The following is a 72,089-nucleotide window of genomic DNA, read 5'->3' on the forward strand; positions in this document are numbered from 1 at the left end:
TTGGTCGAAAATGGATTTTACGCTTGCTTTTGGTGCTATGACAGGTCCCTTTTGCAACTTCGATGGTGAAACGAGTTGTATTTTGTACTTTTTCGGACTCGGTAAATACACGAAAAAGTCACTATGGAGTCATCTTTCAGCTCTTTTCTGACTCGCTAAAAATGAAAAGATTGTCAGGTTTTCCCTCTTGACTTGTTAAACATAAATAAGAGGCGGTCGTCTTTAAACCCTTTTCCGACCGTGTAAAAATGAAAAGATCGTCGGACCCTTGTCGTTTCGGGTTCGTTAATGGTTACGAAACGACGTGATGTTGATCGCTTTTTTACTTTTTCAGATCGATATCACTACTCATGAAAAGTACTCCTCGATCGTAATGGTCGGACGGTTCTTTCAAGCATTGTTTTATACTTTTTCAGGCTCGAGAGACACAACTTTACAAAAAAGGACCCCACTGGAGTTTACTTTTCTGCTATCTTTTCAAACTCTTTAAACATGAAAAGCCGTCGATTTTTTCCTTTGTCAGACTCGTTAAAACTTAATGACATTGGATTCCGTCGTACTGACGCCCACAAGCATATGCTATCCCCGTCAAGCTTGTTAAAAATAACTGGGGTACTCGCCAGAAATGGTGGGGAAAATGGATCCATAATCATTGTCGTGTCGGCAGTATGTCGCTCTTGAACATGGCACTACTCTGCGTTCGTGTCTGGGTGGGAACATCTCATCTTGTTTCACATTAGCCTCCGTGGGTTTGGGTGATCCTATTTGACCTCTCATCTGCTCATTTCTTTGTCACCATGACCTATGCTCATTTGATGTCAAATACTGCCAAGTCCACTATCGTGCCGCCGATATGTTCAAGAGAAGTTGACCTCTGCAGAATTACAACCTCCCTATGATACCTCACATAATTCTGAATCACCACAACATCTTTCCTCTGTCTCGTGTCAATGATGTGGGAAACATTATGGCCCACCTTTGATCAAGATCACTTCCTATCGACTTCAACTCATTATCCACGAAGCTGATCTAGAGACTCCCTTCGGTGCCTTGGAGCCTGCATGCCTCAATGGCAGGTTCTTTGTGTTCGACGAGAGGTTTTCATCATTGGCCTCCTATCGGATGATTCTACGGGTGTTCGACGCCAGCTCATTGATTCACACGCCATAGATTGTACCTATAGTACCTTGAGGACCATTGTCATTATTGGTGGTACCTCTCACATCTGTTAGCAGTTTTCATCATTGGCTGGTAATCAGACGATGTTCATGCATGTTCGACTTCAACTCATGTATTCGCATGCTTGAACTTGTACTCTGTTCGGGTCAAGATGGAGCGCAAGACCCTGGATTTTGTCTATTGGGATCCAGGCTGCGATTTGTGGCTTATTATGATCATTACATGACTCATTCACTGGATGGTTGCGACCATGCCTGAGTCTATTTATCGATCCTCTATGGATGGCTGCGTCCATACCTTGGATCTAGATCATTATGTACTCTATTATGGATGGCTGCGACCATACCACATACATCATGTACTTGAGATATCAATTGTACTTCTTTACGCAGGTTCTCCGGCAGCCGTGTTTTCGGTCACACATGTTCTTGTAAAGCATTTCACCCCTCTCTGTCTTGGGCCTCATGCTTTAGGGGGCATCTGTTACACAGCAATTTGTCACCATTTGTCACCGTCCCTTTTGCCCCTCACCCACACACTGGAGGACTCATTCTGGGACCTGTGAGAAGTGACATGACCTGAAACCACTTGCATCATATTCCTCTAAGTATGAGCTTCATTTGCCCTGAAGACATCTCCTGCCAAATCTCTATGAAAAAAACTCTTTTTGCATTAGCGCGGGTCCGCAGTTTGCTGCCCACGCCAATGAGGGAAATCCTCTAAAAAGGGCGCGCTATTGGCGCTCTGTCTCAGAGTCGCACTCGCGCCAACCGAATTGGGTAAAGTTTTTAACCACCAAACTCCCGAAGGTTCTCTTCAACCCATTCACCAACTCAATCTATGTTGAGCTAGGATGGTTTGGCTTCGAATCTCCATAGAAAGGAAAGTGGTTTGCCACCTTTCATGGAAGTTTCCAAGTGATAAAGCCAATCCCATGAATAATGTGGTTGATACTATCTCTTTCTTCTCTATCTATAAAAGCTTGCCTCTATGCCTTGAGCAAGCTAGTCATAGTCATAGTCATAGTTACAATAGCTCCAGTACTAGCATAGTGATAGAGAGTTTGAAGCTGCAAGAGCCTTCTTTGCACCCATAAAGCCAAATCTAAGTGAGGAGATTCTTGTCACCAAAGAGAGAGAAGATTGTTCCCATCCCAACAAGCTTTGAAAGACTTGTGTAGCTGACTACCCAGCCAAAGGAGGATTTGACGTCAAAACAATGGTTGTATTCTTCTTTGTTACTTATTAATAATAGATGACTATCATTATGGTTCCACTCTCATTGTCCTATGATTGATGTTGAGTTATATCTTTTCTGACTGATATATAATTGCATCTACTAGATTTTATGCTTGTTTTCGTGTTGTTCTTTGCATGTGCAGGTGTCCAATCACGGAGATCGTGGGGATCGTGACCGGCCAAAGCAAAGGAACGAGGGCGACATCTCTTCTACGAACACTAGCGTTGGAATCCAAGTAGGTTCTCACCATCCACTTTGTATTTGCAATTAGGGACTTGCGTGATAGCATTGTTTGATTATTGCTAGACCCGGTCTAGGCTAGTAGGGATCGCCTCTGTCCGCAAAGGGGATTTACCTCCACAACAGGGTGAAAGAAGTAATTACTCAAATAGCTTATCTACATGATATTTTGTATCTCCTTTTTGTATAAATACCTCCCCATAAGATGTATTTGGGGTTGGTGATTTTCTCTCTAGACTGCACTGTAAATTCTAAGACTGTCTAATACAAAGGTTGTTGAATTTCACTATTGCTAGACCGTCTGAATGTGGATTTGATGATTCTGGGACCTGCTACAAAATTCATGTGTCTTTCTATGGATCAATAAGTTGTTCTAAACCGTGTTTTGGGTTTTCTGTGTTTGAAAATTTCATATATGTTTCATAATCTTAGTAACATAGAAAAAGAGTAGCCCAGAATTTGTTTAAATACACTCTGTGTTCAATCTCTAGTATTAATTATGTTTTCTTCAGGATTAGTCATAAATAGGAATTCTTAGTTGCTCCTGTTTCCACTAGTCCTTTCATTTTGAATATTACTTAGGAATTCTTTACTGCTCCTTGATAATATTCAAGCACCTTCCCTCTGCCAGCATGATGAAGGATTCTTGACTACCCTTCATCCACTGGCTTTCATTCCACCAATTTCTAGATTCAAAATTGTTCCAAGATCTACTATCTTGCTCTGTAGCATTGCCCTTTATCAAAGAAAACACTTTCAGCAGTTCATCATCATTGACCCCATTTGCCCAATGGTATAAACTGTTTTGGACTTGCATCGCATCTCTATTTGAGATCACCATCCAACAAACTTAAAACCAAACTCTGTGCATCATAACTAGCCTAAAATACTTCAAAACAAAGCTAAATTACAAAGGGAGAGCCCTCTCTAGTTGCAGGTTGGCTAGAATCTGCAGCTAAAACACTGGTTAGTGGTTACCTCACCCGTATTCCCTTCTGGAGGCAGGGAACAACCTGAGTGTTAACACAGTGATTCAGTTGTTGGGTGATTCAGAGTTGATGGTTGTATTGCAGTGGTGATTGTTTTGTATTGATGGATCAAGTATGAAAATTTATGAAACATGGTCCCTGGAAGAAAAGATAAGGTTGTATCCTTCTGTAGGTCAGGACCTACGTACTAGTACATCTGCTAGTACAAGAGCTAGGGGGTTGCAGCTCCCTTCCAGTAGTATCTAGAGAGTGAGAGAAGGTTGTAGCCTTCTGTAGGTGGTTGCCTGCGTACTGGTATGAACCTATGCCAGTACAAAATTGTAAAAAGATGTTTCTTATTAAAAGGAAGATAGAGACGATTGTAGCAGGTGGTTTTCACCCACAATGGGTTTCCACCTTATATCATGGTGTTCATGTGTGCTTCTTATGTGTGATGATCTGTTCTGTTTTACTGCACCTATTTACTATTTTTATGGTTAATAATGTTCTGATGCACTCATTAAAGATCAACTAATTGAATCATAAGTTTACTGGATATATGCTAGTTGCATTAAACACAGTTGCATATACATGTGGGTTGCCTTAACTGAAGTAGCGTATATGAATCTAATAATGGAAATGAAAAGATTATTGATTTTCTAATACTGATTCACCCCCCCCCCCCCTTCTCATTATTATTTCCAACAATTGGTATTAGAGTAGGCCCTTCAGAAGAAGGTTGATCACTTGAAAGAAGATCCATCAGGATGAGTAATCAAGAAAGATAGCGAACCATCAAACCACCAATCTTTGATGGGAGAAATTTTGTCTACTGGAAGATAAGAACCACAACATATCTACAATTGCTTGGAATGGATGTTTGGTGAATCGTGGAAGGAGGATATACATATCCATCAGCAATTCCTACAGATACAGCAGATAGAAAGAAATATGAACTCCATGCCAAAGCTATTACTATCTTATTGGGAAGTTTGTCAAAATCAGAGTTTGTCAAGGTCATGCAGCTCAAATCAACCAAAGAAATATGGGACAAAATCATTCTAAGCTACGAAGAAGATGATCAGGTAAAATAGGCTGAGCTTCAAACTCTCAGAATATGGTATGAAACTCTTAAGATGCATAGTAATGAAAGCATAGCTAATTACTTCCTACGTATAGATGAGATTGTCAATTGTATGAAGAATCTCAGTGAAGAAATTAAGGAAGTTGTCTTAGTTGAGAAAGTTTTGAGATCCTTGTCTGCTAAATTTGAATCCAAAGTGTCTGCCATAGAAGAAAAGGAGGATTTACAGAAAATCACTATGACGCAGCTTCACGAAATCCTAACTTCTTTTGGAATGAGAAAAGGAGGACCATCAAATATGTGAGAAGCTGCATTTAAAGTATCAGCAAAGGGAAAAGAAAAACTCAGTGAATCAGGATACATTTCAGAAGAAGAATATGAGGTAAATTTTGTCAATAATCTTCAACGGGGATCTGGAAGGTACGAAGTTAAGCTACCTTTCAATTTTTTTTCTTATGGTAGAGTTGGTCACTATGCTGCTAGATGCCCTCATAACAAAGGAAAGATGTTTGAAGAAGGTAATAGAAATTATTATACTCATGATAAAAGTAATGACTCATCCAATAATGATGAAGACATTAGACTTCTCATGGCATATGAAACTAAGGATGTAGAAACAGAAGAAGTTACCATATTAAAAGATCAGCTGGAGACAGTTGTTAGAGTTGATATTGTCATCCCTCCGTTAGAGATCAAATCCTCTTGTTGCATTTCATGTTAGGTGTCCCACCTTGTCATTTGCATTCCATTAGGTGCATAGATCATCTGACGGTAGTGGCATTCCTCCAGTTTCCCTCATGTTATCTACCTGCTGGCTCATGTTTGTTCATTTAGAAACACACACAGTCTTATTTTTATCTTGAAAATTGCAAAAGTTGTCTTTAGGGTTTCAAGGTCAATTAAGTCTAGGGTTTCATTACGGTTTCGTCAAAAAAATGTGTTAAAATGTCCAACAATTGCCAACAGGCCATGAGGAGGTTGCAACATCAATAAATTTTATCACCAAGCATTTGAAAATGTGTTTTTCCTCAAAACTCTGTTTTGAGGAAAAAACACAGTATTTAGTATTTATTGTACAAAACTTTGTTTTGAGGAAAAAACTGAGTATTTAGTATTTATTGTACAAAATCATGGAAATTTTGTTTTCCTCATTTTAAATTCTTTCATCTGCACCCTGGTTTCTTTCCTTAGCCTAAAAAGCTCCAACACCTGCAAAGCAAGCAAAGCTCAGGTCATATGGTTCATTGCAAAGCTAAAAAGAAGTGAAAAGTCCAAAAAACAGAGTTTGTAAATAAAGTGATTGGCAAAACATTATGAAAGTGGGTTTTGGCAAATTAAATTTGAAAAGCTCATGTATAAGTCATTCCTCCAAGTGTTTGAAACTCATTTGCACTCCAAGAGCCAAGAGAAAACAAAGCAAAGTGATTGTGGGAGTTTTGGGTGAAATTCACTCCAAATCGACCGACGCGGTGCACCCATCAGGCGTGGCGCACTGGGCGTTAGTCTACAGTTCATTTTAGCACAGGCGCGGTGCATAGGTGGGGCGCGGTGCATTGGACATGCTGCGCGGCGCATATAGCTAGAGGACCCGAAAATCACCAGAACGACCTCCAATCGCCAAAATCACACGAGTTCACCTTGTTCCAAGTAGGTTGAGCTTCACCTCTGTTGTTTATATAAGTTTGGTGATTATGTTATGATGGTTGATGTGGTGGCTATTTTAACAAATAATCAAACCCTACCATTACAAATTCCTCAAACAAAAATTACTGCCTAAAGTTTTGAAAATCTATTTTGCTACCAAGTTCATCTTCCCTCCATCATTCCCTACCCCATTTTTCCCTGTTTTCATGTTTCCCTAAGTTCCTCTACCCCCTAAATTCACTAATCCCCTATCCCAAGTTCCCTTTCCCAAATTTCCTATTATAAAATCCCAAACCCTAACCTTACACAAAACCTCCCAAACATCCCATATTTTCCTTAGCTAACTTTGTCCCAACAATCCCAAAATTCCAGCTATTTTTCCCTCTCCTAACAGTCCCTTGTTTCATTGTTTTCCCTTGGTAGCAGAGGTGAAACAATCATCAAAGGCAATCCAACATAGTTTCAGCACCTATTTCTCCAAGCCAATTTTTCTATCAGCAATTATGACATCTCATCCTTCATATGATTATGAAGAAGAGACCCAAAGTGATTCACCCACGGAGGGACATGCACCCAGGAGGCCTCATAGAGGTGGCAGACATATCAGAGAAGAACCTACCACTCTTACCGAGCTGTAGGCCTGCCCTCTTGCTCTCTTTTGCTTCCAAAATCAGTCATGTTATGAATTTTGCGAGAAGGTTGATCATATTTAGTTTCATCGTGAGTTGGCTCGCTTATTTGTGTTGCATTTGCATGGTGATCAAGCCACTCTTGCCGGTGTTACTTTCACATTAACACCAGAAACCATTTCATTGGCAACCAGCATACCATACATTGGAGAACCATGGAATAAGAGACAGAAGATTGACCAGAAACACTATGAACCATACATCAAACCTAGTTTTCTATGGCAGGTTAAGAGAGTGTTTCCTTTTCTGTTTCTCAAGAATGAGTATGCTCCTTTAATGAAACTCATCATGAAGTATTTCACCTGTGAGGGCCGGTTCTCCCGCTTGTATGCTTATCACGTTAGGCTGCTGATGCATTTCACTTGGGTGCGAATGATGAACATTCCTTATTTTATATGCCGCAATATAGAAAGGATGACCACTGTTGTGCAACACAAGACCCCTCAGCAGTAGTTTAACAGTCTTTATCATTTTTCTCTCATCAAAATTGTGGTTGTTCATCAGCTTGGTTTACAGGGCATCACATGGGATGACTTCATCTCTTGTGAGTTTTTTAGAGCTTCACAAGGACCTTCAGAGGTTGGGCATGAGACAGGTGGACCCTCTTATTAGCAGGGCCATGAGACCGCTAGTGTGCCGGTGTTCATCTCTTATCAAAGAGGCACTAGACGGTTGTTTGCAGTAGCGAAGCGACTGTTATCTCCCCCTGGGGTGGAAGGGACCTCGCTTCCTCTATTAGCACAACAGGTTCAGGACCGAGGCAAGAGGCCTCTATAGGAGGAAGGACCATTAGGTGAGCGAGAGACTGATTTCATCCTCATTGAGGGTGATGATACTGACATGGGCCTAGAAAGTGCAAACATTAGACAGATCATCAAGGACAAGCAGGCAGACATTGATGCCTTATCCACCAACTTGGATAGAGCCTAGTCGACTATACAGTATTTGGAGCAAAGGAACAAGCAACTTTAAGATCAATAGGTGGTGATGGAGTTACAGAACATTCGGCAAAACCGCCAAAGTGCCCGAAGGAGGAGGATAGAGTTCACTTCATTGGAGCAGGAGATCAATGTTGATCGTGAGTCATGGCTTGAAAGAGTCAATACCCACTTGGAGAGGAAGTTGGACAAGGCAATAAATGAGAAGAACATGCTTAGAAATTTTTCATATCATTATTTGTCCCGGAACTTGTTGTGCCAAGCAAGAATCAGGAATTTGAAAGCAAAGCTAAAGAGAGCATCAAAAAGGAAAAAATAGGATGAAGGACTTCAAATCTTGGCTAAGGCTTCCTTGTCCCATCACAACACTTAATAGAGAAGACTCAGCCCAAATTTCAAGAAATTTGGATCAATTTTTGCATTTTTGTAAATTTTTAGCACAAAAAACAGAGTTTTCCTCCCTATGCGCCGCGCCACGTGGCGCTCGCTTTTTTTAGAGGGCTTTAAATCACAAAAGCATTACATTTCTGGATTTCTCATGGAAAGTTGTGCTTGCCTACCTATGGCCAAGAAATTTTGGCAGGTTTTGAGCCCTCAAAATGTCAAAAAACACTCAAAAAATGACCTCACTGCCCCTATTTTGACACACAGGAAGAAGTGTTGGGAGAATGGACCTTTGGAGGAGCAAATGGAGGCAAATTGAAAAATTCTACTTGGGTTTGAAAGTAGACAGGCAGACCTTTCCAGCAAGCACACCAAGAGCTCATTTGGACATTGGTAAAGCCTCCAAAAGTGGGTCCAAACAGGCACTATGCATAGAGAATCAGGCGCGGCGCGTAGAGGAAAAATTGTCAGTTTGACCAAGTTTTGCTCTATTTTTTTCCCAGTTTCGCCTAGTTTGACTTTTTCACTTTCCTAATGGCAAATTTATGATGTAATTTGATAAAAATTGATGGATTATGATTTAAATATGTTTTATTTTCACTTGTAGAGGTAGATTCATCAGTTAAAAAGTTGTTTGAAACTAAATGAATCAGTTCCCTAGTTTATAGAGGCAGGCAATTTCATGGCCTAATTTCTTGTTCTTAGTTTAGAATCAGTTGGATCAGCTCCTGAAGATGTGATCTCAACCCCTAGAGGCTAGGATGAGCTATGGTTTGTCTATATTATGTTGTTTTTCAGTCATTAGCATGGTTGGACTCTTGAGAAATCTTTGAGCTTCATTGTACATTCATTTTCAGTATTTTGGCTAAGGAATTGAGACCAAGATTTGTAGCACTCTTTGGGATTCATGTGGCAATTTGTATTGGTACAGTGCTTCTCTTTGTAATTGTGAATTTTGTTTATGTATGTCATCATCTATCTTATTTCTTCTAAACTAAACAAACAAGAGTGTAAGTAGAATTCATTGAAAGTGCAATGCTCTACTTGAGGTTTTCTTTAGTGGTTTGATGTTTTCAGCTATTTGGGGAGGATTCATGATTTCCCTTGCCCTCTTCAACACCTCAACTATCTTTACCCTCCATCTCATTAAAATTTAAGTGCCAAAATGATCTCCTACCTTGCCCCATCGAGATCTCTGCAGAACTGAGCCTCAATCCTCACACCCCAAAATTTGCTTTTCCCTTGATTCCAACAAAACCCCAAAAAAAAACTCAAATGAAATCCTTGTATTTCATATCTAGCCTAAAATTAGTTTTATTTCAATCATCTTAAGCCCATTGATTATATTTTTCTGAGATTGACCCTGAGAGAGCCCTCTCCTATCCTCCTAGGGCTAGCTACGAGGCTGAGCATGGTTTGATGTTGGCCCTGGATCCTACCTTTTCAGCCATAGGTAAATCTAGGCACTAACAATAGTAACGAGAGTAAGGGAGTAGCTGCAGGATGTAGTAAAAGATCAGAGCATAACAATTTAGAGACTTGAATCTAAGATGCTCTCTCTAAAATAAGATCTTAAAGAATCAAAGAAGCAGAATAAAGAAGCTCTTGAAGAACAAGAACATGAAGTGCTCGAATTAAGGCAACAAGTGGAAGAAGGAAGAAATGCTGAAGAAAACATAAAGAAGCATATTTGGAAAAGGAAGAACAACATCAGGTTGAGGTAAATACCTTAAAAGGTAAATCAGAAGAAAAGGATAAACTGTTACAATTTCAAGACAGTACTTACATTTTGGATGATATTCTTAGTAGTCAAAGAGCCCCTACTATCAAAACTGGTATTGACTTTTATGAAACTGTTGAAGGTGAATCTAGCTCACAAGGTGAGGAAAGGAATTCTAATGCAAAATTTGAAATGATCAACAAAGAGATATGTGGTCAACCCCAACAACAACCAAGGAAAGAAATTCTTCAAAGAATATCTTTTGCTCCTAACTATGGAAGTGATAGTCGGTTATTTCCTCAAATGAATAATGTTGAATGTTATGTAGGTCATAATTTTGGACATATTGCAGCCAGATGCAGAAGAAGAATGGTTCAAGACCATGACACAGAAAGATCATCATGTTCCAGGTACTTTAAGGGATATTGTTTTGCTTGCAATATGTTTGGTCACAAAGCTAATGATTGCAATAAAAGGAATATGAAACATGTAAGATGTTATGCATGTAACAAGTTTGGACATAAAGTAAAGGAATGTAGGAGCAAAATTCGGACACCAAAGCAAAAGGATCATACATCATCGCAATTCTAGGTATTGAATAAGATAGAATTAGAATCAGAAAGATGTGGCATAACTCAATTAGCAGACATAACAGACACAGGGGAAACTGAAAGTGTAGACCTTCAGTTTTCCAATTTGCATACGCAGATATTATAAAGAGAAATCACGTATATACGAGAGTTAGAGGCTGTAGAGTCACGTATATGGAGCTCTGAAGAAAAAGCAGCAGGACAGACTGAGGGAAAGAAGTCTGATATGGTTTATTCATGGTATGTGTTCGTTGGCAGAGGTTCAGGGGAGCATATGCTTCGAATAATTGTTGGCATTGTTGGCAATATGGTTAGAAGACTTTGGTGATAATGCTTATGTGGCTAAATGATACATCTTGCTACTTACTGTTGGTTGGTCAAGAGAATGATATTGTAGGTTACAGGTCACTGATGTTGATGAGAGATGCTTATAGTGCAGATGATATGGTGTATGATAGTTGCTGATGACTACCATGGTCTTGCTCAGACTCGGCATGTGCTCAGGGGGAGCATGGACAAATTGATACATCTTAGCATATACAAAGGGGGAGCTCAATCAAAGATTTCAGCATGTGCTCAAGGGAGTGTGGACAACGGAATGCATTTCAAGGGATAAAATATCTTGGTCTGCCCTTTGCCCTTGATGTCAAAGGGGGAGAGTGCCTTGATGTTGTTGTTGCCATCAAGTCCAAAGGGGGAGATTGTTGGCATTATGATATAGGTATGAATCAAGTGTTGTCCTTGATGGCAACTCACTCAGATGACAGATCACAGTTCAGACTCAGAGAATGAAGAAAGAAAGGTATACGCAGGTTCACTATATACCAAGTCGTGTACACACACAGGTTCACTATATACCAAGTCGCGTATATATGCAGGTTCACTATATACCAAGTAGTGTATACATGCAGGTTTACTATATATAAAGGCGTGTATAACTTACACATGCACTTTCACAGAAGGAAAGAAGCGTACATGTCGGAAAACTAAGTTTTGGTCCATGGTATTTGGTCTGAGGTATTGACCCTAGGTACTGGGTCCAAGGTATTAGTCCTATGTGGTTTTGGACCATGGTATTGAGAGAGGCCTAAACCTATATAAGGAGAAGAAGATCATTAGACCAAAGGGCAAGTATTCAAGTAATGAATATCTGATGAAGTGTGAGTTCTTGTATGCTGGTTATGGGTTTGTGATGCTTTGCTTGATCTGAACCAAGGGTGCACCTATGCGGTTGATCAAGGTTGATGGATTGGGATCATGAAGACAAAAATGCATTATCATTATATGGTACGATCATGAATAGATCTGAATACTGATGCATGTCTTATCCTTTATATCCTATGTTCTAGGTATATCTAAAGTTGAAAATTGCAGCGAAGGTATAAGTAATTATTTTCAGATCTGTATGCGGGCCCTTTGGTGAAACAACATATACATGCTGGTTCGACACAGTCAAGTAGCATATACATTATGAGATTTGATATTTGAGTTTGTTGTTGGTTCTAGTGGTTATTACAGAGTTCTGGGCTCTGCTCTGTGTTCTGGTGATTGTGTTTTGATGACAGGGTTTCAGTGATTCAGTTGTTGGGTGATTCATAGTTGATGGTTGTATTGCAGTGGTGATTGTTTTGTATTGATGGATCCATTATGAAAATTTATGAAACGTTGTCCCTAGAAAAAAAGAGAAGGTTGTAGCCTTCTATAGGTCAACACCTATGTACTAGTACATCAACTAGTACAAGAGCTAGGGGGTTGTAGCTCCCTTCCAGTAGTAGCTGGAGAATGAGAGAAGGTTGTAGCCTTCCGCAGGTGGGTGCCTACGTACTGGTATGAATCTGCGCCAGTACAAAATTGTAAAAAGAAGTTTCTTATTAAAAGGAAGATAGAGACGATTGCAGCAGGTGGTTTTCACCCACATTGGGTTTCCACCTTATATCATGGTGTTCATGTGTGCTTCTTATGTGTGATGATTTTTTTTGTTTTACTGCACCTGTTTACTATTTATATGGTTAATAATGTTCTGATGCACTCATTAAAGATCAAATAACTGAATCATAAGTTTACTGGATATGCACTAGTTGCATTAAACACAGTTGCGTATACATGCGAGTTGCCTTAACTGAAGTAGCGTATATGAATCTGATAATGGAAATGAAAAAATTATTGATTTGGTGATACTCATTCACCACCCCCCCCCCCCCTCTCAGCATTATTTCTAACACCCACACCAAACGGTGTGAGGTCTAGTTGGGACTTCATACCGGGGTGATCCCCTGAATGTTGGCATGTCTAGCACCATCAACATGTTTACAATATTTATCATAGGTTTTATATACCTTGGGTTTATAATATTCTCCCCTTGGGTTTAATATTATTCACTTGGGTTCATAATCCCTTGGGGTTTTAGTATTAATCCCTTGGGTTTATTATTCTTTTCGGTTTATAATATCAATTCCTTGGGTCTATTATTTCCTTTGGTTTATAATATCTGTCACGGTCAACCATGGTCAATCATAGACAACCATGGTCAACCATAGCTATTTTAGTGCTTAATTTAGAATTATTTATTAATAATTAATCAAATATTTATTTATATTTAATTAGTAATAATGAATGAATTAAGTATTTAATAATGATTTATTTATTATTTAAATCATTAAAATTATTTATATTAATTAACAATATTTATATTAATAAATATTAATAACAATATTTAATATTTTAATTTAATATTAATTTATTAATTTAACATATTAGCTTTATAATATAGCATATATTAAGTTGACATCTAAGGAGTATATTAACCAAGTTTATTAATGTAGTTGTGCTAGTTTAACTTCTGATTATAACATATTTATGCCTAATTACGAGTAAAATTTTGGGAAAATATGAAAAAGGGCCAAAACTTCAAAGAGTTAGGCTACACAGTTCAAAATTGTACTTGTGATTCTAATAAATCGTAATGCCCCAAGATTTTTAAAACTTTGAATTCATTTATGTATTTAAAATCTAATTTAAAAAAACCAAATATCACAATCTCACCCAAAATTATCTCATATAATACCAAATAACTATGAAGAATAACCAGAAACATTCCATTCTACATTGGATGTTGTGCGATCTTAATGATTAAATGACCACATGCAAGGTTCAAAATTTGAACAGTGGTTGCAAGATACATTGAGGAAAGTAATTATGAATGCAGAGATGCATCACACCATGAGGTTTGGAACTATGGGCTACAGATTATCATTTAAGAGTGCCTTGATTTAAAATTGCTTCAGTCTACAAGAAAATCCATTTTAGAACAAATGATTTCTCAACAAAGTCCTTTTAATTCAAACTATATTTCTAATTTTTCATCCTTCTTGATATAGAACACATCACAACATCACATGCACTTCATCATCAACTTCTCCTTGCCTGGAAAGGAAGCATAGACTTTTCTTAATTTATATCTATCTCCTTGTTTCCATTGGTAAGTGATGAGAGTTCATACTAAACTGACAAATTTTGTGTCACTTATGCATCAAGATTTTTTCTCTTGATAATATTCTCTTCTATGTTATCTTTTATTTAGGTACTCTTCTTTCCAACCTGAAGAATCTTAAGATTGTACTATAATGAATCTAGATTTTGTACAAATCCTACTTCCATATTGATGAGGGATTTATATGGATGTCGTTAACCATTTTATGTTTATTTGATTTCATACTCAGTGAGTTATTTTTTCTTTGTGGGTTCTTGACCTATTAAAGATTGCTAATCTACTAAGTTTTAATAGTATTTTTGAGCGTCTTAAACATAACTTATTTATATTTCAGTAGCTGATATGAAGTTGGACGCTTTTGTTCTTTTTGTAAATTGTAAAAAATATATGGAGTGGTGGCTTTCATCACTATAGAAGATGAAGATGAAGATGCAAGTTCAATGTAGATGACGCAGTATGACAACAGTAATAAGCTTCAAAAGTTCTCTTCCCCTATATAGTGGAATCAATGTTGAATTCTCAAGATATTTGCAAGCCTGAAGGTTCAAAACCTAATGAATATGCAAGGGAGAAAAAGGATGTTAAATTTTGTGACAAAAAGGTACTCAATGATAGGTTGGGAAACTGACAAGAATGTATACAAAAAAAACTAGGAGTGTTAACTTTAAGTTTATGAAGTAACCTTTAATTGGAGACAAGAATCAATGATTGGCTATAATTTTTTCAAAAATGTGTAAGACAAATCTAAAAGTTCCAAATTGGAGAGTCTTTGTAAAGCCAACAGCCCCTCTAGCCCAATTGAGGTGCATGAGATGAAAACCAACAACTCAATGGATAGACATGAAATGGTTGTAGCATCAAAGCAATCATCATTAAGAAAGCTACAATGTCAACACAATTTATAAATATGCGTTTCATAATTAACATAACACTAATATATGTAGTTAAAGGAGCGTGACCATACATAATTTTTAAGAAAACCTACAGAAAGAGGCATCAATTGAGTGCAGTTGTGGACAATCAATACCTTCCTGAGACAGAACACCACATCCTTTTAGCTCTAATGATATCATTAGAGGTTCTATAATCTCAAGTTCAGTCAAATGGAGACATATTCCTATGTTAAGTGAGGAAATCCCAACCTAAAATTATAATACTAGTCTTCAGCATACAAAATAAAATAAGAGGAAGTCACAAACCAACAACTCAATGGAAGGACATGCAATAGTTGAAGAAACCCAAAAATCATCATTAAGCAACCTACAATGTCAACAAAATTTATAAATTTGGGTTTCATAATTACCAAAAGAGTAATATATGTAGTTAAAGGATCATGACCATAAATAATTAGAAAAAAAACCTGTAGATAGGGGCATCAAGTGAGTGCAACTGTGGACAATCAATATTTTGCGACACATAACAACTTCCAAGGGAATCCATTATAAGGTGGAAATGTTAATGAGAAAATGAGAAGAAGCATATATTGAATGCAGAGTCTACTAAATACAAAAGCACTGAACAGAAATCCATAAATAACATAGAAAGCATAGTATGAAAGAAAGCTAAATACAAACGTATTGAAATCCATAAATGTATTAAAGCAACTTCTCTCCTAAAATACAAAAAACATATCACTCATGCCATCATCATTTAATACCAGATATCAAAATCAAAGCTGCATAAAAGATACTTTATCGTTCCAGCCATTAGAATGTCATATTCAGTGTAAGAAGGGATATGCAGGTCAAATGTAGAAGATGTGATCTGACAAAAGTAATAAAATTAAGTGGCTTAGTCTGCAAGAATCATAAATGCTTACAATTCCAAGATTTTAATAAAGTTTCATTAAAAGCTCCAAAATCTCTTCATAGTAATCCATGCTTACAATTCCAAATGCTTTCCAAACCATATTAACACATAATAATAGAATAGAAATGGATTCTTTGGCCTTCCTAATATACATAGATATGGTTTTTCATCAACACACAACTTACATAAAAACACAACATCACTCTCTATTGATAAGCTTTTTACCTATTGCATTCTCGTTAAATTACAACTCAGTATCCTTCAATATTTTTGTTAATTGTGACTGTGATGTGAAATAGTGGCGTTCTCATTACACTACAACCACGTATTCTTCAATAGTGTTTGTTGATTGTGATTGTAATGTGAAATAGTGAACTGGACAAAAATGAAACCCGTGTCCTGAACAGAGTGTGTCATCACAAATTCTTAACAGGGTCATAACAAATTCATGATATCTTGGCTAATGTACTCGAATCTCTTTCACTAAATACGAGAAGTGCAACACAATCCAGCTCTAAAAAAATTAGAATCCCTGAATTTGTAGTTTTTTAGATGAGGGAAAAATCATTGGATAATGTGCATATCAACAAGCTTGACACTATAAATTTCAAGTAACTTCACAACATGAGGACCGCACTTCACATACTTTTCCAATAACTTTCGGTTAGATAAATAAGAGCAATAGTTAGACTAGGAAGATGCTTGGAGGGTTACATTATTCTTATAAATTTGAACACCTTGTGGCAAGGCTTGATCCTACATTCCAAACTATAATTCAGGAAATTAGGATTTGACAAAAGAAAATTTGCTGGAAGTCCTACAGTATTTATGAAAAAATCCGTGGTCTTATTCATTTTCTCCTCAAAAGCATTTAGTATGGATGGAGATCTCCTAACAAGCTCCTTGAACTCATCCTTCATGAGGCCAAAACTTGCTAAATGTCTTATTTTCTTTTTGAAAGATTCAGGCCCTTTACTATTAGCCATAACCCAATGTGCCCATTTCAAAACATTCAAGACATCAACCTTTGTTCCAAAATGATTTTGAAAATATTGAATGTTGGGATGAAGAGTTTCTTTTATATTGTAGCAAAGAAAAATAGGTCTGTATGATATGACAATTTCTAAGTCTTATGCAGTGAGGCCCAATGTTTTCATGAACTTGATCTTGGGTTCCATTTGGCTATCAACGTTGACAATAAGATGAGTGGGTGCTCTAGTAATCATCGATACATTTTCTAAGTCTTGTGCAGTGGGGCCCAATGTTTTCAAGAATTCAATCTTCAGTTTCAAGTGGTGATCAACATTGGAAGTAAGAATTCTTGGGGTTCTAGTAATGATATTCCTTACCTAGTCTTTTGTCAATCCTGAATCTCACACGAGCTGAACTGCTTGTTGGGCTCTACGAGCGGATCTCATACAGTGAAAGAATGACTTTTTTTTTAGGTTTCTCGAGAGCTCCACAACCCACATTTCTTAAGTAATAAATATGCTACAGATGCGTAATCTCCACTTCTGAGGAGCCTTCATCATTTTCATTACCACCAATAGTAGATGTAGATAAAATGGATAGTTTTAACAAACCAATCCATGGAAATGGTAAGAAAGGGTTGCACCAGCGGAAGTTGCGAGGCGATGAAGAGAAGATTCGAAGGATGAACCAAAATACTTGGAGAACATGGCTCTTGCATGATTGATAGAAATATGTTCATGGGTTATAATAAAGATAAACAAATTGAATGGTTGTACAAATCAAGATTTAGTTGACAGTTAATACAATGAGATCTTATTGTGGAAAAACTTTCAATCGTCCAACATTAGATGTAATGGTACAAAAGAGTGTAGAGTGGCAACTCTGGGAGTTCTTCCAAGAGGGAACACCTTACGACATAATTTTTTTTTAATATTATGTTGATAGAAATGTATATTTTAGAATTGGGCTTTTTGAATTTGGATAGTAAATATTTAACCTTCACTCAATACACACTTTCATCCACACATGTTTCTAGTACACAACACTTTCCCTTCTATACAAAATCCCACCTTCTGCACACATTCGTGTCTCTCCACACTTATCTATTTGGTAGGATGCTTTTTTCTATTTGTTATTTTTTTTAGAGTTTATATAATAAAATATGATAAAATATTTTTTTAATAATTATTTAAAAAATATATATCATAATTTAATTTTTTTATAATAAGAAGAGATGGTTGTTTCATACCTATGACATGGTTTAATACCATTATAGTTTTGTCTTACTCAGTTGAGTAATAATATCAACTCATGATAGTGTTCACCAAACTTAATATCTTTTCATTCATTCACATAAGGTAAAATAAGATCATTTTATTAATGTTTAGTCAAGTGAACTATGGTAATTCATAGTACACTAGAGTATGTTATTTTCAATAAATTAAAAAAATTATATGATTTTAATTAAGAAAAATAATTATAAGAGAGTATCTTCTAAAATTTGTAGAACTCCATGGAGACATGATTTTCACTTTTACACACTATGGCAATTTCTATAAAAAAATATTGACATCATCACATAGATCACTGATTGAAAATAAATAAGTAAACTCATTTGATTAGGTTATTTATGACAATATTAAAATCACGAGAAGATAACATAAACATAACTCTAGAGGAGGGCTAGCTCTTGTTTAAATTGATTTTAATGTGATGTGTATGTTATGTTTTTTTGGAAATAATTGTTTATAGTTTTATTGATAAAAACAAAATTACAATAACTTTATTTGAACATGGTATTTATGACAATATATTACAATCATAGCAAGATAACATAAACATAATTCTAAGGAAGAAAATAGGTGTTTTGCAACTATTTAGTTTGTTTAAATTTATTTGGATGTAATAACGATGTTATAATTTTTTATTTTTTAAATATTTATAATTTTATTAAAAATATTGACATCATCACATAGATCACTGATTGAAAATAAATAAGTAAACTCATTTGATTAGGTTATTTATGACAATATTAAAAACTCGTGGCCTAACGGTAAGGCGGTGCATTTGTAGAGGGGAGGTCTTATGTTCAAACCACGAAACTTGCAAACAAATTTGCAGTTCGGTGCGCCACCCAAGATCGAATCCTGCCTAGGCAGGCGAGTGATGGTATATTGAGAGGTTGTTGTAAATTTGTGAGATGGATGTAAAAACATTGATTGATGTAAAAAAATGGTCCTACCCCAGCCTACAAAAAAAAATACAAACAAAATTACCATAAAGAAACCTTTTTTTTATTGGTTTGAATCTTACTTTTCATAATTTACACAATATGATTTACACAATACTTACAAAATTACCATAAAGAAACCTTTTTTTTATTGGTTTGAATCTTACTTTTCATAATTTACACAATATGATTTACACAATACTTCGTAGTAAGATAATGGCCAATTAACCTTATTTTTTTTTTCCTCGCTACATCCTCATATTAAATTATTAAAACTCTGGATAATTGTAAAACGAATATAAGCCTGGGCAATTTGAGATGTAGGTTACCTAAAAGAGAGTAAGTAGACATCATCATATGATATGGTGATGGCATTTAGACAAACGTTTTTACAATTCGAAGTGGTAACATGTCCACCACCGAGTCTTCTTTATGGGCAATATATAAAATAAATGTTACCAATAAATAAAAAACAACACAAGTTTCCTAAACAGAAGAAAAAGTGTTGATGTTCATCAAATAGGAAAGGTACTGCAAGGAGAGAACTCGTTGATGGTCCATTTGTGTAAATAATTATTGCAAAAGCACTTTAAAAGGTTAAAACCCTGGAAAATTTACCTTTAAAGATATTGAAAGTGATCAATGAAAATCCATAGCTTTCCTGAAAATGATCAATGAAAATGCACATGTTTCCTTGGAAATTTGGACAATGCAATCCTTAACATGCCATATATCTACTTGGGGTCCTGTCACTAACAAACTAAAATTTGTCTCGGCATTATTAATATTAATTTTGTCATGTCAAATGATTGGTTTGATAGTTAGATAGGGTTAGGGTAGATATTAAGCCAATGATTGTCTCCGATCATTTGACATGACATTGGATGCATTGTTATATCGCGCAGATGCAATGATTTCTGTGTTTGCGCAACGCCGACAAACTTCTCTCTTTTTCTGATGTGATCGTGGTTTCTGAATACATTTCCATCATCTTTCATGCTTGATATTCAAGGGCCAACGATGCATTGCAACTCAAAGCATATGATAACGAACACAGATTTGATAGGAGACCTTCCAACATTGGATTTTGTGTGATCTAATGATTGAATGAGCACATGCGAGGTTCAGCATTTGAAGGGTGGTTCCGGATTTTATTTAAGAAAGTAATTATGAATGGTTGTATTGTAAGGGCCAGTTTTATTTCAGATCCTATTGAAACATAAATGCAGTCTGACATGCTGGGAGTATAGCAGTTTGTTTGCATTTATATTTCCTTCAAAATTGATTTTGGAGTTTTAGCAGCAAGAAAACTGTTATTTCCTTTGCATGTTAGAAGCATTTATGTTTCAATGGAGTCTGAAATATGAACTGCCGTATTGTAAGTTGGTCGTGTTATTTTCTTTAATATTTTTTATTTTTTATTCTGGTAGATTCACAAATTAGATAGGACAATATGCTTAAAAAGGGGCCAAAACCTAGAATACAGTTTAAACTTGAGATTATGATAAATCTGTGCAGGATTTCTAGTAAAATTGCCAGTCAATCTGCACAAAAAAGAGTTAAAACACAGAGTGGTCATAATCTAATTTGTGATTATAAGAAATCTGTGCTTGATTTCTAGTAAAATAAGGATTAGAGTACACAACAAACTTGTAATTTTAATAAATCTAAATGTCTCAAATTTTTTAAAATAATAAATTTATTTATACATTTAAAAACTTATTTTAAATAATCAAAAATAACAATCTCACCTAAAATTATACCATACCAAATAAACTGAAAAACAACCGATTTGATGAGAAACCTTCCCTACTACAATGACATTGGATTTTCTGTGATCTTTAATGATTGAATGTGATCTTTAATGATTGAATGATTGGATTTTATGTGATCTTTAATGATTGAATGAACGCATGCAAGGTTCAACATTCTGAACATTGAATAAAGTAATTATGAATGGGGAGATGCAACACACCGTACTGAGCCTTGAAACTATGGGCTGGAGATAATCATTTAACAGTGGCCCGATTTTTAAAAAAGATACCCTTTGTTTCGGTCTACAAGAAAATCCCTTTCAAAACAAACGATTTTTCAATAAGGTCCTTTCAATTCAAAACCATCTTTTCAAATAAAACTCCCCAAACACTTTAATGGTCAAACACCCAATAGCCAAACACTTCAAATGTGTTAACTTTGTGCGTGAACTGTCACGTGCATACATGCAATGGTTGTGTGCTTGGAATCAATACTTTTTCTAAGATAGATGTGGCTTCTTCCAAGCTTTTGCATTTTGTATTCTCATGTCTTCTTACTTTAGATACTACCCACAATTCTTTCCTCCATTATCTCTGTGATCTTTGCTTCTCACATGGAAATTGCCTGCTCATCTTCATCCACATTTTCCTAATTGTATGCAAACAAATCTACGGCAATAAAATAAATTGAGTGATATGTCTGAACCTTCTTGCTATTTCAAACTTTCTTAGGAGCTTGCAAGGTCCTGTCATCTTAATTTTTTGTTTTCTATGCCTCTCTGGAACTCTTGCTTCATTAGCTGCACCAACGCTTTTCCTCGAACGCTTTTACTGGGCTTTTCTTATCAATGCATTATTTATATGCTTCACTGCAATGTCTTGCTTATGTACTCTTTGCTTACCATCAGAAAATGACTTCGCATGATTTGTAGTCCTCTTTGTTGTATCCATACTCTGCGCGCACTAATAAATCTAATTTCTTGGCTTTTCTATTACTGAGCATATTAACATATTTATATGGATAGGTTATGGCTGCACTGTTATGATTTACTATGTTTTGTTTTTTTTTTTATATACCTGAGCTTTCTCTTATTTTGCTGTTTGGGACAGGCACTGGGTATCTAATTTGCTAATTTCATTATTTTGCTGTTTGGGACAGGCAATGGGTATCTAATTTGCTAATTTCAGTTTCATCACCAATGATTGATAAGTGGAACATGTGTGGTATGGGGTTGAATGCTTTATGATCTGTTTTTTTATTTTAAATGATGTACATCATTTGATGGTATTCTCAATATGCATATATGTACTGGTTTTTATTAATACAATACTATAGTTTTTTCACACTAAAATAAATATTTATAGGGATAGGTGTGTTTATTGTGGAATATGTTTTTTATAATTTGAATTTAATTATCAATAATTATTACATGGATTGTAGAGATTTAACCTCAATGAAATAAGTGGTTAGTGGGATTTTATTTCCCTCTTAGTTGCATGGTCTTCTAATGAGAGACAATTGGTCTAATATATGGAGTAAAGATTGGCCTTTCCATTGTAGGGTCACATGCCAATGGTGTAGTAGTGGCATTGACCCATATAGTCTTTCCATTTCTTTTACTTCAAGTGGTTGAGAGAGAAAGGTCTTTGGCCCACATTTCACCACTTGATGCGTGCTCTTTGCATTCCTCTAGGCCAGTTCAGAGTAGGTTCTCATAGACTTCGGGTAGAGACTCACCACTAGGCGGATAGACTAGACATACTCTGGGAGGTATGTCATTTACACGAAGCAGAGACCGAGGTGCACTTCATCCTTGGATGCTCTGTCTACTACGAGATCAGATGAAGGTTTCATTGCTTGTTTAGAGATTCTCGGACCCTCGCCGACTTTTTCACATACCCCGATCAGAGATGTTTGGCCCTATATATGCAGGAGGCTCTTAGGTTCCAAGTGCATATTCTTCAACCTCCCATTAGACCAAACTCCACACACAGGATCACAACATTTTTCAGGGTACTACTTTTAGACAGGGGCACCAAGAGATCGATTGAAACCAGTACGTATCTAGACTCCAGATTAGTGAGGATCCATGGGACCTCACCCTGCTACAAGAGATCTCAACAGCATTTCCGTCTCAGATCTTCTCTTGGGAGACAGATTATGTCCTCCAACATTCAACGCGCGTGAAGCCCCCAGGACACGATTTAGTGGACAGTCTACACTTTCCATCAGCTCTTCATCGGGCCAACAGACATTGTTGAGTTTTTTGAGTGTTATTCATTTAGTCTCAGATGTTAGGAGAGATGGGTCTGATCCTTAGACCTATTAGGTCCTGGATCTTCTCCGCTAGGGCGAGATATTGATTTACTTCATGCATTGTATCTTTTATAGGAGACCGTTTGGTTCTCCCTTACTGTACTCAACAGTCCCTTTGACCTACTTTGTGGTCATTAGTTGGACATAAATATAATTATCTTATCTTATCTTATGATCTCTCATTGGGGGTGTGGGTGGTGTTAGCATTCAAGGTCCTCATGTTGTCCTAGCATAGAGTGAGGACGCCATAGGGTCGGCCACACTTCTTATTGGAGTTTGCGAATTCCATCACTTAGTTTCGAAGGTCTAGGTTTTTGTCCACCATGACATTCTTGGACATCATTTTCTGGGTATTAGTCTCAACCTTACTACATGCATTGTATCTTTTATTATGTGTGTAGTGCTGGTTCTATGCTCGCGGTCCTCGTGATTTTCTCTTGTTGCGTACTGTTCATTGGGTCTTAAGGTATTAGGGTCTCTGTTGAATCTTGCAGCGCATTCCTTTTCTAGCTTTGTCTCCCACCTATTGGGTTTTTTTCAACTTTATTCCCCTAGTGCTCAGTTTGTTGGGTCATCTTTGCCTTGTATTTTTCACCCTTGGTTTGTGTGGTCATTTGGAATTCATGTAGGGAAGGGATTTTGGGAGTCAATCTTATTTTGGCTCACGAGCATTTAGGGGTGGTTTGGGGATCTCAGGAATCTCTTCTTCCACTTGTTAGTAGTTGGGGGGCTGTGAGTGGTAGGTTTTCTTGTTGTGGGAGTTGGTTGTGATCTTGGTCTTGTGTTTGGTTCCCCTATCTCTTGACCTTAATGCCTTAACATAGGATGTGAAGCCACTGAGGGGCTAGTGGATGTGACCAACAAGGTCAATTGTGTGCCGAGACCTAGGCCCAAGAAGTGGTTTCCATTTATCATTTAGTGAATTCTCCTAGCATTCGAGAGAAAATTTGTCATCTTGAGAACTATGCCATTAATGACCTTCATGCCTACTCAAATTCATAAATTATGAAGGAGGTTTCTAATTGGCTTGTTGACCTTGTCATACAAGGGGAAGAAGTAACGAATACATGCATTCCATCACTTTACAATGCTAGTTGAAGCGTGTTAGGCTAAGTTTTAAAGGAGAAACATGAGGACATAAATGATATCATTTCATGCGTGAATGAAACACATAGGGTGCAACATTATCAATGGTCTTGTTTGGAGAGATTGAATGCTTGCGTGGCGTACATGGAGATTCACCTACAATTTGAGCTGATGCCCTTTACACCACCTGGTACAAGTGCAATGAACCTTGCTCGTGTGACATCCTTAGATTCCTAAGTACGTTGTTAGGTATTTACTCTTGTTGTTGTATGGCACCGCCATGATAAATTGATGTCTCTTTTTCTTGAAACTTTATCTCTCTTTTTACCAACCAAGAAATCTGGTTTCCCTACCATGTGGTGAATTGAGATCGATTTGTTTTTTAATGATGTATCTTGAATTCCGGAAGTAATAAAAAATCTAACTTACGAAAAAATAGTTAATATAAATCGTGGGGGCAACTCAATTGGTAATCAAAGTAATGTGAAATCTCTGAAAAGTAAAAGATCCAAGGTTCAAATCCTCTTACTATGACCCAGTTTATGGAGAGGAGGACAGGTTGTACACCCCTAGAGGAGGTTTACTAGTAAAGGATGCAAATATATATATGACATACTTTATTATTATTTTGTTATGATATTTATAGTGTGTATAGAGATATATGTGTTTATTGTAAATATTAAGTTTTTTATATATTTATTAATTGAATTTAAATATGGAAAATTGAAATAATGAATACAAATTTGAACTAGTATTTTAATTTACAAGGCTAAATGGATATTTCTATATATATCGTTTTTATATTTAAAAATAATTTTATTTTTAATATTAAGTTTATAAATTAAACTCATTAATTTTTTTATTATTATTAATTATATGTTTTGAAATATGAATCATTATTATTTGAATTTATTTTAATGTGATATATGTATTATAATTTTTATTAGAAAAAATATTTTTTATTTTATTAATAAGAACAAATTTACACTATAACAAATTGAATCTAATAGATTTATTACTTTTTTATTCAACCAACTTTACATATTATTATTATTATTATTATTAATTTTGGACGTAATGCTTCATTTTATGGACATTACATCTCTCCCATATTAAATTGAGATTTAGATGTTTACATCCATTTACAGCCACCACAATGTCTCTCTCATATTTTTTTAATTTAAAGCTTCATCTAATATATCACTACAACATCTCCTATATATTCAATTAAACAACCTCTCAACATACTAATAAAATATTATTTTACATTGTTTTAAAATTACTATAAGAATTTATATTTTATTCTATACTTTAAAATATAGGATGTAAATTGTATCTCAATCAACCATATATGCAAAACGAATAAATGAAAGTAAACCTAGGGATCAAAGAGCTGGATTTAGACCAACTTATTATTTGTCATTAAGATGTAAATTGGATCTCAAATTACACCACACCCCAACTCAGTGGACCATATACACAAAATGAATTAATGAAATTCAGTGGACCATATATGCAAAATGAATAAATGGATGTAAGCCTAGGTAACTTGAGATGTAGATTAGTTAAAGAGAGCTCCAGAAATGGGATATGGTGATGGCATTTAGACAAACTTATTATTTGTCATGTCAGCTACCGAATTTTCTCTCCAGATTGTTTATAGGCAACAAACTTATTATTTGTTTACAGTTCAAGTTTTAACATGTCCACTACCGAATTTCTTTCCACATTGTTTAGAGGCAACATCGTAAACTAATATCGAACAAAGATCACTTGTTTAAAGTTATAGCAGTTAGTAAACATGTTGAAGAATTTTTCTCAATATATATGAAATGATCAATGAAACGCACAATTTTCCTTGAAAATTTGGAGATACTGCAATCCCTAACATGCCATATATCTAGTCTGCTCCCATCCAATTGGTTGAGCAAAGAAAAGGTCGCAGTGCAGGTGAGTAACTGATACCAAAGTTCCTAACAGACTATTGAGAGTTATGCACTTTATTTTTCCCAATGTAGGTTTGTTTAAATACTTTGGAAGGTGTTTTTCAGGGATGTTATAATGTTTAATATTTTGATGGGTCAACATAACAAAAATGGAATAAAAATGAATTAAAAAGATAAAATATAATATAATATAATAATTGGTAATTATAAAAATGAAATATTTTGATTCACTAGAATTATATAAAATTAATAATAAAATAAAATAAAATCATAAAATTAATAATTAATAATTAAATCAGTTTAGATTTATTTTTAATTATGGATTTACCAAGAAGTGATAGGCATCAAATCTCTTGAAACTGTAAAGAGATTTTATCTTTCTTGATACTTAATAGATCCGGAATTAAGAGTGATCTCAACTAATATATGTTCTTTGTACACAAAGTAATAAACTTTAAGATGATCGGTTCTCTCACTTGTAAAACTAAATTGTGTAGGCGTTATTAAAGTTAATATTAATGTGAGCTAGCACAACCACATTAACAAATATAATTGATATAGGCAGTAGGCATCAACTTAATATATGCTATACTAGCATTTGCACCACATGTTGCAAAGAAAACGCCGTAAGGCAATGATGAGAAACAATAGCATAGAAGAAAGAAGTCAAAAGTTTATGCAATTTTGTTTCTTTATTGATGTTTTTTTTATCATATGTTATGTTTCAGGGAGATTCCAACGGGGATATCTTCAAAGTGAAGGATTTATGTAATTTTTTTAAATTTTTTTGCCCGGATCCGATCACTTTTGGCGGTCCAGGCAATTCCTCCACCTCGATAAACGCCTCCGGAAATATCACGGGCGGCTTTGCTAGCTCGTGCTCATTCGAAAACAACCTTTGATTCTGGCAGTCACTTAAAGCGCCTTTTGACTATTTCACTTACTCTACAAATCTAGTCAACAACTTTAAAACTTTTGACTATTTAATTGACTTTCGAAATTTAATCAACCCTGGCATGCTGGATCTACATAAACTCAAGGGTTTGAGGCAATTGGAGATCATTGAATGTCCTAGAGTAAGTTTGTTTCCAACAGAATTTGGTCACAAAGGAGCATTTCCTCTTCTGGAAACATTTTCTCTTGCTTGGCTAACTACATTAAAGGAGTTGCCTATAATAGAGAAAGGTGCAATGGCTTCACTTAAAATATTTAATATAATGGCACGTACAACATTAAATATATTACCAGAGAGTTATATGGATCTGAAGAGACTTCAGAAAGTAAGAATTTTTGGTTGTCCAATAAGAAATATAGGAACTAGAGAGAACACTAATGTAGAAGTGATGGCAATGTCTATGGTAGACATGGAAGAAATTACAAAGAGATATTCCCAATTGTGAGATAAAAGGGAAAGTTGGTTGTATGGTGAATTTTGGTGCAATGAGCTCTTCTTCTTCAAGTACTTCCCATGGCCCTGTTGTTCCAACAGGCTCTGCAAAGATGAAATTGATCGAAGAGCCCCTTATAGTGGGACAGGATAAAGCATTTTCGATTCTCGAAAAGCTGGTGTTGTTGGCAAGGGTGGATCTGGAAATACTCTTCTTTTGATGACGCTCTTCAATAGCCAAAAGGTATGCAGTAATTCTAAGGATGGTTTATTACTTTGGCTCACTGTTTCCCAAAGTCCCTCTTTTACAAGTCTTAGAAATGCACTCCATACCCAAATAGCCACACAAAAAATGTAAATTTGGGCGAAAATATGAACGAAGAAGAGGTAAAGCGATGGTTGAATCAGACAGTGCACCAGAGCACCGGGTTTATTCTATTCTTAGATGATGTATGGGGATGCAATGTTGCAGAATTGTTAGAGGAATTAGGTGTATTGTGCCTTGTAAGGAACCACTCCACCTCCAAAGTCATTGTCAGTTCCAGGGTTCGCGCTGCACTCTTAAAAACAGGTGTCGCAGATAAATACACAATAACAATGGAGGACTTGTCAGAAGATGAGAGTTGGAAGTTGTTTGCTTGTCACACTTTTCCATATAATAATGGAAATCTGCCAGCAAACATAGAAGAGGGAAAAGCCAAGCTTGTGTGTAAAAGGTGCATAGGGCTTCCCCTCGCTATCAAAGTGGTTGGCAGGGCAATGGCCGGGAGTACTCATCCACAACAGTGGGAATGGGCTGTCCAAAGGCTGCGAAACATGGACAGTGTGTACAATTGTGTTAGGTTGAGTTATGATGCACTCGGCTATGAGGATGCTGACCTGCAATTGTGCTATTTATATGGAAATCTGCCAGCAAACATAGAAGAGGGAAAAGCCAAGCTTGTGTGTAAAAGGTGCAGAGGGCTTCCCCTCGCTATCAAAGTGGTTGGCAGGGCAATGGCCGGGAGTACTCATCCACAACAGTGAGAATGGGCTGTCCAAAGGCTGCCAAACGTGGACAGTGTGTACAATTCTGTTAGGTTGAGTTATGATGCACTCGGCTATGAGGATGCTGACCTGCAATTGTGCTTTTTATGTGTAGCTGCAAACATCTTGGAAGACGCAGTCGTTCATGTCCAGTTGGCGATTCAGGTATGGATAGGGGAAGGCTTACTTGCCAAGAAGACGTTGGAACATGAGCATCGACCCACTTATGATCCATTCGAGTTAGGAAGATATTATCTCAATATTTTAGTAGATCGTTGTTTGATCGAGCCAATGATGAGAGACTTTGATGGGCAAGTACTCTGTTTCAGGGTGCATGACTCCCTGCGTGATATGGCAATCCGAATCGCAGAGGAGGAAGAAAATTTCTACTGCCATGTGGGTAATGGTTTGACAGCTGTGAATGAAAATGAGTGTTTGTGCCGCATTCGGCTTTTGTTGAGCGAGAACAGATTGACTTCTTTCCCCTAATCACATCGTCTACACAAATATGCTCATTGCTTCTCAGTGGAAATCCATATTTAACAAAGATCCCAACAAGGGTGATTAGGAGTATGATCTCCCTTAAGGCGTTCTCTTTAAGTGGGACGTCATTGAAATCATTGCCAAAGAGTATTGGGTGTTTGGAGCAGCTAATATATTTGGGTTTAAGACACATGCCCATCAATACGTTACCTGCATCTTTTACCAGTCTTGTAAATCTGGAGATCCTTGATCTTTCCTATTCTGCCATCCAAGAATTACCGTCCGCCATCCATATGCTGTGATCTTTAAGGAAATTAATCTTGGAGGGATGTAGAGATCTTCAATTTCTACCTCCCTGTATCTCAGGGCTTACCTCTTTGGAGCATTTGGAAACTTATGGTTGCAAGGCTTTTTTGGAAGAAAGATAAGGATACCATATGGAAAAAAAACAACTTCTATCAACAAATTGGCAAGTTTAACACAAATTAAAACATTACAACTACAAAATAATGAGGAAATTATTAGTGATGGCACACTGGGAAAGATGACTCAAATGAACTCCCTCACATTGTCACTCATAAAGCTGGAAATTCTACCCAACGATATAAGAAACATGTCAAAATTGAGAAGACTGGTATTATTAGAATACTTTCACTTGGTTAAAATGGATTATAATTTTTATGACTTTCAATATTTGGGCTATCTTAAATTTGTTGGTTGTCATTTCTTGGAAGAACTTCCACATCTACATAAACTCAAGGGTTTGAGGCAATTGGAGATCATTGAATGTCCTAGAATAAGTTTGTTTCCAACAAAATTTGGTCGCAAAGGAGCATTTCCTCTTCTGGAAACATTTTCTCTTTCTTGGCTACCTACATTAAAGGAGTTGCCTGTAATAGAGAAAGGTGCAATGGCTTCACTTAAAATATTTACTATAATGGCATGTACAACATTAAATATATTACCAGAGAGTTATATGGATCTGAAGACACTTCAGAAAGTAAGAATTTTTGGTTGTCCAATAAGAAATATAGGAACTAGAGAGAACACTAATGTAGAAGTGATGGCAATGTCTATGGTAGACATGGCAGAAATTACAAAGAGATATTCCCAATTGTGGGATAAAAGGGAAAGTTGGTTGTATGGTGAATTTTGGTGCAATGAGCTCTTCTTCTTCAAGTACTTCCCATGGCCCTGTTGTTCCAACAGGCTCTGCAAAGATGAAATTGATCAAAGAGCCCCTTATAGTGGGACAGGATAAAGCATTTTCGATTCTCGAAAAGTTTCGGAAAAACTCTTCTTTTGAAGACGCTCTTCAATAGCCAAAAGGTACGCAGTAATTCTAAGGATGGTTTATTACTTTGGCTCACTGCTTCCCAAAGTCCCTCTTTTACAAGTCTTAGAAATGCACTCTGTACCCAAATAGCCACACAAAAAAATGTAAATTTGGGCGAAAATATGAACGAAGAAGAGGTAAAGTGATGGTTGAATCAGACAGTGCACCAGAGCACCGGGCTTATTCTGTTCTTAGATGATGTATGGGGATGGAATGCTACAGAATTGTTAGAGGAATTAGGTGTACTGTGCCCTGTAAGGAACCACTCCACCTCCAAAGTCATTGTCAGTTCCAGGGATCGCGTTTCACTCTTAAAAACAGGTGTCGTAGATAAATACACAACAACAATGGAGGATTTGTCGGAAGATGAGAGTTTGCTTGTCACACTTTTCCATATAATAATGGAAATCTGCCAGCAAACATAGAAGAGGGAAAAGCCAAGCTTGTGTGTAAAAGGTGCAGAGGGCTTCCCCTCGCTATCAAAGTGGTTGGCAGGGCAATGGCCGGAAGTACTCATCCACAACAGTGGGAATAGGTTGTCCAAAGGCTTCCAAACGTGGACACTGTGTACAATTGTGTTAGGTTGAGTTATGATGCACTCGGCTATGAGGATGCTGACCTGCAATTATGCTTTTTATATGGAAATCTGCCAGCAAACATAGAAGAGGGAAAAGCCAAGCTTGTGTGTAAAATGTGCAGAGGGCTTCCCCTTGCTATCAAAGTGGTTGGCAGGGCAATGGCCAGGAGTACTCATCCACAACAGTGGGAATGGGCTGCCCAAAGGCTGCCAAACGTGGACAGTGTGTACAATTGTGTTAGGTTGAGTTATGATGCACTCGGCTATGAGGATGCTGACCTGCAATTGTGCTTTTTATGTGTAGCTGCAAACATCTTGGAAGACACAGTCGTTCATGTCCAGTTGGCGATTCAGGTATGGATAGGGGAAGGCTTACTTGCCAAGAAGACGTTGGAACATGAGCATCGACCCGCTTATGATCCATTCAAGCTGGGAAGATATTATCTCAACATTTTAGCAGATCGTTGTTTGATCGAGCCAATGATGAGAGACTTTGATGGGCAAGTACTCTGTTTCAAGGTGCATGACTCCCTGCGTGATATGGCAATCCGAATCGCAGAGGAGGAAGAAAATTTCTATTACCGTGTGGGTAAGGGTTTGACAGCTGTGAATGAAAATGAGTGTTTGGGCCGCATTCCGCTTAATCACATCGTCTACACAAATATGCTCATTGCTTCTCAGTGGAAATCCATATTTAACAAAGATCCCAACAAGGGTGTCAGGAGTATGATATCCCTTAAGGCGTTCTCTTTAAGTGGAACGTCATTGAAATCATTGCCAAAGAGTTTTGGGTGTTTGGAGCAGCTAATATATTTGGGTTTAAGACACATACCCATCAATAGGTTACCTGCATCTTTTACCAGTCTTGTAAATCTGGAGATCCTTGATCTTTCCTATTCTGCCATCCAAGAATTACCGTCCGCCATCCATATGCTGAGATCTTTAAGGAAATTAAGCTTGGAGGGATGTAGAGATCTGCAATTTCTACCTCCCAGTATCTCAGGGCTTACCTCTTTGGAGCATTTGGAAACTTATGGTTGCAAGGTTCTTTGGAAGAAAGATAAGGATACCAGATGGAAAAAAAACAGCTTCTATCAACAATTTGGCAAGTTTAACACAACTTAAAACATTACAACTACAAAATAATGGCGAAATTATTAGTGAGGGCACACTGGGAAAGATGACTCAAATGAACTCCCTCACATTGAAGCTGGAAATTCTACCCAACGATATAAGAAACATGTCAAAATTGAGAAGACTGGTATTATTAGAATACTTTCACTTGGTTAAAATGGATTATAATTTTTATGACTTTCAATATTTGGGCTATCTTAAATTTGTTGGTTGTCATTTCTTGGAAGAACTTCCACATCTACATAAACTCAAGGGTTTGAGGCAATTTGAGATCATTGAATGTCCTAGAGCAAGTAAGTTTCCAACAGAATTTGGTCACAAAGGAGCATTTCCTCTTCTGGAAAGATTTTCTCTTGCTTGGCTACCTACATTAAAGGAGTTGCCTGTAATAGAGAAAGGTGCAATGGCTTCACTTAAAATATTTACTATAATGGCATGTACAACATTAAATATATTACCAGAGAGTTATATGGATCTGAAGACACTTCAGAAAGTAAGAATTTTTGGTTGTCCAATAAGAAATATAGGAACTAGAGAGAACACTAATGTAGAAGTGATGGCAATGTCTATGGTAGACATGGAAGAAATTACAAAGAGGTATTCCCAACTGTGGGATAAAAGGGAAAGTTGGTTGTATGGTGAATTTTGGTGCAATGAGCTCTTCTTATTCAGAAAGCTTAATACCATTATATGATTTATGATTTATGTTTTGGCCATTATCTTTATTTATTATCAAATTTTAGACAAAAATGTTTGACATTATAGAAATGAGCTTGATAAATAGTTCATAATTCTTTATAATTCTTTAGATTTTTATGACAATTTCAATTTTTTTTTTATCTCGAACTTAAAAAAAAACAATTTCAATTTCTTAATCTCTAACTTTAAAAAAAAAACAAGAAGACGGAAATTCACTTGTACATGGCTATGAAAAAGGATGAGAAATAGCGGAGAAAAAGAGTGAATCTAGGGAAAAAGAAAAAAAACAGAGGGGTCCATCTCAACAGCTTTTAAAATGACACTCCCTTATAAAATAAATGTTTATTTGCAATGTCATAATGTATTAATCTTGTTATAGAAAAATATTCAATTGAATGACCAACCTCAAGGCCTTGGCCCAGTGAAATGGTATTCACGTCTCCATAGAGTAGAGCAGCTTCACATAGTTTTATCTCTTTGTGCAACTCTTTCAGATGCCCCCACTTCGGTTGCCTTATATTGTGTATAAGGATTACAGAGTACCACGATTATATAGAGGTATATATTTTATTTGTTTTTAGTTTGGAGAATGATTTTTATAGATTATTTTTAGCTAAGATACAAGGCTGTGAGGGGCACATCTACAGTAAAAGTCACTCAGAATTTACACTCAGCATCATCTAACTTAATAGAAGGCCAATCACTTTACTACTTGGGCTAGACCACAATCCGGTAGGCACAGAGTACAACAAATTAAGCAAATATGGAACAGAGTACCAAAATTTCCAAATATGGACTCACAATGGTTCCTAGCTTTTCTCATTGTGAAAGGATAATTGAACCAGACTAAATTTTCAGTGCTATACAATCATGGTGCATATAATCCCCCTCCTTACCCCCGCCCCAAAAAAATAGCACTCACACAGTTTCAGTGCAGACATCCAAGCCTTTTTAAGTGAAAGCTTATGCAAGAATCTCTCATCAAATTTACAATACTTTGGATGACTATTTGAAATTGAAATCTGCTATACTTCAAATTGTAGCAGAGGCTTCTCATAGAAAACTATACCGTCCACGCCAAATTGGATGCATCAACGAAAAACACATTCACTAATGTCCTCATATAGATGAAATCACACATTCCTGTGGACATTGCTGAGAAAGGAAAGACATACATCAGAATTCTTTGTAGAATATACTGTTGCCTGCATATTCAACATAAGTTTGATGCCTACAGTCAGTGATTAGTTTCCATCTCAACAACTTTTAAAATGACACTCCCTTGCAAGAAATAAACGTTTATTTGCAATGTAATAATATAACAAATATTTAGATTTCAGTCACTTTCCTGAATATAATTGATTGGCAACTTGTGATAAGGAATCACCAACTTACTAATAACTACATGTGAATTATGTCATTGGACAAAAAGTTCATGTCCTTGTCATGATCAAATTTTAAAATGGGGGGTTGAGGACGGGCCCTCTGCTACAAAACACCATCTGAATGTCACTCCACCTTCCTTGCTACGCCTACCCTCATTTTACCTTTCCTGTATTGCCGCTTATGGAATTTGAAAAAGAGTACTAACAGAGATGCATTGAACAGAGCATTAAAAATCCAAGCTCCCATTCCAGCACACCCATCCCCAGTGAAATGTAGCCACAGAAACACAATGGAAACCAAGAAACTGAACAAGAACTGCACAATCTGGCAATTCGTGACAAGTTTCTTCCATGGAGGTTGGAACCCAATGCTACACAGAAGATAGTATGCACTGATGCATTCGTAATCAATGCAATCACCTGTAGGGACTGTGAATACTCCAACCACAGAAAGCACATTACAACCACTACTGCGTGATGATAAACATGAAGAAAGGTCAAGGGCCTCTTTTTGAGAACAAGGATAATGGTGTCCATGAATTCATAAAATTTTCTTAGATAAAACACATACGACCAGAAGAAGACTCTTCCCTTTGGGCGCGTACTTATTGGGAAACAGAATATCCACTGTTTAGAGGCATATGGCCTTCCCCACAACCACTGTGTTTCTTCCATCTCAAGGCTTGTAGCTTCCCAGGAAGCCACCACCATAAGAGCCGAAAGAGAGAGTATTATCATGTTGTGAATTGCGGGAATAGGACCAAGGCGAATTGGGTATGTTTTTTTCTTCATTATGTGCCATAAAGTTGCAGTTAGGAGCAAATAACTTACCATTGCAGCGATCAAAAACTGCCAGGAGGCCCCCCAGGTGCTTGTGCTGCTCCATTGAAAGTGGGTGATTGTGGGATATTGTGTTGTCCAGTACCTGATATCCCGAGCCAGGTTTGAGAATGAAACCATTCCGAAATCAGGCGCTGAGTCTATCAATCCTAAACTTTTGGTGGATAGATCAGGAAAACCAGGCGCTATAACCAAGGAATGGTGGCCACGGGCTCTGCAGGATACAGAGCAGAAGGAGCGTCCATGTAACTGTATCGATCTTTAGATTTCAGTCACTTTCCTGAATATAATTGATTGGCAACTTGTGATAAGGAATCACCAACTTACTAATAACTACATGTGAATTATGTCATTGGACAACAAGTTCATGTCCTTGTCATGATCAAATTTTAAAATGGGGGGTTGAGAACGGGCCCTCTGCTACAAAACACCATCTGAATGTCACTCCACCATCCTTGCTATGCCTACCCTCATTTTACCTTTCCTGTATTGCCGCTTATGGAAGTTGAAAAAGAGTACTAATAGAGATGCATCGAATAGAGCATTAAAAATCCAAGCTCCCATTCCAGCACACCCATCCCCAGTGAAATGTAGCCACAGAAACACAATGGAAACCAAGAAACTGAACAAGAACTGCACAATCTGGCAATTCGTGACAAGTTTCTTCCATGGAGGCTGGAACCCAATGCTACACAGAAGATAGTATGCACTGATGCATTCGTAATCAATGCAATCACCTGTAGGGACTGTGAATACTCCAACCACAGAAAGCACATTACAACCACTACTGCGTGATGATAAACATGAAGAAGTTCAAGGGCCTCTTTTTGAGAACAAGGATAATGGTGTCCATGAATTCATAAAATTTGCTTAGATAAAACACATATGACCAGAAGAAGACTCTTCCCTTTGGGCACGTACCTATTGGGAAACAGAATATCGACTGTTTAGAGGCATATGGCCTTCCCCACAACCACCATGTTTCTTCCATCTCAAGGCTTGTAGCTTCCCAGGAACCCACCACCATAAGAGCCGAAAGAGAGAGTATTATCATGTTGTGAATTGCGGGAATAGGACCAAGGCGAATTGGGTATGTTTTTTTCTTCATTATGTGCCATAAAGTTGCAGTTAGGAGCAAATAACTTACCATTGCAGAGATCAAAAACTGCCAGGAGGCCCCCCAGGTGCTTGTGCTGCTCCATTGAAAGTGGGTGATTGTGGGATATTGTGATGTCCAGTACCTGATATCCCGAGCCAGGTTTGAGAATGAAACCATTCCGAAATCAGGCGCTGAGTCTATCAATCCTAAACTTTTGGTGGATAGATCAGGAAAACCAGGCGCTATACCCAAGGAATGGTGGCGACGGGCTCTGCAGGATACAGAGCAGAAGGAGCGTCCATGTAACTGTATCGATCTTCGCCGGAGTTAGTAACCACGTGGAGGTATGTATAGTTGCTGGTTACCACGTGGAGGTATGTATAGTTGCTGGTTAATCTGACGGCAGAAGATGCTTCTATCGTCTAACATAGATAATCGATGGTCCATAATCGTCCACGGTAGCAGCTGGGGGTGTTGATTCCAGAGGGAATGCCTTACGGCGTAATTATAAACTTAATATTATAAACAATAATATCAAACCCAATATTATAAGCCTTAATATAATATAATATATTAAATATTAAATATTAATATATTTGATATATTAGTATTTAGAAAATAATAAATATTAGTATTTAGGAAATCTTAAATATAAATATATTTAATGTGTTGAACCATGGTTGATCATGTTTGAGCATGGTTGATTTTCACATTGAGACAATCTTTGTCACAATGCGACATTGAACCATGGTTGACCATGATTAGTTTTCATATCGAGACAATCTTCGTAATAATGAGACATTGGGCCATGGTTGACTATGGTTTATTTTCATATTGAGACAATATTTGTCACAATGTAATGTTGGACCATGGTTGACCATGATTGATCGTGGTTGACCATGATTGATTTTATAAAAAATGGTTGACCAGGGTTGACCATGGTCAATCATGATTGGCCATGATTGATCATTCTTGACCATGATTGATATTATAAACCCAAGAGAGTAATAAGCTCAAGGGATTACAAACCCAAGGAAATAATATTAAACTCTAGGGAATAATATAAACCCAATGTATATAAACCCTAATATACATATATATTATAAACCCTTAAATAAACATGGTTGACCATGGTTTATTTTTATATGGAGACAATCTTTGTCATAATGTGACGTTGGACGATGCTCGACAATAGTTGAACACTTAGACTAATAAGGGGAAATTATGAACCTAAAGAAATAATATAAACCCAAGGTATATAAAGCTTAAGGTAAATATTATAAACCCTTAAATAATCATGGTTGACCATGGTTAATTCTCATATCGAGACAATCTTTGTTGTAATGGGACATTGGACCATGCTTGACCATGGTTGAACCAATGGAATAATATTAAACCCTAGGAATAGGAACATTTAGATTAATAAACCCAAGGCATTGATATTATAAACTCAAGGGATTAATACTAAAACCACAAGGGATAAATATTATAAACTATGGTTTATGAACACAAGGGAATAATATTAAACCCAAGGGATAAATATTATAAACCCAAGGTATATAAATGATAACATAAATATTATAATCCATAAAATAAACATGGTTTACCATGGTTGATTTTCATATTGAGACAATCCTTGTTACAATGCAATGTTGGACCATGATTGAACATGATTGATTTCATATCAAGACAATATTTATTAGAATGCGACATTGGACCATAGTTGACCATGGTTTATTTTCACATTGAGATCATCTTTGTCATAATGCGAGGTTGGACCATACTTGACCATGATTGATTATGGTTGACCACGATTGATTTTATAAAACATGGTTGACCATGGTCGACCATGATTTACCATGGTTGACCATGATCAGTCATGGTTGACCATGATTTATATTATAAACCCAAGGGATTAATACTAAAAGCCCAAGGGACTATAAATCCAAGCGAATAATATTAAACCCAAGGGAAAAATATCAACCCAAGGTATATAAACCCTAAGATAAATATTATAAACTCTTAAATAAATATGGTTGACCATGGTTGATTTTTATATTGAGACAATATTTGTCACAATGCAACATTAGACAATGCTTGACCACGGTTGAACCCTTAGATTAATAAGGGAATAATATAAACCCAAGGTATATAAATCCTAGGATAAATATCATAAACCCTTAAATAAATATGTTTCACCATGGTTGAAATTCGTATTGAGAGAATCTTTTTCACAATGGGACATTGGACCATGCTCGACCATGTTTGAATGAATGGAATAATATTAAACTCTCGGAATATGAACCATTAGATTTATAAATCCAAGGGTTTGATATTATAAACCCAAGAAAATAATAAGCATAAGGGATTAATATTAAAACCTCAAGGGATTATGAGCCCAAGGGAATAATATTAAACCCAAGTGATAAATATTATAAATTGAATGTATATAAACTTTAAGCTAATTATTATAAACCCTAAAATAAACATGGTTGACCATGGCTTATTTACATATTGAGACAATCCTTGTCACAATGCAACGTTGGACCATGGTTGACCATGGTTGATTTTCATATCAAGACAATATTTGTCATAATGCGACATCAGACCATGGTTGAACATAGATGATTTCATATTGAGACAATCTTTGTCATAATGTGACATTGGACTGTGGTTGACCATGATTGATCATGGTTGAGCATTATTGATATTATAAAACCCACTGGAATAATATTAAATCCAAGAGAATAATATAAACCAAACATAAATAAATCCTAACATAAATATTATAAACTCTTAAATAAACATGGTTGACCATGGTTGATTTTGATATTGAGAAATCTTTCTCATGATGCATTATTCGACCATGCTCAACCGTGGTTGAACCAAGGGAATAATATTTTACCCTAGGAATATTTTACCCTTAGATTAATAAACCTAAGGTATTGATATTACAAACGCATGGGAATAATAAACCCAAATGATTAACACTAAAATCTGAGGGGATTATGAACCCAAGCGATAAATATTATAAACTCAAGGTATATAAACCCTAACAAAAATATTATAAACCCTAAAATAAACATGGTTGACCATGGATGATTTTCATATTGACACAATCCTTGTTACAATGCGATGTTGGACCATGCTTGACCATGATTAATTTTCATATCGAGACAATCTTTGTCACAATGCAATGTTGGACCATGGTTGATTTTCATATCGCGGTGCAACATTGGACCATGGTCGACCATGAGTGATCGTGGTTGACCACAATTAATTTTATAGAACATGGTTGACCAAGGTTAATCATAGTCGATGATGATTGACCATGTTTGATCATGGTTGACCATTATTAATATTATAGTCTCAAGGGAATAATATTAAACACAAGGGAATAATATAAACCCAAGGTATAGAAACCCTAAGATAAATATTATAAACCCTCAAATAAACACGGTTGACCATGGTTGATTTTCATAATGAGACAAGCTTTGCCACAATGAGACGTTGGAGCATTCTCGACCACAGTTGAACCAAGGGAATAATATTAAACCTTACGAATATGAACCCTTATATTAATAAACCCAAGGGATTGATATTATAAATTAAAAGGAATAATAAACCCAAGGTATTAATACTAAAACCCAGAGGGATTATGAACCCCAGGGAATAATATTAAACCCAAGCAATAAATGTTATAAAACCAACATATATAAGCCCTAAGATGAATATTATAAACCCTTAAATAAACATGGTTGACCATGGTTTATTTTTATATTGAGACAATCCTTGTCATATTGTGACGTTGGACCATGGTTGACCATGGTTGACAATGATTGAGCATGATTTACCCCAATTGATATTATAAATGCAAGGGAATAATAAACCCAAGGGATTAATACTAAAATCCCAAGGGACTATAAAGCCAAGGGAATAATATTAAACTTGAGGGAATAATATTAACCCAATGTATACCAACCCTAAGATAAATATTATAAATCCTTAAATAAACATGATTTACCATGGTTGACCATATGGAATAATATTAACCCAATCCTTGTCATAGTGCAACATTGGACCATGGTTGACCATGATTGATTTTCATATCAAGATAAACTTTGTCACAATGCAAGGTTGGACCATGATTGACCATGGTTGACCATGGTTGACAATGATTGAGCATGGTTTAGCATGATTGGTATTATAAACGCAAGGGAATAATAAACCCAAGGGATTAATACTAAAAGGTCAAGGGACTATAAACCCAAGGGATTAATACTAAAAGCCCAAGGAACTATAAACCCAAGGGAATAATATTAAACTTGAGGGAATAATATTAACCCAATGTATAAAAACCCTAAAATAAATATTATAAACTCTTAAATAAACATGGTTTACCATGGTTGACCATAGTTGATTTTCATATTATCCCATGGGTTTACAAATTATGCCTTGGATTTTAATATTAATAATTATCCCTTGGGTTTAATATTATTATTTACAAGTTCATAAAAACACCAATATCAAAATCTATAAATTATATGAGCTATAGTTGAATGCGTGTAAACCTTGTATACATGACACTCTTCTATAGGGTCTTATACATTAAAATTTGAAAAACGAACAATATGCATGTTTCCATTACTGCATAATTATATTAATTATACATATATAAACATTTGGATTACAAAATAAAACCCTTCCCCGACAACCCTAACTACTGCCAAAGAAAAACCCTCTATGTTGAGGGAAAAATAAGAACTATGACACAAGTTTAATTGTACAGGAACATTAAAAATTATTACATCAGCCACATAAAGGAAAACACACAACATTCCTATATTTAAATAATTTAACAACATTGGAACCTACCCCATAAATGTAAAATCTAAATAATATTAACAAGCAACTTGTATTAGGCTGTAATAGGCCTCAAACAAAGTCATTGGGAAAGTCATTTCCATTTCTTACAACTGTAGCTCTAAAATCTTTGGATTTGTGATGTTGCCCATTCAAATCATGTTAGTCACCCTTGTAACAAGGGGTGGACATAAGTAGTTGCCATTATGCATCGCCTAGGATTTAACAGTACACCAATCTCTAAAACACGACATTACACAAGGCAATATTGACCATTAACAACAATAACCATCAAAGCTTAACATAGAATTACCATTTCCAAATTCAAATCCTCATGTAAATTCTATATCCCACTCATTACCTTCATTATTCTCTAATTAAAATAACACTTTATATGATAGAATTGGTACGTATCAAAATTTTAAAAAAGAGGAAGAAAAAAGAACCTTTCTTGTCTTCCAAACTTTTGCCATTTGTACTCTTCCTCCATATTTTCATTTCTTATATTTATGACCATAGACATGTCTATTTTGGAATAGGACTACCATCATTTTAATTTAACTATCAATAATTATTAAATGGATGAGAGGAATTTAATCTCTATGGAATATTTTAGAATATTCTTAGCAGTATTCACAAATCGAAGATTGATATTTCTTTGCAAAGTAATTATGTTCTTTTCACCCTTTTAAATAAATTGATAAGAAATGGTATAAACAAGTTTAATATGAAACAAGTTATAGTTTTTTAGGCATTTGGTACTAATAAGTCTGGCATTGACCTATAATATTATAACAAAAAATATTTAGATATTAAGAATATCCATCATAAAATAAGATAAATCTTACTACATGTTTGTTTGTTTGTTTTGTTTTGTTTTGTTTTGTTTTTTTTTTTTTTTTTTTTTAATTTGATAATGTGAAAAGTATTGTAAAATAAATGGCACATATTGACCATCATTTCATTTATATAACTGTATTGGCTTTATTTTTTACAATTTCTATTAAAATATTTTCATGTATTTCGTTAAATCATATACATTTCCATGCATTTACATTTTCCTTCCCATTACTATTGAAATTTTATATTTTTTTAACTTCTTTCATCCTATCTGGAAGCTTCTCAATACAGTTGCTAGTTTTAACAACTTTTACCATCAAGAAAAATTTAAGTAATGTAGTTTATGTATTTTTTTTTGTAAGGTGCGGTGGTGCCTGTCTTTTTCTATTTATATAAAATCAAGTTGATCCATATACAACATTTTGGTGGCCTCAACTTGCCCATATGGGAAACCAAGTCTGTTGGCCACCTAAAGGTATTATAGGCCATCCAGTAGCAAAAATTAATAAGTCTTTCAATCCACGCTAAGTAAACCTCGCAACAAAAGTCACTAAACATGTTCCAACCTGACATAAAACTATTGAAAAGAAAGTGCTATCCTCAAAAATAAGCAAACTAAAAACTACATGAATTACTCCTTTCGGTCTTCCACATTTTTAGGTGCTACCGTTGAGTCCTTCGGTGCTGGAGATAGCTTCTTCAATTGTTGCTGGATTTCCTCCAGCTTACTGTCTTGCGTAATCATGATGATTTGTAGGTTTTTCATATCTTTCTTAATATTTGGCATACCCTCGGTGATTTCTGCCATTTCGCCTGGTAATTGCTCCAGCGCCTTTGCAAGCAAGCATCTCAACACTCAGTACACGTGCAGGGCTGATCCAGGTGGATATTGGTGGCCACCTGCCAAGTCCACCTGGATCCCCACCATTGTCTTTCTCAACATTTTCAGTTTCCTTAATTGTAGCACAACTTACTATTTTTAGCAGTTTTTCGGGTCCTGAACTTCCGGAGCCGTTTTGAGGCCCTAAACGACGTTTTTTGGAAAATCTGAGGGACCCATGTTGCCCTTCCCAAAGTGGTAGTGCTCGGATAGATCTTTCTAACGAGCTATTGTACGCGTCAAATGGAGATCGTATGCCAAAGTTACGACCCCGGGAAGTTGATGTACCAATTTACCCAAACGGGGCCCACAGTTTGGCGTTTCATCTCCTAGGGTTAGGTTTTGGAATGTTAAGGGTTGTCCATTGTTTCTCAACAATAAATAGGCCTTCGAGCCTCATTGTAACACAGTTCAGAGGCATGTAGCCATCACATCTCTTCTCAGAGATAAGCTACCATCGCCCTAGCTAGTTTATTGCCATTTCTGTTTGTAAGCATATTTCAGTATTTTCCATTAATGAAATGAAGTATTATTTCCGCTGCATCTTTGTGTATATGGTTATCTCTGTAATTTGTTGCGTTCCTGTTTAAATCCGGATCAGTGGTATCAGAGCGGTCTGCTTTTTCTCTGTTTTTCTTTGCATGTCCCCAACAAGGTCGGGATATAAGGAGTTAGGGCTTGAACTGGTTGAACCTTTGCAAGACCAGCCTCGCAAATCCCGACGGCCTCCCATGGCGGACGAGAAGAAAGACGAGGGGGCAGGAGATCCCATCAAAATCTTGCTCGAAGAAGCGCTCGAGCGACAACGGAACGCGATGATGGACAGCTTTGCGCAGATCCTTCAGCGGCTACCCAGAAGCGGCGCATCGGCTTCCAGTAGCTCCTCTGGAAACGCCACACCCTTTAAGGTACAAGTTAATTTTGAAATCCCCATATTCGAGGGTCAGATAGACGCCGATGCCGTAGATAAATGGTTAAATCTGCTAGAGGGTTATTTTTCTGTTCATGAATTTTCGAGTCGGGAAAAGATTGTTTTTGCTCTTCTCAAAGCAGCCCCCCACGTCAAGGACTGGTGGGAAACCTACTGCGAGCAGAAGGATGAAAGTACTGGCTCACTATTTTCAGCCGCACCCACCTGGGATTCGTTCCGGGATGCCATCAAGGAGCAGTACTACCCTGTCGGAAGCTATGAGGATGAATACATAAAGTGGACCACGCTGCGGCAGGGAAGGGACCAAGACGTGCCGGAGTTCACCAATCTTTTCCATACCCTTCGCACAAAGTTGGGTATCAAGGATTCGGAGCAACATTTGATACTCAAATACCGTGGCTGCCTGCACAAGTACATCCAGGAAGAAATACAGTTCTTAAACATCCCCTCGCTCGGCGCAGCATACCGGTATGCTGTCAAGGTCGAGCAGAAGTTTAAACAAAAGAAACGAGACTTTGGATCTGCGAATCCAAAGCAGGGGAAAGGTGCCCCTAAACCACAGAACAAAGGACAAAGCCAAGGCGGGACAACCCAAGACAACCAGCCGAAGCTGCAAGCAAAGAGCAACGCCGCGAAGCCGAGAAAGGACACTGGAAAATGGTGCGAGTTCCATAAGAGCTCCACTCACAACACAAGTGAGTGTCGGGCCAAGCAGTCACTGGTGGCTGAGCTAAAGGTTTCAGAATCAGATGCATGTTCCGACTCTGAGTCAGAACCCGATAAGGGGTATGAAAAAGGGAAGCAGATCATTGATGCGGATCCCAGCGCCACTGTTGCTACCGCAAAGATCCAGAAAAATGAACCCGAAGATCCAGAGGAGGAGGAGCGTCTCTTCCACTCCCAGATGTGGGTAAAGGGCTCCCCGATACAGTTCATTGTTGATAGCGGGAGTCAAAAGAACCTCATTTCGGCAGAGGTCGTGAAGCGGTTGGGCTTACCGACCACAGCACATCCACAACCATACACCATTGGGTGGCTTCACCAAGGGCGAGATCTTCGCGTGAGCCAGCAGTGTCGCCTTCCATACAACATCAAGCCCTTCACGGATGAGGTATTGTGTGACATTGCTCCCCTTGAAGTTTGTGATGTATTACTAGGACAACCATACTTGTGGAAGCGACATGCTGTGTATGAATCAAGGCCCCGTGCTGTTATTATTACATTGGGAAATAAGTTGTTCAGGATACCAGAGGTAGCACCACCTGCCGCCATCTCTTTGATTACTGCAAAACAATGCAGTAAGATCATTTCCAAAACCAGGAAATTTGTTTTCCTGATGATACGCCCTCAAGGGAAGAAGAAGAAAGTGGCCGCGGCCTCCAAACGGGGTTCCTCTGCACGGCAGCTACAGATGGACAAGATTGTGGAGGAGTACGAAGACATCTTCACCTCCCCGGCAGGGGTTCCTTTGCACTGTCAAGTCAAGCACTCCATCGATCTGACCCCAGGTGCGCCACTACCCAATGGACCAATTTATCGGCGCTCCGTTCTGGAGAACAATGAAATCAAGAGACAGATTCAAGAGCTCCTGCAGAAAGGTCACATCCGTCCGAGTTCTTCGCCCTGTGGGAGCCCGATAGTGTTGGTACAGAAAAAGGATGGGACGTGGAGACTCTGTATTGACTATCGGGCGCTGAACAAGATCACTGTCCGTAATAGGTACCCGATCCCGCGGATTGATGACCTCCTAGACCAACTAAAGGGGGCGAAATATTTCAGCAAGATCGATCTGAAGTCAGGATATCACCAGGTACCAATTGAACCCTCAGATGTGTGGAAGACTGCCTTCAAATCCAAGGAGGGCCTCTTCGAATGGTTGGTCATGCCTTTCGGATTGACGAATGCTCCTGCAACCTTTATGAGGCTAATGGATGACATCTTGCGGCCATTCACCAACTCCTTTGTAGTAGTATACTTGGATGACATTCTGATCTTCAGCCAGAGTTGGGAAGAGCACCTCCACCACATCCGACAGGTTCTCCAAACACTGCGGCAACACAAGCTATGTGCCAATTTGGAGAAATGCACTTTTGGCATGACCGAGGTTCAGTATCTGGGATACATCATTGATGAACAGGGGGTGCATGTCGATCCAGCCAAGGTCCAAGTCATTCGGGATTGGCCCTCTCCAACCACTCTAACAGAGCTCCGCAGCTTTCTAGGTCTTGCCAACTTCTACCGCAGGTTTGTGTTGGGATTTTCTCATATTTCTTGGCCCTTGAGTCAAGTCACCAAGGGCGGGGCGAAAGCAAAATTCTTTTGGTCTGAATCTCAACAGAAGTCATTCAGGGAGTTGAAGGATCGCCTCTGCACGGCACCAGTGCTCGCGTTACCAGATTTACAACAACCATTTGAGGTCGAGACAGATGCCTCTGACTATGCTATTGGGGCAGTCCTTACTCAACATGGACATCCAGTGGCATATCACAGTGAAACACTTTCAGACACAGTCTGGAAGTACCCCACTTATGATAAAGAGATGTATTCCATTGTACAGGCCTGCCGACAATGGAAGCATTACATTTTGGGGAAGGAAACGGTCATCCACACAGACCACCGACCTCTGCAGTTCATACAGACCCAAGGGAAATTGCAGAATGATCGCCATCAGAAGTGGTCTACATACCTGCAACAGTTTCACTTGAATATCAAGTATAAAAAGGGCAGCACCAATAATGTTGCAGATTGCCTCAGTCGACCACCGATCATGGCGCTAACCACCGTGCTCAACTCTTGCGGGCACGAGACTTCTGATTGGCCACTTCTCTACAAAAGCGACCCAGAATTCGGCCACACATACCAGACACTCTTGGAAGGTCGGCAGGTTGCAGATTTTCACCTCCAGGATGCCCTATTATGCCACCTCGGTCACCTCTGTGTTCCTTCAAGCGAGCGTGCCAAGATGATTTGGGAAGCACACTACAGTCGGGCTGCTGGGCATTTCGGGGTCGAGAAAACAGTGGCAGTACTGCAAAACTATTTCTATTGGCCGAATCTTCGACAGGATGTTGGGAAGTACATCCGATCATGTACTGCCTGTGCCATTGCCAAACCGACCATTAAGAAGCAAGGCCTCTATACCCCGTTGCCTACCCCTACTCGACCTTGGGAATCCATCTCCATGGATTACATGTCAGGCCTTCCTTCCACTAAGCATGGAAATGACTGTGTTTTTGTGGTCGTCGACAGGTTCTCAAAGATGGCCATTATGATGGCCTGCAAGAAGAATATCACAGCAGAAGCCACTGCTAAACTCTTCTTTGAACGAGTGTGGGTGCACTTTGGGATCCCACAGTCTATCATCTCAGATCGGGACAGTCGGTTTCTCAGCACCTTTTGGTCCAGTCTCTGGTCAATGCTGGACACCAAACTCACGAAGTCCACAGCCTTCCATCCTCAAACTGATGGCCAGACGGAGGTTGTCAATAGGATGATTGTGCACATTCTGCGCATGTATAACTCAAAGCATCCACGCACATGGGATGAGAGCCTCCCCTACGTTCAGCACAGCTACAACCGAGCTCTTCACAGCTCCACTGGCCATAGCCCTTTTCAGGTGGGTTTGGGATTCCAGCCACTATGCCCCATTGATGTGGCCATGCCACTTGCAGCTACTCACATGAATTCAGCTCATGTCCAGTCTGAAACAGATAAGGCCACCAGCTTCATTGAGCGAATCCAACATATTCGCCAGCAGGTCCATGACATTCTTGAGAAATCAAATGCCAAGTACAAGCAGCGACATGATCAACATCGGGTGCCACACAAGTTTCAGGTGGGCGACAAAGTCTGGTTGCATTTGCAAAAGGAACGCCTTACTGGAGCCTATCGGAAATTGAGACCACTCCGATATGGTCCTTACACCATTACTAAGGCTATGGGAGATAATGCATTTGAGCTCAGCATTCCCCCATTCCTTGGCCTGCACCCAGTATTTAATGTGGACCGCCTTCGGCCATACTTTCCACCATTGCTAGACACATCCGACATTGCAGAACAGCTCAAACCCACAGAATTAAATCCAGATTGCATGGAACAAGCTGCAACTGATCGGATCATGGACACACAGATCAAGAACACTCGCCAACAGAATATCCAACTGTATCGAGTTGTCAAAGCGGGCCAACTCCTTCAGCAGGGCAAGTGGCTCACCAGGGAACAAGTTCAGCAGAAGTTTCCTCATCTCATGGAGGAGCTCAACGCAATGGGGACTATTGCTTCCTAAGGGGGGAGGAATGATCCAGGTGGATATTGGTGGCCACCTGCCAAGTCCACCTGGATCCCCACCATTGTCTTTCTCAACATTTTCAGTTTCCTTAATTGTAGCACAACTTACTATTTTTAGCAGTTTTTCGGGTCCTGAACTTCCGGAGCCGTTTTGAGGCCCTAAACGACGTTTTTTGGGAAATCTGAGGGCAACATGGGTCCATGGACCCATGTTGCCCTTCCCAAAGTGGTAGTGCTCGGATAGATCTTTCTAACGAGCTATTGTACGCGTCAAACGGAGATCGTATGCCAAAGTTACGACCCCGGGAAGTTGATGTACCAATTTACCCAAACGGGGCCCACAGTTTGGCGTTTCATCTCCTAGGGTTAGGTTTTGGAATGTTAAGGGTTGTCCATTGTTTCTCAACAATAAATAGGCCTTCGAGCCTCATTGTAACACAGTTCAGAGGCATGTAACCATCACATCTCTTCTCAGAGATAAGCTACCATCGCCCTAGCTAGTTTATTGCCATTTCTGTTTGTAAGCATATTTCAGTATTTTCCATTAATGAAATGAAGTATTATTTCCGCTGCATCTTTGTGTATATGGTTATCTCTGTAATTTGTTGCATTCCTGTTTAAATCCGGATCAAGGGCTTGCTTGTAGAGTGTCATCCTTCCTCTGGTGTTCCCCGAATTAGGGATGAGATCTCCCCATTCCTCCATTTTGAGCTCAGAGTCTCCTTCCATGACATTTTCTTCCATTTCCTGTATGAGCTGACGAATGTCAACGTTTGTTCCTTCTTTATATGCATGTGTAGCCTCTTGCACTGTCTTCCTCATGGTTTTGCTACTACGCCTTTGATATGCTGGTGTGGAGGTCATCAGTTCGTCTCTGCCTGACTGGCTCTGCTGCTCTCTTCCTCCACGGCCCCTTCCTTGACCTAGGCGTGCCATCTTACCCTCTACAGCCACCCAACTTTTTCTTGACCATTGAAGAATCTAACTCCTACTCAGCTCTGTTCTCCTCCTTTGTTCGCTACACACTGATCTCTCTTCCCCCCTTAGCCACCCTCATTAACCCTTTCCCACCTGTCCTGCATCCCATCACCCTTCCGCCGTTGTTTCCTACTTCATCTTCCCCCACTCTCCTGTCACCTCTGTGCCTCAGGATTCCTTCAGGCATGCATGATGCCCCTGCTTCCCTTTGAATTATTATGAGGGCATTTGGTGGCCGGTCTTACCGACCTCTCCCCTGCACTGTCATTCTGAATGTACTCTCCCCTTCTCTCACCCCAATCGGGGGCCACCTGTATCTGTTAACTTGAGTTCGTGTCCTCATGGTAATCTTGGGTAATGATTGTTTTGAGGGGCTCCCATCTGGGCTCCTCAAGATGTGTTGGCCATATACTATCTAGCTTGCCACCTTGTCCATTGCTCCCCCAATTAGCTAGGAAATCCGTTGCCTTGTTACCGTCCCTTCTAACATGTTTTATGATCTTATAATCAATTCTCTTTATGAGTTTCCAGATCCTGGATTAGGCTAGCCATCCTCCAACATTTCTCCACTTTTTCCCAAGCCTTGCCATTATTGAGTTTCCTAAGCATATCTATCACCAGCTTTGAGTCGCCCTCTATTTCCAGGTTGTTGTATCCATTTCGAATTGCTATTCTTAATCCTTGATAAATTGCCATTAGTTCTGCTTCATTATTGCTCATGATACCACCATGGTCTGCATACACCCATCTTTTCTGTCCTTGGTCATCCCTGAAAATGCCTCCGAGACCTACTGGCCCCGGGTTTCCTTTGGAGGCCCTGTCAAAATTCAGTTTGATGAAGCCTTCAGAGGGGCACGAGAAATGGATAGGGCTATGGATGTTTGTTTCAAGAGCTTTCCACATCTGGGGAGAAACCATTCCCTGTTCTAAATTTAGTTTGGTTAGGATCATTTCTTCCTCTGGAGTTGTTTTCGAATCCTCTTGGTTCCAAGTTTCTGCTAAAATGGTTTCTCTTATATGGCTTTGGGTTCTTTTCTAGACGAGCTCTGGAGACATCTCTTTGTTTTGAAATATTCTCCAGTTTCTTTCTTTCCATATCATCCACATATTCATTCCCACGACTAGACTCCAAGCTCTTCTAACCACCGAGCTTAAGAATTGACCTCTCCCCCATTGTCTAATAGTTTCTTTAATGTTGTGACGATCTCTATTTGTCCTCCCAAAGAGTCTTCTGATTTCTTCCCATTGCTGCTAGGCTAGAGGGCAAGAATTCAGAAGATGTTCTTGCATTTCTTGATCCTACTTGCATAGGCTGCATCTCGGGGGGCCTTGGAATCCACGCTTTTCAAGCTAATCCCATGTCAAAATACGTCCTTTACCTACAAGCCATAAAAAAAGAGTCACTTTTGGCCACCAATTACTCTGCCATATTTGTTTCCATAGGGGTGCCAGTTCGTCTTGTCCTTGCTACGTGGTTATTTGGTAGGCTTCTTTGATCGTGAAGGTTCCCTTTGTTGTATGACCCCATCTCAGTATATCTGGACCTGTTCTGATAGCTATTCTCCTTGACTTCATTTCTCTTGTATACAGCTCTCTTTGTTCAGTATCAATATGTCTATCCCATGATTTCGAATTCTTCCAAGTTCTCCATGATGCCTCTTGGCTTTCTTCATTCCAGAACTCACTTACATAATTCAGTCCTTCCTCTTTTGCCCTCTGGCATGTGTTTTTGAGACCTTGCACCCCATTCATTTTCTCCCTTTGTTTCCAAGCTTCTTCCCAGAATTTGGCTAAATTTCCGTCTCGAATTTCCCAGAAGACATGCTTGCATACTATATCTCTATTTTGACAGGCCAGGTCCCATATTGTCGAGCCTCTTGGTGTTTCCTCAAGTCTTAGGATTTGTTCTGTTGTTGTGGGCATGTTGTATTTTTGTGTCCAGATTCTTTTCCATAGGTCTCCTCCTCCCATCATCCATCTCTACTAGAGCTTCGCCCCCATTACTTGGTTCAAGGTGTAAGGATCTCTCAATCCCAATCCCCCATCTTCTTTACTCTTTTTCAGGCCTTTCCAAGATATCAGAGCCCATTTCTTTTGTTGCTTCAGTCCTCCCTAGATGAATTTTTTGAATATCCCCACCATTTTGGCACATGCCCCTTTGGGGGCTGCTGTTGCTGAAAGTGGGTAGATTGGGATTGCTTGTAAGACCATTTTGAGCAGCACTGCTCTTCCTACTATGTTCAGAGATCAGAAGGACCTTTTCGCCAGACATTTCTGGAGTTTCTCAATGGTTTGTAGCCAATTAGCCATCTTTAAAGGAGTAAGGGCTAGCAGGGTACCTAGGTATTTTGTGGGTAAGTCCCCCGAGCGAAAACCCAGAATTCTAGTTAGGTAAGTTTTGACATTACCCTTAGTATTGAAGAAGAAAGTGCAAGATTTCTCCTTGTTGATTTGAGTACCTGAAGCTTCCATGAAGAGGTCTAGGATCCCTTTTATTCCTTTTACTTCTCTTAGAGAGACTACGCAAAATAACATGATATCATCCATGAATTGTTGATGTGTAATCAGCAAGTTGTTCCCCCATAGCCTTAGCCCTTTGATTTTCCTCTCCCGTAATTCTTTTTTGATATATCTTCCCAGTCCTTCCGCCGCAATGATGAACAGGAATGGGGAAAGAGGATCCCCCTGCCTCAATCCTCTTGAGGCAATGAAGGTCGAAGTTGGCGTTCCTTTCAGAAGAATAGAGAAATTTGGTGTGGAGATCATATCAGAAACCCACTCTATCCATCTATTGCAAAAACTGAAGGTCGTTAATACCGATTTAAGGTATTCCCAGTTCAGCCGGTCATATGCCTTTGAGAGATCCAATTTGATCATCATTCCTGCTTCCTTCTTATATTTCAAGGAACACATAACCTCCTGAGATGATACCAAGCCATCTAGAATTTGCTGCCCTTCCACAAACCCAGTCTGTTCCGGAGAGATAATGCTTGAAAGTATTGGTTTCAATCTTTTGGCCATAAGAGTAGCGATAATATTATATATTACATTACATAGAGCAATGGGTCTAAAACCTTGGGCATTTTCAGATTTAGCAGTTTTAGGAATAAGAGACAAGAGAGTTGAGTTTAGGCCTGGCCATACCTTCTGATTTCTCCCTGACTCCTCTACCACATCCAAAATGTCTTGCCCCAAGAATTTCCATCCGCTTGGTAGAATTCCACTATGAATCCATCTGGTCTCGGAGCTTTATTCTTCTTCATCCCTTTCATAATCTCTTCCACTTCCTCCAGGGTTGCAGCTCTCATAAGAGCTAGGTTTTGGTCTCTGGTGATCATACTTGGGATTTCATTACAAATTCTCCTAATAGCTTCTCTTCGATCCTCTTGGGGTTCTGTAAGGAGGTCTTTGAAGTGACCAACGAGAGTCTGCTCCATTTCCTCATGCTGTGTTAGGCAGAGTCCGTCTTCATTTTTAATGGAGAAGATTCTATTTCTTTGTCTCTGCTGAATCATGGCCTGATGGAAGAATTTCGTGTTCCTCTCCCATTCTCTTAACCAATTCACTCTTGATTTTTGTTTCCATAGAATCTCCTCCTATTTACTTCGTTCTTCAATTTGGCTTATCAATATCCCTTCCTCTCTAATCCATTCCTCGCTTCTGCCTTCTGATATTATTTCTTGTTGCAGTCTCCTCATTTTCTGGTCTAGAATCTACTGATCCTTGAAGATGTTCCCAAATTCCTCCTTGTTCCATTTTTTAATTCGCTCCTTCAGTTCCTTTAATTTTAATTGGAAGGTCTGCATTCTACTTCTTCCCCTTTGCTGGCTTTGTTTCCACCATTCTTCCACTTTTGTCATGAACTTTTAATCTCTAAGCCAGAAGGCCTCGAACCTAAAAGGGCATTTTTTTGGGCTAGCTTTAATGTCGATTTCTAGTATGATCAGAACCCATTCCAGGTAGAATCATTGCTTCAATGAATATATCCATGTTTATTATTTGTTCAGATATTAAGAATCTATCTAGTCTTGAGGCAATTTGGTGTATGCCTCCTATTTTGTTATTCCGTGTGTGAATCCCATTTATTTTGGGTATGTCAACCAATTTTTGTTCCGCTATCATATCACCAAAGGATTCCATGTCCGAATCTAGTCCTCTCAGGCCTCCTCGTTTTTCCTCTAGGGATGTGATCATGTTGAAGTCACCTCCTATGATCCATGGAGAATCTGGGAAGAAACTTCAGATTTTTTCCAAGTTTTGAAGAAATATCCCGCGTTCTCCCATTAAATGAGGACCATATTCCCCAGTGAGAAGGACCCATTCCCGTGAGCCTATATTCCTGAATTTTCCCAAAAGAATTCGAGGCACGCTTACCCAATTTTCAAATTGGATTTCCTCTAGGTTCCAAAGAATTGCCAGGCCCCCTGCACTACCTATGGCATCCTGAGCCATTATTTGATATTGTGGCTTAAATTTTCTCACTATCTCTTTCAATTTCTATTCACTAATCTTTGTTTCTTGGATTATCATTATGCTGGGATTATCTCTTTTCAATTTGTCTCTCAAATATATTTGTTTCCCCTTACTATTCAGCCCTCTAATATTCCATGTTGTAATTATCATTTTAACAGTTTGAGGGGTTGTTGGAATACCTCTGACAGAGGTATGACTCGTCCTGAGTTAACCAACATTTCGCCAACCATTTGGATGGTCTCGCTCATAGGTCTTCTTCCTCGTTTTCTTCTGCCTTTTCCTGCATTACCCATTTCTGTGCTTTGTCCTCCTTGCGATCCTAACTGTTCTGGTTTGTTTGTTATGGCTACCCCTCCTTTCTCCTTGTATTTTTGGAACATGTCTTTGTATAATTTATTTTGTTCTTCTGGTATGAATCTTTCATCCAGATGCCTCCATTCATGTAAAAGTCTCTTCATGACTTGTTCCTCTTCACTCCCTTTGTCCTTCTAGGGATCTATCTCCATTGGGGTCTGGTCTTGAGGGGTTCCCATGCTCTCACCTTCCCTCTCTTGTTCTAGATTTATTTGCATTATATCTTTTCCCCTGTCTCCCTTTAGAGGTTCCGCTGGTTCTTCGTCACTGTCTTCCCTTTCCGCTTCCATTTCCTCTTCTTGTAATACCCCGAACTTGTTTTGGTTTTCCTGGGTTACTGCTTTAACAGATGGTTTTAGAGTAATCAGTCCATTTTGAGATTTCATTCGGATAGGAACTTCTGTAAAACCTTCTTCATCCTCCTTGCTTACCTCTACCTCCTTCCTCGCCTCCTCTCCCTTTCTTGCTACTACTCCAGATGCATTCATAGGGAATTGTTTGAAGAGATGGCCATATTCGTGGCATCTTCTACAGCGGAATGGGATATGCTCATAATCCACTGGTTGTTGCCAGACCTCATGATGGTACTCCACTTCAATATACTCCGGAAGCAGTTCTGTGATATTCATGTATACGCAGATGATGGCATAGGATGTATATATTCCTCTTCTGGTGGTCTAGCTACTTTGAAAAATGTCCCAATTGAGTTTCCGATACCTTCCAGAATCTCTGGATCCCAGAACTCAATTGAGAGTCCAAATAGCCTAACCCATATAGGTGCCGCTAGCATTTTTTCCTTGTCTAGGTTGTACCATTCCTCCCAGTGCCTCATAAATAGACCAGCATTGTTCAGGAAGTAGGGTCCTTCCTAAAAAATCCTCTCCTTATCTTCCAGATTAGCAAAAATGACCGTGAAAAAGCCCTTTGCACCTAGTTTTATATCTATGTGTCCCTTGGGCTTCCATCTTTGTTGTATCCATTTGGCCAGATCTTTCTCAGATGGCTAGGTCCCCACAAACTTACAAATCAAAGCATGATCTTTCATGTATCCTCTATATTCTTCAAGTTTGTTGTTAGGGATTACAAACCTGGGTTTTTTCGTCGCTCTGGGTAGGCATCTGCTACCCAACCCCGCTTGCCAACGAGCTCCCATAACTGGTGTGTCCTTGCTTCATTTCCCTATGCCGCCATGTGCTCCAGTCCTACTTGTCTCGCTTGCTGCTACATTTTTATAGGGGGGGATCTCTCCCCTCCCACCCACGTCTGTCATTTCTCTGTCAGCCCTGCTTGAGTTCTGTCCCCCGTCCTACTGTCGTCTCCACACTCTCACTTGTTCTGATTTGGTGTGGATGGTTGTAGGCTCCCCTTGAACCATATCCCGGGTTCAGGTTTGCCAGAGGCTAACCATTCCGGAACCCTAACCCTACTCCCTTACCTTCAACACTTTCTCCACTCTCCTCCCTTTCTTCAAAATTTTTTGATTTTCATAAAGAAGTTCCCTAGTTTATGTATTTTAAATATTCAAGATTGTTAAATTTATTTATATATTTAAAAATATAATTTAAATAAACAAAAATGGTACCCACGATATTTTTATTGAAAAAATGAAATAATATAATTTATGTATTTTAAATATTAAAAATTGTTAAATTTATTTATATATTTAAAAATATAATTTAAATAGACAAAAATGGTACCCGCCAAATTTTTATTGAAAAATAAAAATAAAATATATAAAATACATATAATTAAAAATTTAAACATAACTTTCCAAAAATACAATACAATTTAAATATCCAAGAATTATGTCATATCTGCAAATTTATGTAAAAAGGATTAATATATAGCAGTTAGAAATACACATAATTGAAAACTTGGGAAAAGTCGTCAAAGCTTTGTCTAGATAGTTAGATAGCAGGGGTTTATTTGTCTCCAATCATTTGACATGACACTAGATGCATTGTTATATTTTGGGAGTGCCAATGAAATGAAAATATTTCTTTGTTTTCCCTATCAGGCCTGGAATGAACTTTACCAAGACAAGACCAATCGTATATTATTCATTATCAAAGATAAGCAATTTATACAGATAAAAAAAATAGAGAAGACGGTTATGTCTAGATAACTCCTCTATACGAGAAAAACTGAAAAATACTAACTAATCCTAACTAATCCTAGACTGTACAAACAAATCCCGAAGGATTAGTTTAACATTTCCCCTGTTAAGCCGAAGGGATATCTGAGATGCCAAGTAAACATCTGAACTTTTCAAAATTCTCACATCCTAATGCTTTGGTAAAAATATCTGCAATTTGTTCTGAAGTAGGGCAATGTGTCAGATGAATTATTTTGGTCTCTACATGATGTTGAATCAAATGATACTTGGTGCTGATATGTTTAGTTCGATCATGAAACTTTGGATTCTTGGCCAATTGAATTGCAGAAAAGTTTTCGACAAATAGATGAGTTGAAGCTTTTTGTTTCTCATGCAAATCTTCAAGTATTTTCCAAAGCCAAATGATTTCCTTAGTGGCTTGAGCTACTGCAACATATTCGGCTTCGGTGGTAGAATCAATAAAGATAGATTGCTTGCGTGATCTCCAACTGATGGCTGCTGATCCAAGATTCATCAAATAACCAGAAGTAGAGACTCCATTCTCCTTATCTCCATCAAAATCAGAATCTGAATAACTAGCAAGATGGAAGTATGAAACTTTGGAGTATTTGAAGCCGTAAGTTTGGGATCCTTTTAAACATTTCAGAACTCTTTTTTTTGCTACCCAATGCCCCTCACAAGGATGATGCATAAATCTGGAAAGTATTCCAACAACAAAGGTTATGTTAGGACGAGTAATAGATAAATAAATCAAACTTCCAACAAGTTTCCTGTACTTTGTTGGATCTTCAAATGGTTTTCCTTCTTCTGAAGTGAGTTTCAAATTCTGTTCCATTGGAGTAGCGACAAGATTACAATCCATCATACTATATATGTTCAATAACTTACCAACATATTTCTTCTGAGAGATGAAAATATGTTGTGGTTTTTGATCAACTTCAATTCCAAGATAATAATGAAGTAAACCTAAATCTGTCATATCAAAAACCTTTTTCAATTCCTTCTTAATCGATGATATATATTCATCATTGTTTCCTGTGATCATAAAATGATCAACATATACAACTAGATATACAATTGATCTTCCAAATTTCTTAACGAAAAGAGTTGCATCATCTACAGGGAAAATTTTAGGGGCTAATATTCGCCCATGGGCTAATTTTCTATACTTTTTCCAAAAAAAAGATTCGCTAATTTCCATTTTTTTGTAAAAATGATTCACCCAAATTTGATAGAATGAAATTATTTTACCCTAAAAATCGCCAAAAAATTATATATAGACTATATAAGAATATTATAAATTTGAATATTTTTACAAAAATATCTCCAAACATTTTATAGATTTCATATTATGGACTAGTGGGATTCACCAAGGTTTCTAAACTTTGAGATAAATTTCCATCCTTAAAATTTTCCCTGATCATCTAGGTCAAAATGTTTATAATTTAACTTTAGAAGATGCTCAATTAGTTTCTCATACCATGCTCGTGGCACTTGTTTCAAGCCATACAAAGACTTCATTAGTTTGCAAACCTTTTGTTCTTTCCCTTTAACAGAAAAGGCTTCTAGTTGAAACATGTAAACATCTTCTTTCAAAACTCCATTTAAAAAAGCAGTTCTGACATCCATATGATGAATTTTCCATTCTTTCTAAGCTACAATAGCAAAAAAAGATCTAATAGTGCCCGATTTAGCTATAGGAGCAAATTACTACCGTGAAAATGGTTACTGGGCATGGAAAAGGCCAGCTTACTTCATCTAAGGTGGATACCCCACTATCACTGCGCAACCATCACCATTTTTGTGATCCGACATCTACTCTATTTGGAACATGATGGGTATCTCTGGTTCGAAGAGCCAATTCCGATCACAGCCGATTTAGTACGCCAGATTACTCACCTACTGATTAAAGGGAACGACCCCACAGACATAGCTAGAATAAGTAGCGAAGTAGTTCTTGCAGAGACAATGAAGGCTAAATATAAGATGGAAAAAGGAAAGTGTGGTTATGTAATAGCGAGCATCAACAACTGAGGAGTGCGAGTCACCACCCAGCTACTAGCTAGTAAACTCATGAGAAAATGCCACGTAGATGAGGTGCCAGCCCCTGTTATTGCGCTTACAGAGCAGTGTGCAGAAGGAGTCCAGTTCAACTGGGCATAGTTCTTATGCGATGAATTTCTGACCAATTGTAAGGAAGCATAGGAGAAAGGTAAGACTTTTCATTATGCATGGTTGCTACTATCAATCCTTCTGGTTGCAGGAGAATTTCCGCAGGGTAGCCAGTTTCCCAGCGTTGAGCACACCCTACCTGAAGCAGTGCGTTTTACTTCGCTCTCGGCTATGAAGGATGCCATGAGGGTCTGGGAGATCAAGGTATTTTGGATATTCATGGAAGCGAGTATCCGGACATGGATCACTTGCAGACCACGGATGTCCCCAACAGTCTACGACAGGTTGCCTAGCACAGTCAAGTTCAAAGTAGACATGCACAACCTATATATCCGGGTGTGGAAGGATCCAAAGCAAACATGGGTCAAGCTCCCATTCATTGCCACAGACGATGCAATTTACGAGGTATTGGCAGCTTGGCTTATGGAATGTGCACCCCGGACATGTCCGCATTAGAAAATATGGCATCACAACAGCAAAAGAAGGAAATCTAACTGCGACTCACTAAATTGGTAGAAAGGACACGTCAGGGACAACAGGCCGCTTCGCTGTAAGAGGCGTCCCAAGAGGTACTTGTTGACATGTTCACAGAGGATCATGGAATGTCCTCAGAATATGACATGTAGAAGGAATTAGAGACATAGGAACGCACGGACGTTACCACAAATTTGCCCCAAGGCAAAAGGCTGTGCAGTAAGGAATCGCCACATGCACGCAAGAAGTCAAAAATAACAAAACCCTTGGAGAAAGAATTTCTTCACGGCAGTGAACCAGCGCACCATGTCACTGCTGGTGCCTTAGAGGAGCTGATGACGGAGCAGAAAACTGTGTTGGGGGAGCTCAGAGCGCAATTGCAGGCATTATAGGTGCGACCCTCGGGAGGGATGTTCCCAAACCTCACATATGATATAACCGTAGCCAAGCAGATAGTGCGTAGTCACACAATGAACACTTTAGTATTGCTATTAGGTGTTATCCTAGCCAAAGCCAAGGGGGACATGAGAAGTTGGTAGTTGAATTTGATCGCTCTGCCTCGCGAAACCCTCTACCAACTACAGGATGGGGTAACCACTGAGCTGTGTGCCAGGGAAGGCTGCGCCCTCCAAATCTTAATAGAGCATAAGGAAAATCTAGAGCAGGTTAGCTTATAGCATGATGAGTTGGTTGTCCGCAACCAGGAAGTGGAACAGGCCATGGCAAAGGCTTGCAGCAAGGTACAAGAGTCGGCTGTCCCAGCGGAACTTCCAATAATCGATAAGATCCATCACATGGCGGCAAGATTCTGTGCGGCCCGATAGGAGGCCACAAAAGCTTAGTGGGAGTTAAATTTGCAAATTGCGGAGCTACGGTTGTAGGTACAACCACCCACACCCCCAGAAGTTCGTGAACAGTGACGCAGCGAAATTCAAGCAAGATTGGAAGTCATAAAGTGCATAGTCCAAGATTGCTCGGGATTGTTGGATCAGTCCCTCCTTACACTCACATCCCTACAAGATGACCCAACACTACAATAGGTAGAAGTTTAACCACGAGAGTTATAGCAAGTGTATGATGAAGTTTGGGGGACTGTGCAAACGGTCGCCATAACACAACGACTAGCCAAAATGAGGGAGGCCCAAGGCCTCAAGGCACAAGTTTACGCCGCTCAGCAGAAGGAGGTAGTACTCAAATAATGCATCCAACCTTGGCTTGATGAAGCCTTCGTGGTCTTCACCAACATTGAGGGAAAGTTAGCACACATGCAGGCACCATCAGAACCCAGGCAGGCAACGGAATCTGATGATGATGCATCGGTGGCTCGCGTAGAATGGATAAAGCAAGCGGCGGAAGATTTTGTTGCCAGGGTAATCGAAGCACAAAATTTGCTGAATGACCTCTGCGCAAAGATTGTTGCACTAGCTGAGTGACTCAGGACGAGTCACATTGATTGTGTTGGGGGCCTGTTGGGTAGCGGAGGGCCCGTGTAAGGGTTTTTGGGCTCAAAGCCCATAGTTTTGGGGTAAAAGTATGGTAAAGACTCCGTGAAGTGCTCGGAGCATGAATTGTAATGAGTCAAGTCAAAAGGTTGTCCACCCAAGAATAATGTAAAATAATAGGATGTGAGTCGGCCTACCCATGGTCTACGGACCATGGGAATGTATAAATAGAGCAAGGCTCTATGGCTAGAAGTTAGTTTTTTGGAAAGTTTTGGTTTTGGATCTTGATGTTTATGGGTTTGTGAAGGCAATATTCTCTGCGTTTGTAAGTTTGAGTCAAGGGTGTTGGTATATAGATAGAGTCTCTGCAGCTGTGTGCGCAGAGGCCTGGTAGAGTCCGTAGCTATGTGCACGGACCCCTACAGCTGAGTGTGTAGGGCAGATCTGGTTGTATTGGCGGAAGATGTTAATAAAGATAAGTTGTTTGCTGAAATATTGCGGATCTATTGTGTTCTGGTTTATGCATCTATTATCTGAGCTTATCTTTTCTTATAATTTCACACACTAGGTTTATTGTTAAATGTTTTCTTAAAAGACTATAACAAGAAGATCAGATCTATAATAATTTCTGTAATAAGAAAGTACACCTACAGTCCGATAAGTAGTACAGAAGTGGTGCGAGGTCACGGGACGGTTCGCGACCCTCTCCAGACCACATAAAGACATCCCAAGGGTGTGGAAACCTAGTTCCAGCACCCTCCCCTGCTACCTCGGTGAGACCTCAGTCCATGCTCTGCAGGCTATTGCCGAAAGGGTCGGTAGCTGTGGGATTTTTTTGGCTAAAAACTCTTCCAAACCTGGGTCAGGGCCCAATAAGCCAACACCTAGTAGCCAAGGCTCCTCTTTATTGTACATTTATGTTAGCATAGATTCATAGTTTGATTGTTCATTTGCTTAAGTAGTTGCATTTCCATTACAACAATGTAGATTAGATTGGTGGTATGTTAGTTTGCTTCCATTTGTGCCTTCTTTCAGTTAGCAGGTTAGCAAGGAGAAAAGCGATCACCACAAGGTTGTCTGTAGGTGCCTTGGTGATGCAAGAGCGGGAGGTTTGAAGACAAAAGGCTTCATTTATTCCAAAAATCCAAAAAAAATTTACAAGCAAAGGAGTGGGATCCTTTAGCTGTCAATTTACAAAGTCTTCTAGATAGGATTTGAGCTAGAATATAGGTTATTAAATGATTTCATAATTAATCCAAGTAGTTCAGACTTATTTGAGAATCTCGAGGAAAATATCAAGCAGTTTAGGTATTTTTCTAGGATTAGATAGATTCAAACCATTGATTGAGGATCGGATTGTTGGATGTAAAGTATTTATGTAAGTTAAACTATTGTAAGAGGATTTAGCTGGATTTGGCTATGGAGAATTAGACTATTATAGAATTGAAATATCTTTGTATCTTTTTGTATTCTATCCATGAAAGGTTAAATCCCGGAGGTCGAATTCCTTCGAAATATCTCTGTGTATTGTTAAATTCCTATTTAGCCTGTAAAATTAGAGTTCTGTATGATCTAGTGTTATCGTGTTTAATTCATCTTTCACTATGTATTAATTTAAATCGAATGTGTCTCGAACCACAAAGATTTAGTTAGCTAAGCTCTAAATTCCATAGAGAAGAGCTAAACCTAGCGGAAGTGCTAAAATCATAGCGAAAGGGGAAAAGTCTGATAAGTTCGCGAGGGAACCCGAAGAAGCATAGAACCATCAATCGACATAACTGTTAGATCTATGGTAGTCACGTGTAAACAAGCACTGAATTTAAATAGAGGAATAAAGAAGTCTTCATAGGTGAAAGCTTTTTTCGCGTGGGCTCAAGGAGGTAAGCGGTATTTTGGGATAGTCACACGATTCCATTTAGCAGCCGACACATAGCATGGAGAAACTGCTTTTCTCACGTGCTCTCGGCTTGATAAACATCAGCAAGAATTCCACGTGATATTAGGCCTCAATCGTTAGATCAAGCGGGCTTAATCAATGGTGGAGGATCACCCGGCTAGTTTGCAAGCGGGTAAAGCATCAACCGTCAGATCTTAGAAAGAGGATCAACAGTGGAGAATTAACGTGATAAAGGTTGGGAGAAAGGTAGATGCAAGAAGTTGATGAACAACGATGTTGCTTTTCTTTCGGTTCTGGGGTAAGTCAAGTTCAGATAATTTTCGAGTAATTTTAGCAATTCTGTTGTTTTAGTAGAATATCTAAGTTGGAAGCGGATCACTGAAACTCCAAGGGAAATAGAAGAAGAACTTCCACCTGTGCTCGAGGAAATCATTTCTGGATTTGAACGATTATCCCTTACACCTGCAACGAGACCATCACTCGGCCTCACTTCCTCTCTCTGGGACCATGACTTGATGAAGAGACCCTTCAGCAGCCCCAAAAACACAGATTTCTAGTTCTTGCATGAGCTTTGGAGTTTATTGCCTTGATTCAACATTTGGTTCATTTCATTGTCATATTTTTCCATTACTCTATTTTTGCAATAAGATCTCACTCATGTTCTCATTTCCTTCAACATGTTCTTCATGCATAATATGGGAAACTGATTCATGCTTTTCTACTTTATGAAGATGTATCTTGTTGCATAATTTTTGAAAGACACACATGTTTTAAGAACTGCAGTTACTTCAAGAGGAGGTCTAGGCTTCATCACCAGCATCCATCTCCCACCTCATAAACCTTAACCATCTCTTGTTCCACCATCACCCTCACTAGTTTTTTTGTCCTTTTTCATTGAAATCCGCCTAGACACATTGAGTGAATCTAGCCATCTCTTCTCTTGGATATTGACTCTTGAGTGTTCCTAGACCTTCTAACACTCTATCCCACACCTCACACACCTTTTTCTAGCTTCCCAACACCTCCAACACCTCACAATTAGCTCTCTGTTGTATCCTGTTGGCTTCCTGTAATTCCTACAGGATCATCCCGTAGGTTTCTAGTACATCCTATAGGTTTTCCTGAAAGGACTTGTTTTGATGCCGAATTGATGGGGAACCTCTAGGAAGTCACAAAAAGCCTCCTAGGACCCTTCCACACCATCCAACCACTCCCTAAACCTTTAATCAATGCTCAACCACCTTCCATCCTCCTGTCACATCCACAAGAACAATTAAATTGCATGCTTGGTTTTACCAAAGAAAACCAAAAAAGTGAAAAAAGATTTAGTTTAGTTTTCTTACTCACACATTAGTATGGTTTGATGTTATTTACTTCTGTAACTTAGATAGCAGCATTAGGTTAGTGTTGATTTAGCAATTCTTCTTAGCATAGCTGTTTAAATGGTTAATTAGGATATGGTGTGATTTAGCATTACATGTTGTTTTCCTCATTACTGCAGTAGAGTAGCTCTCTTAGAATAAATTTTCTCTTCTTCCATCAAAGAATCAATCTTCTTCTGACTCTATAGGAGTTGTTATGCCCCTATACCAATAGGTGTCATATTTTATGATTGACTTGGTTTAGCTGTGTAATATGTTCATACCTTTATTTGTTGCAAAGGTTTTCCATATTTGTAAAAAATAAAAAAATTTAAAAAATTTAAAGAGGGTATACCCTAAAAGAAAAATAAAAGGGTGGAAAGAATAAAAACATGGTCAAAAAATGAAAGAAAATGAACCCCAACAAAAAGAATGACCAGGAAAGTGTGCAAGTCTAAAATGCCACTACTTTTTTACTTTTGTATAATAAAAATTGTGTGCAGTTTGTCACTTAAGCCACAATTCATGAATAGTCAAACAGTTTAAGCTTGGCTAGTTCATATTTCAATTTCATACTTTAGAAGTAGAGAATAAAGATCTGACCAAACAGTGTAATCTTAGCAGATAAGTAGATAGGTAGAGTGAAAAAAGGAGCTCACCAGTTTAATCTGATCCCTTGGATGTAATAAGTGTAGACTTAGATAGGCATCACCATGTAAAAGAAAAGAAAGTTTGATAAGGGTTTTCCAATCTAAGTGCACCCTAATAAAGAAGTGAAAATGCTAGGTTAAAGTAGGTAGGGTAGGTAGATGATGTTGTCGAATAATATGTGGTGAATGATGAGTCTAAATGTGTAAATCTTTTACTTTCATCAAAAGGAAAAGGCATGTAGCACATGGAAGGCACATCAAGCAAGAAAAGTCAAAAATAATTAACTTCCCTTCTCATTTCCCCCTAAATTTTCCCTAATTTCCCCTCAGTGAGAAGGTATCTATCAAAGTTAGAGGGGCTCAGAGCATTTCTCTGACTTTTGGAGGGACCGAACCCTCGGCCCAATAATTTATAATGCCTAAGTACTTAAACCCCTTCATCAATATTCACCCCTTCATAAAATCATTCATTCCCCTAATAAATCTTTTCCTAAGTAAAATCCTATTTTACTTAAGGAAAATAAACCATTTTACATAAAAACCCTCATGTTCACTTAGCCTAAGTTTTAAATATACACATGAAAATGTTTAGACTTAGCACTTTTTCCATTCATTTAGTCATATTAACTACTAATTTATGTTAAAGTATAGTTCTCTTATAAAGGTTACCCACTCCCATATTATTATAACTATGTAAAAACCCCAAATTCTTATATATCCCGCCCCTCGGTTAAATATAACCATAATAGAGTTAATAATTGGGATTAATTAGTTAAACCGTAACTAATTAAGAACCCCAACCCTGCCATGTTAATAAAAGGATTAATTGACACCCATGGTTAATTAATAACTGCTCCGACCAATCACATCACCCTCGATGCAATTAAAAACATTAAATTATGTCGGGCCCGTCCTCCATTAAACTTTCTGCCACCTCACCTCCCCGATAGTCGTCCGATCGGATCCCTTAGATCTGACGGTTGCCACGGATATCACACGGCCCTCCATGACCAAACTTTAGTGCACGATGGTGAGCAGTTTTCTAAATAGTGCCATCGCTACGTGTCAAGCACTGTATGGAATCACGTGGTCGCGCCCAAATACCACCTCCCCTCCATTAGTGGTGTGATGAAAACTGCTTCCCGCTACCAACAAAATGTCAAATCATTCTCCCGCTGACGCCACCCGTCCAAATCCCGAACCCGCCAAAAGTTGACTTTGCATAAAAAAACAAATGAAATCAGCTTGTCATTATATTCTGTGAACGCATGCATGCAGCAACCTGAATGTTGAAAATCAACCAGCTCGTGAACCCAACTGTCAGCCACCCTCAAGCTTGCAGTTCGACTTCGGTCTGAGTTCGTCATTCACACCCAGTGTACTTGCAGTCCATTACCCAACTCTATAAACAGGTATTTACCAGTTTCCGTCTAGAAACCCTGTGAATATCTGCTTTCCTCTGCAATTAATTAGAAAAAACCCAAATTTCACCGTAATTCAGCTACTGCATTTAGAATTCAAGTTCCCTAGACCCTCTGTTTTCACCAATTTCACATAGGAACCCTAGTTTCCTATCTGAATCCACAAGAACCAGAATGGAAACCCCCGTGGCCGTAAATATAGCACCTATTACTACACCCACCGTGATTTATATTATCTGCCCCTTGCAGATAAAGATTTTCAAATAAAAGACTTGGAAACTGACAAAGACCACCTGAAAGTATTTTGCCAATGCCGGGATAATTTCATGAATGGCTATGATGCCATAGGACTATGGGAATCCAATCTCCCAATGTATTTTCTCCCCTCTGTGTGCATTTTTCCTAACATTATCCATCAGTTTCATGCCAACTATGATCCCAACCTCAGAGCAGTAATGTCCAAAAATAAAACTATCCTCTTTACAATTACTGCAAACATAATCAATGAGATGCTTCAGTTTCATCCCACACACCCATTTCCCATGGAGATTTGCTTGAAAAATCATCTAAACTATCCCAATCTCAACTCAGTCACCTTTGTCAAACTTTTGTGGATAAGGAGCATCAACCCAAAGATCCTCCTCCTTATTTGTCAACTTTCTTCACAGAGACAGGAAAAATTTTAGTTGATATGATAGCTACAGTCATGAGATTCAACACTAGTGACTGTGGATGAATTGACCGTAGTATTGGTGTCCATTTTTACCCGTGGTGAGCCCCCTGCTGTCAAGTACAACTATGCTACATTTATTGCTGAGAAAATCCATGACCAGTTCATGAGACTGGAAAATGAGAAACTATTCAAGTACTCAACATTCATATATCACCTCATCCTCTATCATCAATCTGACAAGTTCCCATTTTCTATGAATCAACTTGATACAAAGGGAAATCCAAGATCAGACATATTTTGGACTTCTATCTCCCACCATTCTTTTGCTTGTCCTTATTCATACAATGAATTCATTGACTAGTTTGTCCACCCAGTGACCACCATGCTGACAGGAAATCCTTCTCCTAGGATTAGTGATGAAATCAAAAGAATCCTTCAGCTATCCAAACAGTACAAGGTAGGTGACTGGTAGTTGTACCAGAATCACATAGAGATCAAGATATACGGTTGTGAGCTTCCTCCATTAAAACTACCAAAATATGTTCCAATGAGGTTGTTTGCATTGGACTATTATAGACAAATGATAAACTCAGATCGAATTCACTTTACCAAGGCCAAGAAGAAAGCACAGTTGAGAATCAAGGATCACTTAGGCCTATTTGTCTGCAACAATAGAGAAGCAGGCAAAGAAGCAACAAAAATCCTAGAACACATGAAATTAAATAAAAGTTTTGGTTGGAGATATGACCCACATAGCTTCATTTGTGATAGGAGAATGAAAAATAGGTTATCACCATATTTTCATCACAGAATCCCTGAAATTGAGAAATATGCCAATATGGATGAATGGAGGGAAGGAACTCTTGTTGAGATGGATAATGATCAGGTCAATGTAGAAAATGTAATGAAAGACCTAGAAAAGAGACTTGACCTAGACTCATTTGAACAGGTACCAGTTGGGACTTCTCAGAAGCCAACACCAGGAACTAGTGCCTCTACAATAAATACTTCTCAAAGGCACTCATAGGAAACTAGTGCACCCCTTGCAGAACCATCACAAGGAAAAGAACAAGGAACCAGTACTCCAGTATCAGGGAAATCAAACATGTCAAAGTAGCCTGAAATCTTAGAAGAGCAGGCCCCACCTCAGTCCCTTCCACCTCAAATTAATGTGGGAGATCCCCGAGTTTTACAGACTCCTATAAATGAGGAAAAGAGCTTAAAAAGAGACAGGAAAGTAGCTACCCCTGCCAGTGGTCCTTTAGACCAGCCTGGTGCTAAGAGGCATAGGCTAAATCCGCATTCAGAAGAATAATTCTTTAAAGAAACCACAAGGAGTTTGAGGAAAGAAGGTGGATACAGCTAGCATACATTCCCAGAAGGTGGGACAACTTCTAGTTCACAAAGATAGGGGCTGGAAAGATAGCAAAGTACTCAAGTTTCATCATTCAGGCCTTCATCTAACAAGTCCTTAGAAATCAAAGAAACATTCAAGGAAATAAAGGCCAAAAATGAACAGCTAAAGGCCCAAACTTACACTCAATATTTGAAGATGGTTCCTACCAATCAAACTAGGTTGATGTCAGCTTATGACATCAAGGAAGGCAAAATGCAGATGAGCTTTTTTAAGCCTAAAGTACAACAGCCCCAAACACTTGCAGACTACCTCAAAACTGATTTTGAGGTCTTGGCAAAGGACATTCACCCCATAGATCAAATAGATTTGCATAAAAAGACAGGGCAAATGGTTTATTCAACATTGACAAGCAAGGCCATGATGGCACACAGATCGGAGAATTCACTGAACAATACCACGACCCAATTACAGTTAGAAAGAGCCTCCTCACAAGCAAAGGACAATAGAATTAAATCACTGGAGGATTTGATTATTGGATTGGGTCATAACCCAAAGGATGTTAAAGCTGCAGAGGCCCTGATAAAGAAGAAAAATGAAGACATAGCTGCCTTGAGAAAGCAGTTAAAGTTGCCACCACTTATGCATCCACAGACTGCAGAAGTAGTTGAAAAGAAGAATGAAGAAGAGCTCATGGACTTGGTCCTCAAGCTAAATGAGCAATTAAGGGAGACAGAGCAGGAACTAGAGAAAAAACTACAAAGCAGGCGGAGTGAGTCAACCTCTCAGCCTCAAAATGTAGTACCAGTGGTTTCCATTGCACTCCCTTCTACACTTGCAGCAGCTCTTGCACCTAAAGTCCCTCTGGCTACAACTGAGACTATTGGAGCAACAGGTATAGATACAGCTACAGCACAAGTAGGAACTTCAGGTCAGAGCACTAAAGAATTAATCAAGTCCATGGAGGAGATGAAACTCCAAGTTTCTGAACTCCAAAAGGTAAAGGAAAAATTTGTCACCTTAGAGCAGAAGTATGGTGTGTCAAAGATCAATTTCGTTGAAGAAGTGAGGAAAAATAAAGGCTTGGATCAACAAGTAAAAACACTAGAAAAGGATCTCACCTTTGAAAAGCCTTTAACGGATATTAGGAAAATTTTATGGACCAACATCACTCAATCAATCAATGATGTGTGGTCATCAATTAAAATAATTTTTGAACAAATTGAACTGGTCAAGGTTGCTCTTCAAGAGATTGCCAAAACCAAGGAAGAGCTAGGAGGTAAGCCTGAGGAAACTTTCAGGCTAATAAACCTTTTAAACAGCAGGAGTAGGTATTAATTAGAATAGATGAATATTGAGGAGAGAACTGGAACCATCCTAGAAATCAAGAAAGTCTTAACCAAAGGAACTCTGATGTAGAACCTGGAAAGAAAATGTCAAAATATGCAAGAAGACAGATCAATTTATGGAAAAGTTTGGCATTTTACAAAGTAAAGGACTTCCAAGTCCTTCAGTTATCAATGATAAGTTAATGAGGCATGAGGATTATATCAAAAGATTGGATCAGTATGCAAATAACTAAGCCAGTTCCTCTGCTAGTTCGTTTGCACCAAAAGCATTACCTACAGGCAGAGTTCTTTATGATAGTTTGGAGAACCTTTTCTATGTTGAGCATGAATTGAAACACCTGTTTCCTGTATAGCCCAATTTTGTAAAATACACTGAGGCTGATGAAAACTTCAGGAAACTACAAAGGACTAGGATACCAAGGGATGATTGGTGGACAGATATGACAGACATTTTATGATTTACCTTGGTAAAAAGTAAAGTGAAGTATTTACCATAGTCAATTTTGGTAAAAGAAGATGAATGAGGATAAAGTAGGTAAAGAGTATCAGAACAGGTTAAAGAGTATCAGTCAAAAGTCAAAAGCAATCAGCCAACATAGAATTACGAGCAAGATAGCAAGATGCTCAATCATAGGGTCTGCCTCTAGCTCATTCACAAAAATAGGGACAACAAGTCAGCAATTCACTTTCAGTTTCTATCTTCGAGACCATCTATCTCTACTTTTATATAAAATATATTTAGTTTTCCTAGAATACATCTCTCTCAGTTAAGAGATATTTTGTTGTAAATTTTTGTATAAGTACTTCCTCATTCGAAGTACTTAGTGTGGATTCTTAGACATTTCTGTAAACTCATTATTTTGGAATAGAAGTGTTGTTGGAAAACTTTTGTATGGCTGGCTAGAAGAAGTAATAAATCAAAGGACTTTCACAAGATTCATGTGTCAAACACTGGACAAATAAGTATTCTATATCTCATGTTTTACATTTTCTTGTTTAATATTTCACATGTGTTTCATATCTAAATTATGAATGAAAAAGTATATCTCAGAAAGTGCTTTACTGCATTCTGTTTTTAAAATCGTTTATGTTCTTAATGTTTTCATCTAAACTATCATAGGCAGGGAATTCTTAATTGCTCCTTGTTTCTTAGATTATCATTATGGTCATTTAATAAGAAATTCTTAATTGCTTCTTGTTAATGATCACCCACTTTCCCTCCTCTTGAAATTTTTTGAAGGATTCTTAACTGCCCTTCCTCCCTTTCGAGACCATTTCACCTTTTCAAGTTACCATTTGTCTCCTGTTTAGCTATCTTGCCCTGTGAAGCCCTCCTTTGTTGAATCAACCCAATCCAGTTAAGCCATCTTCTGTTGACTCCATAGCCCAATGGCATGAAATACTCTGTTTTACCCATTTGATCCTGAATTCCACCACTAAACAAAATCAAAACCCCCCAAGCTTTCATAACTAGCCTAATATCTCATTAAACAAAGCTAAATCATAAAGAGAGAGCCCTCTCTGAGTACAGATTAGCTAGATTTTGTACTTAAAAGTTGTTTTGTGGTTACCTCGGACCCCTTTCCTTATTCTGACAACTTCAAGGAAAATCTGAGTGATAGCATAGTGGCAACTCCGCTGGGGAAGACAATTCCTCATCTTTAAGAAAATTTAAACCCTAAATATAAAAGCATCTTAAATAAATCATAGAAGTTGTTTGTTTGATATCAATTAAGAAAATCAAAAACATAATCCAAAAACCTGGCTTCAGAAAGGACTCATTAGCTAACCCTGATCCCAATCCACCACAAGTGTTTGAGAACCCCAATATGATCCCTAGAATTCTTAGGAGACAAGAAAGTTCTGTTAGTCCTAGACCCACCTTCAGATCTTCATCCTGTCCTGTTAGGTGGATTTACCTCGAAGACCAACACTTTGATGAATACTTTGAGACCTCTTTTTTTAGAACATCATCTGACTCCGAATTAGTAGACCTAGTCCAAGACCCAGAGTTCATCCGAGAATTAGAGCTCCAAGTTGCCAATTTGTCAATTGATAGGTATTTGTAGAACTCACCACAATCTGATCTTACCACTAAAGGAACACCTAATCCCTCTATAATCACTAGTGTTTCTGCAAGTTCATCATCATTTCCTCATACGTCTCAACCTCAAACCACTCCACAGCAAACCATCACATCCAGCATTCCGTCCACAACTCAAATACCCACTATTATCCCAACTCCAGCTATTGTTTCACCATTACCTACAGCAATGGCAAACATATATGCCCCCTGGTACTACCAGCAAACTTAGGTGCCATTCCCTAGGATTACCAAAGTAAAATCACTACTTTTGATGACACTGGTACCTATACAGCCTAGCAACACACCAAAAAGATGACTGATTAATTTGAAATTTATGAAATAGATACTAATGATGTACAAATGAGAATATTTGTTCAGAGTTTATCTAGGGAAGTTAGAACCTGGTTCAGAGGTTTATCATCAAATAGTATAGATAGTCTAGCAACTCTCTATAGACAATTCCTGAACCAATGGGAGAAAAAGAAAGACCCTCTTCAGATTCTATCTGAATACGAAAACCTAAAGAGAGGAACACAAGAAACTGTGCAGGATTATTGCACTAGATTCAATAGTGTCTATAATGCCATCCCTCAAAATCTTAGACCCCCACCTAATTTAGCCTTAATCAAATTCCCAGACGGATTTGATTCTGATATGGCTTTCCAGCTGAGAGAACGAGCCCCTCATACTTTGGAAGATATGAAAAGCATAGCAGTCAGTGTCAAAGCCAATCTGATATCTAAAAGAACCAAGGCTAGGAGTGAAAGGAGAATACCATTAAAGGAAGAAGCCTCACCCTTTGAACAAAAGCTAGATTCCATAATTAAAGGAATGGATAGACTAGGAGACAGAGTGGAGACAATTGAAAGGAAAGCTCCTTGGGATGGCCAGCAAACCAACACAGGGAGATGTTGTGGGGGAAAGTATCCAACTCGGAATGACCCTAACCCACTCTAAGGGTGACAGTTCCTTAGCAACAGCTGAAAGCAAAGCTATCTAAAGTTTCTTCTTTATGACATGCAAGAGATAAAAGGAAGAGATCCACTTACCGATGTCTTGCGCAAATGGTCGATCCAATCTCCTTTGATTGCCGCTTGCTCCCAGCTTCAAGTCTTTTCACGGGCCCAGCTACACGAGATCCTGCAAACAAGACGAAGAAAGGAAACTACAAGAAGCATGCATTCATAATCGATTCAAGGATTAGCATAAATCAAAGACGCAAGTAAGACAATACACCATTGAA

General features: G+C 38.3%; 1 protein-coding gene and 2 pseudogenes across 1 annotated transcript; 1 reads left to right on the top strand and 2 right to left on the bottom strand.

Annotated features, from left to right (window-relative positions):
- Positions 1–28,038: 28,038 nt before the first annotated feature.
- Positions 28,039–29,181, top strand: LOC149259395 (disease resistance RPP13-like protein 4). The gene is made up of 2 exons (XM_089454083.1): positions 28,039–28,672; positions 28,808–29,181. Exons 1-2 carry the CDS (start codon positions 28,039–28,041, stop codon positions 29,179–29,181), a joined length of 1,008 nt encoding a protein of 335 aa, XP_089310209.1.
- A 5,231-nt stretch (positions 29,182–34,412) lies between these two features.
- On the bottom strand, positions 34,413–35,328 carry LOC149259396 (fatty acid elongase 3-like pseudogene; annotated as a pseudogene).
- Positions 35,329–35,587: 259 nt separating this feature from the next.
- LOC149259397 (fatty acid elongase 3-like) lies at positions 35,588–36,486 on the bottom strand (annotated as a pseudogene).
- Between the last annotated feature and the right edge of the window lie 35,603 nt (positions 36,487–72,089).

This window comes from Pinus tabuliformis, chromosome 6 (assembly GCF_031772625.1).
Source record: "Pinus tabuliformis cultivar Carrire ecotype Pingquan chromosome 6, CPIR1, whole genome shotgun sequence".
Lineage (NCBI taxonomy): Eukaryota > Viridiplantae > Streptophyta > Pinopsida > Pinales > Pinaceae > Pinus > Pinus tabuliformis.

Coding starts and splice junctions, on each gene's coding strand:
- LOC149259395 (XM_089454083.1), top strand. CDS start 28,039: ATGAACGAAGAAGAGGTAAAGCGATGGTTGAATCAGACAGTGCACCAG. Junction 28,673..28,807: donor TGGCAGGGCAATGGCCGGGA/GTACTCATCCAC, acceptor TTTTATGTGTAG/CTGCAAACATCTTGGAAGAC.